The sequence below is a fragment of the Bidens hawaiensis genome, unplaced genomic scaffold (genome assembly GCF_021521415.1).
Source record: "Bidens hawaiensis isolate Kalapana, Puna unplaced genomic scaffold, B.hawaiensis_p1.1 tig00004234_1, whole genome shotgun sequence".
NCBI lineage: Eukaryota > Viridiplantae > Streptophyta > Magnoliopsida > Asterales > Asteraceae > Bidens > Bidens hawaiensis.
In genome coordinates, this window is record NW_027491252.1 from 1,248,907 (window position 1) to 1,320,995 (window position 72,089).

General features: G+C 35.8%; 3 protein-coding genes and 1 pseudogene across 4 annotated transcripts in view; 1 reads left to right on the top strand and 3 right to left on the bottom strand.

The window, feature by feature from the left end:
- Window positions 1-4,099: 4,099 nt before the first annotated feature.
- Window positions 4,100-4,406, bottom strand: LOC143625739 (uncharacterized). The gene has a single exon (XM_077095998.1). The coding sequence runs from the start codon at window positions 4,376-4,378 to the stop codon at window positions 4,169-4,171; it is 210 nt and encodes a 69-aa protein (XP_076952113.1). The 5' UTR covers window positions 4,379-4,406; the 3' UTR covers window positions 4,100-4,168.
- A 21,745-nt stretch (window positions 4,407-26,151) lies between these two features.
- On the top strand, window positions 26,152-27,057 carry LOC143625761 (uncharacterized). The gene has a single exon (XM_077096015.1). The coding sequence runs from the start codon at window positions 26,152-26,154 to the stop codon at window positions 27,055-27,057; it is 906 nt and encodes a 301-aa protein (XP_076952130.1).
- A 39,176-nt stretch (window positions 27,058-66,233) lies between these two features.
- Window positions 66,234-69,811, bottom strand: LOC143625740 (mitochondrial import receptor subunit TOM20-like; annotated as a pseudogene). The gene is made up of 6 exons (XR_013152322.1): window positions 69,690-69,811; window positions 69,570-69,640; window positions 69,277-69,446; window positions 69,153-69,200; window positions 67,422-67,520; window positions 66,234-66,714 (listed from the first exon to the last, which is right to left on the bottom strand). The product of XR_013152322.1 is annotated as a mitochondrial import receptor subunit TOM20-like (transcript).
- A 147-nt stretch (window positions 69,812-69,958) lies between these two features.
- LOC143625741 (uncharacterized) overlaps window positions 69,959-72,089 on the bottom strand; it is a 16,077-nt gene continuing 13,946 nt past the window's right edge. The window contains exons 2-3 of the mRNA XM_077095999.1: window positions 71,361-71,441; window positions 69,959-70,473 (exon numbers count right to left, since the gene is read on the bottom strand). Coding sequence (XP_076952114.1) covers window positions 70,097-70,473; window positions 71,361-71,441 — 458 coding nt within the window. The 3' untranslated portion in view covers window positions 69,959-70,096. The remainder of the gene's footprint in view (window positions 70,474-71,360; window positions 71,442-72,089) is intronic.

The window sequence follows — 72,089 nt, forward strand, 5'->3', positions numbered from 1 at the left end:
TTTCGAGTTATTTTAATTTTTTGTCCAGGTTGTTTTGGGTCATATGCAGATTCAGGTAAATGTACTATAAGCAAGGTGCTACTATTCTATAATGCATTACATTTCACATATTTATAATATCAACTATTTGTAGTCTGACCAAACCGAATCGAACGAGGCCTTGTTTGTGAATCAAATAACAAATGGATTGTAAGTCAACATGAAAGATTATTTACTACATGTTTGACTAAGGTTTTTTAATCACATTTTTCTAATCTTCAGTGCACTAAATACAAGTTGTTATAGTCAATTTGGACTCTCAGGTGGTTGGAATTAGTAAACTTTTGTTGCTTCTCGTATCAACAAAATACCCACCACTTTTACCTATTGGTCTTATAAATATATTTTTCTTCGCAGGGATTGAATCAGCAAGACAAATACATCCTTTATGCATACAAATCTCCCAAACGACCATAATTTTAGGTAACTAACTTAAATAATTTCATATATGTTATTGAACCATCCCATTAAAGTCTAAACTTAAGTGAAATCATTCTTTCTTGTCAGCTACTATATGTTTCCTCATGTTTTGTTCATAAACGCTACCTTACATATTTCAAAATGATTCATGACCCAAGCTCATTTTGACGATACCTATTTTGACCTTTAACAAATTAATGTATTTTTAGAACCCATTTTGACCTTGAATGAATTTATGTTTTTTTCTAGAACAACCCATTTTGAGCCGAACTTATACACCTATTGACAATAGTCGCCATAACAGAATAAAAAGGGTAAAAAGGTCTGAACCTGTTTTGATATTATCCCTTTTTTTTAAAATAACTTGTATCAACCCAAGTTCATTTTTTTCAAAATTTTAAGTTTTATTCCAAAACATTCAAATAAAAAGGATAATCAACTTTGAATTTTATTTTAAAAACATTGAAATGAATGAGGATTTTCTAATATATTCTATTGTTGATTAAAGTGAAAATTGATCAATATGGTAAGTGTACATCTTATGCTCTAATGACTAAATTGAGTTCGCTCGTATGATTGTCTATGGCTGGTTTGTGTCCTGTAGGACTTTTGCTTGTAATCAGGATTGTCAACGTGGTTATTTAATTTCTAATGGACCTGTGAACTAATAGCTCAAGCCGACAAGCCGAGGCATATGTTTTCATTGCTAATGACATGGTGGGCTCCTTACATGTGCTCGCTATATCCAGTTTCTTAAAAGTCATTTCATTGCTCTTTCTTTTTTAATACAATTTACCGTGGTATAATGATGATTGCAAATATTCAAAGAAGTAAAAATTATCGGATGACATGCTAGAGGAAAGAATAGAAGTGGTGAGACATGAAATCATAGAAGTTGCAGATAGATCTCTTCTAAAACTGAAGCTACTGTGGCAACAAGTACCCATCTTTTAATCAAGAAAGAGAGAAGGTTTTTAAACTTTTATTTTTTATATTGCCATTTGTTTCACATGCTCAAACTTCAAATTTTCATGACTTTTAATGGAATCTAACCCAAGGTTTGAACTCTAAACCATCTAACTGTGGGTTATTTGGTGGAACAGGTCGGTTGAATACGGGTTGGGTTAAATGCTAGAAAAGGTGGAGACGAATTAGAAGATCCTCAAATCAGGTAATATAGAGATACTTTAAAGCTAAGCGTATTTAGGTAGTTTAACATCTACCCTTGAAATAAAATGTTAATAATATGTTATCATGTATATATAACTTGAATGGAACCACAATAAAGAGAATATTGAGTCCGTAAAACCTGGTATATTAGTTTTTAAATTTTCATTCTTGATTAATGCTATAAGTTCACTAAATATGAACATAAATAGGATGCTATACACATAAAATATTTTATTGTTATATTCAATTTGCCACATATATTGAAAGGAACTGTACATCCGCAAGCTGATCCGAACATCACACTTTCGACCTATGGAGTTTTTTTATATGCTAATAGTCGGGGTGTTAAATGGGCTGCACTCGCGGGAACCCAATACGAACTCAAAAACATGAAACGGGTCTGGACACGAACTTACCCTTAACCATCCTTTTTACGCTTAAAAGTATAGAGCAATGATATGAAAATTGTTATAACTTATAACGAACTAAATATATGGCTGTTTTCATTCATTATATACCAATTGTTTAGAAGGTAGATAGATTTTTGTAATAGATATTATTATTATTATTATTATTATTATTATTATTATTATTTATTTAATGATTTAGTCCGTTTGACTTTTTATGAGAGCCTGTGTTTAGACTTGCATCCGTCTGAGGCGTGATCGATGTCAATAATTCTTGAAGGCGTAGGATTAAGGTTAACATATTTCTTAAGGCGTAGGTCTTCCAGGTTATTTCTTATATTTGATGTTTGCTTTAAACAGTTTCATGTTTCACTTTTCTGCAATGCCATTTTAAATATTTTGTTGATGAAATGGTAACGTCTTGATTCAAAGTTTTGAAGCTTCACAATAATTTAATGAAAATATACGAAGTTGGTCGGATTTTGCATAGATTTTTAGTTGCAGTTAGGCTTAGCGAATGTTTATAGTTTTATATTATTTTTTATTAAGAATTTTAATTTGACACAATTTTGAATTGAATACACGGTCAAACACGTAAAAGGTTTGTATAAAATCGATAACTCATTTTCTTATTATGTTGCTCTTAATTAAGGATTACATTTGAAAGTCATTTTTCCAAATATATGAAAACTGATTTTGATGAATAATACTTAAGGTTCACTTATTACCATGTAATAATAATATTGATATAGTCTTATTGTTTACGAAGTAAATAATAGAATTAATGTTTCTCCGTATCTCTCATATCCATATCAATGGTTTTTTGGCATCTTCCTACATTCAGAGCTCACGTTTAAAGTTCATATGTTGACCATCATCGTCATTGTCATCATCACTGCTTTCTTCTACAAACTCATTAGCTCAAATAACGAACCAAACCCCTACCGATCGAATCTCTATTACGTCCCGCCACAACGCAGGCTCTCACACTATTATTGTTTAATTGCTTTTAAAAATGTATCCTCTTTATTTTAACATTATAACTAACAACATGTATTTAAATTTCAATATTTCCCAAAGTTTTTCAAAATAACAAATCATTTTTGTGTGATGCGAGACAACATAATCGACTGACAATAGACTTTGTTGATCTTGATTAAATACAAACATATAACTAATTATAATATTTTTAAAATATTTTTCAGGTGAAACAAATAGTAAACCGACGGAATGGCTTATACTGAGCCTGCCAATAAAAAAACAGTGGTTCAACATACGCAATTTGGAATGCATTGATTAATTGTGCTCCTGTCCATATTACAAAGGGAAGCAAATCATAATTTTCTCGAAAAAAAAACCAGGTTTTAGTCGACTAACACAACCCGTTTAAAAGAACGTGTCATGTTAATGTTGACCAACACAACCAGTTAACCTTAACAATTAAAAATCCTTTATAATTATATTTTTATCTGTATTTTTTTGTCTTCCATTTTGGTTAACACATGTAATTTCATATTTTTTGATAATTTAAAAAATATATATTAATACTACCCATTACTCTACCAACTCTAAATTATATTCAGTTATTCAAAAATGGATTAAATGGATCTTGTTCGGATGGACCCGTATTCATATGTGTGCGGGTTAGGATTGAATTTTTTCACACAAATAATAATATGGATCGGGTGACACATTTCAACCCGCAAACCTAAAACTATTAGCACCCTAAATTACCGCATTCAAACTTTAAATTAGAGGTCGAAACAACAATTTGGTCTTTTGAGGTCGAAATATAGCCTACCACCGTCGATTCGATTTTTGATAATAATTATTCGGTGCTGCTGCGGTGGTTCGAAAGTATTTCAAAAACAGTTTTGATGATAATTGGATTTTTGAAAAAGGAATCTGCAGTTGAAAAAGGAATAACCCATTGTACAACATCCACGTGCATCACATTCACATACTTGAACTTTCCTAAACCTCAACAAGCAAAAACTAGATCTACCATAAACAAACAAACAAACCTTGTAATCAAAATCAAAACATAATTTAATTGCCACTACAAACAAGCCAGTAAGATAAATAAGAAATTACAATCCAGATCTGTAGTTTAAATCATCGAATGAAAATGTTCAGCCGGTGTAGATGTGGACATGGAGGGCGAGGATGAGGATGGAATAGATGGTGAAGAAGATGAGAGTGTGGACAGCGATGGCTTTGCCGTTGGTCTTCATGCTCCCGAACTCTACTTGCCTGCCGTTGCCGGGTAACTGGAACAGGAGTCCTGGCTGCAGCAGGACGAAGAGGACTACGCCGATGAGTACGGGCCCCCAGTCTGCCATTTTCTCTTGTTGAAATGAGAGATAGAGAGAGTTTGAGTTGAGAAGACAGCGTTGTTGAGAGGTGTGTGGGTTTTCTACCCTACTCACTATACTTTATAAAATAAATTATATTAATAATAAATAAATACTAATTGCATTCTCATTGTAATTAATTAATAGCTACCCATTGTAATTGATTATTTGATTAGTTATACTTTGTCAAAGCCCAATAGATACTCGAGGGGCTTGGGTCGAGTATAGTCGACGGGTTACTTTAATAATTATATATTGAAAACCCTTGAGAATGCCCTATACCCGTCAAATCCTAACGGATTTAAGACGAGTTTAATAATCGAGTATGAGTTTGAGAATATTTAAATCCATTACAAACCCATTCCATTGGCATCCTAACTTTATAGAGCATGTGGTACCTATAGTTTGGATTCAACTATTTTCGTTCTTTAGAAAATAGAAACCATGGATTCAAAACTTTTTGATGAATTTGTGGTTTAAATATATATATTAGACCACCCGTAGTGGCAACGTTGCCACTGCGTTATGTGACGAAAACACGGGGGTACACCGCCCCCCCCCCCCCTTGCGTTATGTGAAGCTTGTTTTTGGCTGTGTTGTATACAAAACGCGGGGGTTGGCACATAAATCAAAAAAAATAGTCGTTGGGTGGGTGGGTTTGGAGCCGTTGGGAATTTAAAAAAAAATAAATTATATTAATTATATTTATACTATATAAACAAACCAAACTCATTTTTTTAACACACTCCTTCCACTTCTATACCAATTTATATCTTTTACACTAATATTTCTACCATCATGTTTCCAAACAACCACCAAAATATTCTCGGTTTCGGTCAATATGCCCGTCAAGCCAACCAAAATCCACAACCGAACCAATCTACCGCCCCGACGCCAACCGTACCCGTCCCGCAAATGTTTGACCCGCAAATGACCGCCTACTTTGCATATCTACAAAACTCTATGCCAAACTCGGTGCCCGGTTTCCAAAACCCGACAGCAAACATTTTTCCCGGTTTGGGTTCCCAACCCGCCCCGGAGACCGAACCCGAGGTCGAGTTCGTGCCGGAGACACAACCCGTCCCGGAGACCGTAGGCGGTTCGAGCCAACGCGGACGTTCGAAAAAACACGCAAAGAAGCCCGCCGGCGAACCTCGAGTTAGAAAGACGGTGATCCAGTGGAGTCCCGACGAGTGCGTACTATGTGCTCGTGCTTGGTGCCAGATATCGGAAGATGCCAAATGCTGTAGGTTTTTAAAATGCATATATATTTTTTAAAAATTTCTTATAACAAACATTAAACTTGTAATGTTTTTATTTTTTTAGCGAACTATCAAAACACGGGGGTATTTTGGCACAAATCTATAGAGAGGTTTCACAACCTTGGCGCTTGGCGGGGACTCGCGTTGAGAAAAAGATTCGTTACTGTCGAAATGGGGCGACATAAACACCAAATGCATGGTTTCCATACGGTTTTCTCTCGGATGAATCGAACTAGGAGTAGCGGTGTCTCGGACGCGGAAGTCATTGATAACGCGTTGGTTGAGTTTCAACATAAGGTCGGCGGGACCTTCAACTACTTTGGCATTTGGAAAGACCTATTGAGGTTTCACCCAAAATGAGGCTTGGTGTTGGATGCCGAAGCCGAAGCCGACGGTGGCCCGAGTAAAAAAAAGTCTAAAACATCGTCTTCGGTTGATCCAGACACGCCCCATTCCGACGTTCGAAACTTCAACTTAAGCGATAATGACCCCGTGAATATTACCGACATGCCTCGGCCGGGGGGTAGAAGAACCAAAGGCAAAGGAAAGGGGAAAGGGGCCGCTTCGTCGTCGGCAACGTGTTCGAATCCCGAATTGGAAAGCCAATTCCAATTAATGAACTCTCGACTTCAAGATTTACACCAACTTGGAACCCAACGACTTCAAGTAAATTTGGACGCCGTCGACCTACTTCGAAGGAATGAGATGGACAAAGACATCGAGGTTTTATCAAACGAGCTATCCGAAGACGACCAGATAATCCAATCTCTAAAAGCCACTCGACGAGCGAAAATTTTAGAAAAATATAAATGAGTTTTAGTTTTATTAGTATTATTTATGTTTTTTTATTTTTAATTTGATGTATTTTTTTTAATTTAGTTTAATGTATTTTTTATTTGGAAGTTTAATGTAATTTTTAATTTTATGTTAATTTATTTAAATGATTTAGTATTTAAAAAAAACAAATAAAATTAATAATGATTGGGTGCCACGTGGCGCATAATGCCTGGATGTGGAGAGTTATGACTACAGCCTGTTTTTCTACAAAATCATAACTCTGACTGGACGCCACGTGACGCATAATCCCTGATAGTGGAGCTTTATGACTACACATGGTCTTATATTTCATAGCTTATAGTTTTCGTGCTAATATTATGGCATAATCACGGGCAACTTTCGGTGGCAGTTTGGCCTTTTCTCATAGACATAAAACATCTTCAAGCTACATTTGTCTTCACTTGAGAATTTATCCTTTACAAACCAACCCACAACTAAGAATGCCCTGAGACTTGTTTCTAGTATAACATCGATTAATCGAGTCCGGCCCACACCAAGTTGAACCAGAACAATATAGTAGTAGTTAACTTTTCTAGTTGGCATGTAATTATGTTAACTACTAACCTGATAAAACCTTTTTAGTTCGAGCTCAACTATAACTCGAACGAGTCAGAACTATATTGAATTTGAGTTCAAACTCCGATAAAGAAACCTGCATCTTAAAAAAATTCCGAGCTCACAAGAACTCATAATAGACATAAAATCATAGAAGCTGACGAGCCGAGTTTATTTGAGTTAAAAAAACGAACTCTGTCAAGGGTAAGAAAGTGTGTCAAACAAACAAACTCGAAAGTACTAAATCGAGAATTCACCTAGGAAACTATGAAACTATAAAATAAAAATGGGACCCAACCCAAGAATTTGTTAACCCAAACCCGAAAGTACTCGTATTCACCAAACCTGAATCCGAACCGTTCTAAATCATTTCGATTACTGGTTACTCGTTTAGGGGATTTCGGGTATACCCGAAAAACCTGTTCTGCATCATTTAGTATTCCTTCACACGCTCTTCTATTGGTATTCCATCTATTTCAAATTCTACGGCTATTGTATGGCTTATTTTTTCTACTAATTTGACCTTATTTCAACTTCATTATAGGTGTTGGATCAAAAAACAAATAGCATTTTTTTAACTAATGATTAGCAACTTTTAGAATAATTAATTATTTAAAAAATTATTTCTCTTATCTATCTTGATATTCACTGCACATTGAAGATCTTGGGATAATGTTAGGACATGAAATGTCATATATATGTCCCCAGTTCTATCAGGGTAGGTCGGCGTGAGACTAAAGATAGTGAAACCTAGTTAACGTATTGTAAATGTCAAACGAAAACTGGTTCGATCGAACAAAAGGTTGATTCGATCGAACCAGGCTCATTCGATCGAACAAAGCTTCACTCGATCGAATGAGAGACTCATCCGATCGAATGAGTCTTCGATATATAAACGTTACTTAGGGATTTTCAGAAAGAGGGGCACACATAACACACATACACAGCCGACCTGTTCCCCGGAAATCCTCTCTGCCCGTCAACCCCTTCGGTCCTTTCCTCCGCACCTGGTCGTCATATCATCCTAGGAATTGCTACCGTTTGTGTCGTTGATTACCACCGAGTCGCCGTGTTAGTAGGATTCCGCACTCTAACACGTTGCCCCCGAGAATCGTTGGGAAACCGTCTCCCGATCGGTCCTAACAAAGTGGCATCAGAGCCTTTGGTTCTTGATTCTCGGTAGATTCGTGGTAAAAATTGCGTTTTTAGAGTCAAATTCGTTATTTTTACGTAAAATTTCCGGTAAAATCTTGGTTTTTGGTCTTGTGTTCATCGGTTTTGTGTCAAAAACAGTTAATATTGTCATATTTTGGTTTTTGATCAAAGGATTTCGTGTTAAAATTCGGGTTTTCGTCAAGAACGTTCTTCGCGTTCTTCGTGTTCTTCGAGTTTTTGGTTGTTTTGATCCGTTTTTGGGTTGGAATTAAGTTGTGTTTATGTTATAAGTTTAAAAAATAGTCATAAAGTGGTCCTCGATCGTCAAGATTTCTTGTTTTTGTTTCAAAATCCGAATTTTCGTCAAAATCTTCTAATTTTGGAAAATCCAGATTTCCCGATCGAATCAGTCTATTTTTGGAACCCATTCGATCGAATAGCCCTCCTATTCGATCGAACAAGTTTAAACGTTGACCGAACCAGCTTTTCCCGCCTCAACATACGCTCCCTTCGTTCGATCGAATAAGTCCCAATCATTCGATCGAACCAGTACCCAACCGATCGACTTAGTCACCCATTTGATCAACCCATTCGATCAGTGTCAAATTCGATTGTCATAACCCATCCGATCGACTAAGTCAACATCAGAACCGAACCAAGACCCCATTCGATCGAACTAGTTCCCAATCGATCGAACAAGATACACAACCCGTTTCGTTCGAACCAGATACTTATCCGACCGAACCTAACACCCTATTCGATCGAAAAAGTTCCCATTCGATCGAATCAGCCTCATAACACCAGAACCTTAACCCAAACAGACATTCGATCGAGTCAGCTCACACCCGATCGAATAGACCACTCATCCGATCGAATACAACACATTCGATCAGCAGACTGTTTTTTCAACACTTAGCAAATTTTAAGTGTTTTTCAGTCTTCTCGGAGTTAAGCAAACATGTCTTCAAGTACAAGCACAACCAAGAGGATCCAGTCAATCCTCGAAAGTGACTCGGAATCGGGAAGCTATAACAAGCCTCCTAAGCTAATGGCGTTAAACGAGTTCAACACTTGGAAGACTAGATTCCAGATTCACATAACCGGTGTGAATCCTGGATTATGGGAAGCTGTTCAAACAGCTTGGGTTCATCCAACCAACGACGATGGTGAAGCTTTAAGCTATTTCAGGCTGTCTGATGAACAGAAGACAGCATTTGAAGCTGAAAAGAAGGCTTTCTCACTATTATCACAAGCCCTTTCCAGCGATTTGTTTCACCAGTTCAACCAATTCACTACAGCGTCAACACTATGGAACGCCTTGGTTGAAAGATGTGAAGGGTCGGATTCACTGAGAGATATTCACGCTAGGGAACTTAAGCGTGAATTCGATTTGTTTGGTCCGGAATCAGGAGAAGATATCGAGTCACTGCTGTCGAGATTTTATCATCTCATGTCTGAGCTCAAGGCCTACAACGTTAGAACTACTGGCACTGAGAAAGTGAGATGTCTAGCACAAGGTCTCCCACCCAGTTGGAGCACCTTTCTAACGGTGATGAGAAGAAGTCATCAACTCGAAACAATTCTTCTCTCTGATTTCATTAAAGAGATCAGACAAGAGGATGCTGAACTGAGAGCCTCCTCAAGAAAGCCAAGATCAACACCTGACAAATCGTTATACATGTCAAAATCTCCGTTGTCAGATGTAAATGATCATGCACCGATCAAGACTGCTTTCGTCTCCTCAGTGTCGAATTCAAAGGGGACTGAAACAAGATCGTCTGTTCCACCACCGTCAACTCCCGGTAATGCAAGTACAAACTCCGGAACCAAGCCCATGGAAAAAGCAACGTTAAATACAGAGGGCTTGGGAGCTGTAACTGTTGAGGTTGCCAAAGAACACATGGCAACTCTGGGTACGATCATAGAGTCATACAGTTTGATGGTAGCTGGAAAGTTGGGAAATAGTCATCTGGACAGCGATGACTACGAACAATTGGATGAAGACGACATGGAACGCATAGATATTATGTGGGCACTTGGCAGTGCGTTCCGAAGGGCCAAGAAATGGACAAAGAAAACCGGTCAGGCCCTCACTATCAACAACAAATCCAAGTTCGGCTTTGACAAAAACAAAGTCAAATGTTACAACTGTGGTGAACTTGGTCACTTCGCCAAGGAGTGTTCGAAGCCCAGACGGGAAGGTCATCAATACCCTTTCCGAACCACTTCTTCAACATCCACTCCTACGGCTGCTGCTGCAAATGTCAATCTTGAGAGACAACAGGTCCCTCAAAACCCAACAGCAACAAACAACATCAACAATGAAACTGCTCTTGCAGTTCAAGGAGATGAGGGTGAAACTTGGAACTTCAACATAAATATGGCTGATCTAGATGGAGACTCAGATTCTGGGTCTGTGGTTTCCTCGAAAAACGAAGCATATATAGTCGAGGAACCAGCTACTGAAGTTCAAGTAGTAGATGCAGAGGCTGAAGTGGTAGTTACGGAGATGAAAGAGGATCATGAGAACGAGTCAAACACTCCTCAAACATCTCAAAGTTCAACAATTCACAAGGAGACTGCTAAAGATGAAGAAGTCAAAGAAGCAGAAATTAAAGTAACTTCTCCATCGTTTTTGGGTAGAGCGGGGAAACTATGCTCCGCGTTCATGGCAGACACTTCAAGTAATGCCAAGGTAAGTTCTAACCCTTCAACTCCTAAATCTGTAAATGTTAAATGTTTAAAATGTGAGTTGTATGAACAAGAAATTCAATCTCTAACAGAGAGAATTGAAGATCTCGAGGCTTACAAACAAGCAGCCTCAAGATCTTTAATGGAACTGACTGACGCGCTTGCACAGAATAAGGCTTGGAAGCAGAAAGAGTCTGCTTTTAAAGAAAAGATTGATGGCCTTAAGCGTCAGAACAAGGAACTTGAAATATGTGTTCTTAATCAACAAGATTCTATCAATTTTCACATAAATAAGAATAATGTTTTGAAAAAAGAATTGGAAAACTTGAAAGCTGATTTTGAATCATTAAATTTCAAATTAAAAAGTTACTCAAATTCATCTTATTTATTAGAACACATCATTCCCGAGTTCCGAGGCAAAAAGGAAAAAGGAGTGGGATACAACAATGTCCCACCCCCGATCCTGAATCAATTTGCAAGCACACCAGGAGCTGTGCCGGATGATGAATCAAATGATTATATACCCGAGGACACAAACCAAACTTCTGTGTCTAAGGGTAAAGAAGTCATTGACCCGGCTCCTGTGTCCAAACAAAATGTTGATGCCACAGACTTAGGTTCTACAACTAAATCGGGCCCACCACCATCTAAGTCAAAGGCAACAACAACAAGAAGTTCTCAGAAGAAAAAATTTATTCCTAATTCTGAGAAAGTCTATGTGGAACATAGTACCCAGTTTGTAAAGGAGGGTAACGTTAATGAAAAACATAATTTCCCAAAACACCCTCCTAGACAAACTCCACCCCAAAATGTCAAATCCAGGGGGTACTATGATAACAGACAAAACCAGAGTTATTTCTCTCCACCAAGTCAAAGGGGGAGAAACTACTGTTTTTCGTGTGGAGAGGTAGGGCATATAGCAAGATTTTGCTATAAGTACACGGATCCTAAGCAGTACATATCGACTCCGGATCCGAGGTATGTCAAGTCACCTCCTAGGAGGAGACCGACCATTGACATTCAAGGTCAAGAACGGTTTCACACACCGAGGTCGGTTTCTCCTCGGAAACCTCAGCCAACCTCACCACACCAATTCTCAAACCCATCAGTTTCAAAGGTTTCCACTTCGACAAGTGAAACCCAGTCTTCAACCAGCTATCTCAAACATGTTGAGAAGAAGACTGACTTTTGGAAACCAAAGAAAACTAACACTGTTGATAACAACGTCAAATCTGAAAACAGTGTTAATGAGGGTAAATGGATTGAATTGTTCATTCGTGATGAAGATGGAAAACCCAAGACCTTAAGGGCTTGGGTTTCCAATGATATTTAAACCTTTTGTCTTTGTGTGCAGGTTGCTCGATATGATCCAAGATTCAACATGTGGATCATAGACTCAGGAGCTTCCAGGCACATGACTGGAAACATGAATCTTCTTTCAAATGTCAGACAAATAAAAGGAGGTGCAGTTTCCTTTGCAGGAAATCAAGGAGGTTTTATCACGGCCCAAGGAATTGTGTCTAATGGGCGAGTTTCGTTTGAGAAAGTTAATTTCATCAAAGAGTTGGAGAACAACCTGTTGTCCATAAGTCAAATCTGCGACAAAGGTTTCAAAGTAATGTTTGATGAACGAGACTGCCACATCTTGTCTAAGGACGTCAACTTTCCTGAAGACAAAGTTCTAATGTCAGCCGCACGCCAGAGTGATCTCTACATTCTGGATATGGCTAAGGCAGGGTCATCATCTCCAACTGCAACATGTTTTGTGTCCAAGGCATCCGAACGTGATACTGTCATTTGGCATAAACGGATGGGACACATAAACGTCAGGAACATGAACAAGCTGGTGCACAATAGAATGGTTGAGGGAGTCAATCTAAGAAGTTTTCATCTCCCTGATTCATGCGTTCAGTGTAAAGCCGGAAAACAACGAAAAAGGTCCCACAAGTCTAAGAGTTTCCACTCCATTGATATGCCGTTGGAACTTCTACATATGGATCTTTTTGGCCCAATCAGCGTCAAAAGTATTGCTGGGCACTCATACTGTCTAGTGGTCACTGATGAATATTCAAGATTCTCATGGGTGTTTTTCCTAAAAGCGAAGTCTGAAACTTTTGGGTGTATTAGTCTGCTAGTCACGACTCTTGAGTCGCAATACAAGCTGAAGGTTCGAAGAATTCGGTCAGATAACGGTACAGAGTTTAAGAACACAAACGTTGATACTTACTGCAAAGAAAAAGGCATCGTTCAAGAATTCAGTGCTCCGTATGTTCCACAAATGAACGGGGTTGCTGAAAGGAAAAACCGTACGTTAATCGAGACAGCAAGAACCATGTTAGCTGACTCAGTGTTGCCAGTCACGTTTTGGAATGAGGCAATTGCCAACGCCTGTTTCACACTGAATCGGGTTGGCATTGTCAAGCGCCACGGCAAGACTAGTTTCGAGCTTCTTCAACGTCGAAGGCCTAACTTAGAGCACCTGGAACCATTTGGGGCTCTCTGCACGTTACTCAAAAGGCAAGTTGATAACAAGTTCGAGGAGAAGATTATTAAGGGTTACTTTCTGGGTTATAGCGTTCCTCTCAAAAGGGTCTACAACCGATCAACAAAATTGGTTGAAGAATGGTACCACGTTGATGTTCAACGCTACACAGAACCAGCCAAAGGGACAGGTGAAGACTGGTTGTTTGACTTTGACAAATGGGTCAAGTCATTCAATCTGAATGATGTTGCTATTCAAATGATGTATGAGGCGCAAAATGCACCTCCTGATGAATCACAGCAACGCTCATCTCATCCTGGTCCGTCAACGTCTTCTTCCACAGAGTCAACAGAACAAGTTCTTGAGTCATCTGATTCCGAATCTGAAGATGAAACACCAACAGACTTTGTACGACCGGCACCGACACATGTTATTTCACAACCGTCCTCGTCAAATCAAGATGTGTCTATCACAGATCCGCCTCTAACGTCTACTTCAGAGGCAGCACCACAATTCGCTCCAGTTCCTGAGCTGAACACAAACAACATGGAACAAACCGCTCCAGTTCCTGAGCCGAACTTAACAAACTTGGAACAAAATGTTGTCGTTCCTGACAATCCGGTTGTTAGGACTGAACGTGATCATCCACAAGACAACATTATAGGGGACATTCAACAGGGTGTCAAAACTCGTCGACAGCTGAATTTTGGTCTCTACACAGAAATGATGGAGTCAGGATTAGTTGCTCTTAATGCCCATGAATGCTTCTTAGCACAAGAAGAACCACACAGCACCACCGATGCGCTGAAAGATCCCAACTGGGTCACAGCCATGCAAGAGGAATTATTGCAGTTTAAAAGACTTGGTGTGTGGAAGCTGGTGGATCTCCCCAAAGGTCAGAAGAAAATTGGCACTAAGTGGGTACTAAAATGTAAACGTGACGATCGTGGAGTGATTGTTCGCAACAAAGCCCGGCTGGTGGTCCAAGGGTTTAGGCAAATCGAAGGCCTAGACTACAATGAGGTATATGCTCCGGTTGCTCGTTTGGAGGCAATCCGGATGTTCTTGGCGTATGCATCTTTCAAGAAATTCAAAGTATATCAGATGGACGTCAAGAGTGCCTTTTTGTACGGTCACATCGAAGAGACCGTATATGTGGCACAACCTCCAGGTTTTGAAGACCCATATCACAAGGACAAAGCCTATCTGCTCAACAAGGCTTTGTACGGTCTTCACCAAGCCCCGAGAGCTTGGTATAAAGAACTATCCAAACACCTTCTGAACAACGGGTTTAGAAGGGGAACCATTGACTGCACGCTATTCACAAAAGAAAAAGAAGGAGATCTAATTATGGTACAAGTGTACGTGGACGACATCATCTTCGGGTCCACGAATAAAACACTTTGTAAGGAGTTCGAACAAGTGATGAAAGAAAAATTTGAAATGAGCTCCATGGGTGAGATGAAGTTCTTCTTAGGACTTCAAGTTGATCAAAAAGATTCCGGTATCTTCATTCACCAGACAAAATACGTCAATGACATCTTGAAACGGTTTGAGATGTTGAGTTCTTCTTCACAGAGAACTCCTTTAGAGGTTAATCACGGGATTAATCCTGACGAGAAGGGTGAATTGATCAATCCAACTCACTATAGAGGGATCATCGGATCTCTAATGTACCTGACTGCTTCTCGGCCAGACATAATGTTTGCTACGTGTCTCTGTGCACGTTATCAGTCAAAGCCGAAGGTCTCCCATCTGATTGCAGTCAAAAGAATTTTGCGTTATCTGAAGGGTACTCCAGATTGGGGTCTTTGGTATCCTTATGATGATAACTTTGATCTACATGCGTATAGTGATTCGGACTATGGTGGTTGTAAACTCGATTACAAATCAACAACAGCAGGATGTCAGTTCTTTGGAAGTCGTTTAGTAACGTGGCAATGCAAAAAGCAGACGTCAGTCTCCACTTCAACAGCTGAGGCGGAATATATTGCGGCTGCCAGTTGCTGTTCTCAAGTTATTTGGATTCAGCAACAAATGCGTGACTACGGTATTGAATGCTCTACTACTCCCATATATATTGATAATTCTGCTGCAATTTCAATTACCAAAAATCCGGTTCATTTTAGCAAAACGAAGCACATCGAAATTCGATATCACTTCCTTCGTGATTGCTACGAAAAGAAGTTAATCGATGTGATAAAAATCCCCACTCAGGAACAACGCGCTGATCTCTTCACTAAAGCATTTGATAAACCACGGTTTTTATATTTACTAGAGATCAACGGCGTTAAACGTATATCAGATGATGTTCCTGAAGATATCATTTAAATTGTTTTCATTTTTTCTTTTCTTAAAAATTTAAAAAATCCAAAAAGATTTTGTTTTTTATAAATTCTAGGGGGAGAAAAGGTTCAAGAAAAACCAAAAACAATATAAAATACAAAAACCCAAAAACATTAAAAAAAAAAAAAAAAAAAAAACTTTCAAAATTTTGAGAAGTTGATCTTGTTACAAGAAAGGTGATAGTACACAGACGCTATCATACTGAGACATCAAAAAGATTTGCTATTTCTGTACAGCTTATTTTCATTTTTCTTATATTAAATTTTTATACATCACTATCGCTTAAAATTATGTCGGGTACCTCAGTTTGATGGACACATTTTCGGATGTGTTTTGGTCCTTATTTCTACTAGTAGATTATGAGGATAGCCATTAACCAGATGACTGAAAGTGATCGGGGCGGGTTTTGATGGTTTTTATTCTTTCGCTGAAAAATAGTCGGTTATACTTAGTTAGAAGGACACATACTCGTATGTGGTCGGTCCAGTTGATCCATTGGATCTTCAGGATAGCCGTTTACCTGAAGACTTTGACTTGATCGGGGCGAAATAATTTAAACGTTTTTTTAAAGACATTCATTTATATTCAGAAAATGAGAAATTGATCCAACCTTGGAAAATGATAGATATACTGATTCTGTGTGCTTAACTAGTGAAGTTATTAGGCTTAAAAGGCTTTAGAACAGTCATTGTGTGTCATGGTAGCTTTTTATGGTGCGTAAAAGTAGATGTGATACAAACTAAATCTACTCGATTTTACGTGGAAACTCCTTAAGAGTTTTGTTTGTCTTCATATATATCTTTCCGAATGATAGGCAGAAAAGCGATTACCCAGTCATACACGAGCCCATAAGTGTTCTGATTCCCGTAAAGATAGTGCATGAAGAAACTGCAGTGATCCAGATTCGGGACTTGCAATTGTTTTACTACTCTGAAGTCTATGTAACATTCAAAAAAAAAAAAAAAAAAAAAAAAAAAAAAAAAAAAAAAAAAAAAAAAAAAATGATTCTTTATGAGTTATTGAAACATTCTAGAGTTAATAATGTCAAGACTTCTCAATTATGGAGTAAGAAAGAAAACGGGAAGCAGATGAAGACACTTACAACCTTAATCAGACACTATGGGTCAAAGTCAATTCGGGGTGACTTGGGGAAAGCCAAATACGCTTTGAGAATAGATAGGAGGCATCATAATCTCTGAGTTGTTATTCACTTAAATTTTGAGACATAATTGAACCTAACTCGTATCACAGAAACGATGAAAACCATTTTAAGTTATTTTCATGCTCATAACCTGTTTCTTTATGTCATAATACAGCTCAACACGGATCTATGTGACAGTCACTTAATTAGTATGATTCCTGTTCGGATCTTTCTCACAAAAAGAATATTCATTATGTCTTGTTCAACTTCGTATATTAAAAAAAAAAAAAAAAAAAAAAAAAAAAAAAAAAAAAAAAAAAAAAAAAAATCTCAAAAAGTCTCAGTAGATAGTCATATACGTCTGTATGATTTCTTATTATAGATCCTTCTCAACCAAAAATAATGTGTTTTAAATTTTTGTACAGATGTTTATTTCAGTCTGAATATTATAAAAAAAAAAAAAAAAAAAAAAAAAAAAAAAAAAAAAAAAAAAAAAAAAAAAAAAAAAAAAAAAAATTCAAAAACATTTTTAATTTGAATTAATTTTTCTTTAATTTTATTCTGCTTTAATGTCGATGAGAAATCATTGTGACAGGTAGTCTGATCCCTGTCCCTCCCTGTAAATAAATAATTAAGATTTTATTTTTGGTTATTTTATTTTATTCTTAATGTTTGAAAGTCGATGAGAAATCATTGTGACAGGTAGTCTGATCCCTGTCTGTTCCTACTAAATGTTTATTCAGTGTGTAGGAATGAAAGAAAAACTCATGCAGGTTGCAAAACGTTTATCTGCGCAACCAAGTGTGTAATGAGAGAAGGAAGAAGTTGCAATAAAACTGAAGTTGGTTGGACCTGATATTTTCTGTGTGTTTACTAACGTTTTATGATCTTTATGTTCTACAGGAACTGAGCTCACAAAATCGGAAAATTTCTATGCTAACTAACCAAATGTCAAAAGTTTAAGTTTTCTTGCAGGTTCAAAAGCACCGTGATCGATGACGGGGAATAAGAAGTTTAAAAGTCAAATTTTTCTAAAACTTTTCCTCATTCGATCGAACATGTAGCCATTCGATCGAGTCAGTCAATCGAATGTGCCAAATCGATCGGATAAGTTATTTTGAAAAATCAGTTTGAGGGAAGAAATCCATCCGATCGAATAGTGTGTCTCATTCGATCGGATGAGTCAAGCGAACAAGTTTATTCGATCGGATGAGTCAAAAATCTGTATAAATAGCAAAAGTCATTCGATCGGACATTTTCATCCGAAAAGAATTTGAAATTTCCCTCTCAAAATCGATCGTGCTAAAACCTCTTTTTGATCCGACCAGTTTATTCACTTTTTCGCGTAGATTTCAAAAATGTAAGTTTTATTGATTTTCGTCCGCGTTTCGATAGGTTTTCGGGCCGTTTTTGGTGTCGGAAACGGTCCCGACAATAAAACTGAGTTTTTTTGAGTTTTCGGGTCATGAGGGTCATTGGAAAACATGTAAACAACATCTTTCAATGTTTCGCACATGTTGATTGTGGTTAATCGGTCGAAAAACCGATTCGGGTCTCGTTGAAATCTGGGTTCTGGTTGAAGGAATCGAATGAGTCCATTCGATCGAACCAGTCCAGAAGTTTAAAAAAAAAAAAAAAAAAAAAAAAAAAAAAAAAAAAAAAAAAAAAAAAAAAAAAAAAAAAAAAAAAAAAATTTTTTTTTTTTTAACAAATTCAGTCTTTTAGATATCTGTCTGTTTTAACATGTCTATGTATACAGATTCAATGGCTGAAGCTGCACAGGTTATTGCTCCGTACAAAACGTCGATCAAACACAACATTGTGGCATTTTTAGATGAAAAATCAAGTCACGGCAAGGACTTTGCGCAGATGATTAAGTTTTTAAAGAGGTCAAGGATATTCATTCCTATCTCAAGGATCGTTGAGCCGATAATGTCGGTTCAACAGGAGTTTTGGAGAAACGCCACGCACGACAAGTCCGTCGAGCCGTCGGTGATACGCTCCACAGTCCGAGGGCATCAAATTGTTGTTTCTGCCCAGATTCTTAGAGATGTCTGCGGGTTTGCAGATACAGACTCTGACCCGACCACATTACATCCTGCAGCAACGAGAGGATGTTTCGCACGCATGAAGTATGACGGCGATCTCAATGCCGGTCTGCTTCTCAAAGCAAATTTGTGCCCAGAATTCAAATATCTGGCGCACGTGGTGATGCACTGTCTGGGTCCTCAACGTACAAGTTTTGATAAGATAAGGGAGAGCATGCAATTCACCGTGGCAGCACTCGTGATGAACCGCCCCTTCAATTTCTCTCAAATGACATTCAGTCACATGGTGGAAAACCTCACCATAAAACAAGGGGCGGGTGAGAAGTTTCTACGGTACCCGAGGTTTGTGCAGATGATAGTTGATGACCAGGCACCGGGGCTGTTGAAAGAGAATGACGGAGATGTGGTAAAGCTAGACCACATGAAGAATGAGACTTTGAACCGTCTCAAGTCATACAAGGATCGTCCAACAAGGCCCCCACACAAACGTTGTTTTGGGCATGTGGCGAATCCGTTTTATCAGGCTCCACCAAAGAGGAAGTGGAGGAACACCTCAAGTGACTCAGATGTCGAGGACCTTCCGTATCAGAAAACCAGTGATGAATCAGACACTGAAGACGAAGTAGTCCCTGAGGACACCAGGACTGATGCAGAGAAGGAAGCTGATACCTACTTAAATGTTGAAGATTTGGAAACCGGTGAAGAAGTAGTGTTTGAGGAGCAGCCTGCTGATCAACCGACAGGTGAAGAAAGGCCGGCGAAGAGACAAAAGAGGAAGGTTACTCGAAAGTACAGGAATTTATTTCCCAGCCAACCTCGTCCCGCAATGTTACCATCAGTTGGGACCTCTTCTACTGCTCCTCCAGCACAACAAGCTCCTCCTCCAACACCTCAGTCCGCACCGCCACCTCCTCCTCAACCTCAACAGGAGATCTCCCTCCCTCCCAAGGTCGCTTCTGAAATTGCCGACCTGCACAAGGCGATGATGCAGATGTTCATGTTCAGGACACAGCAGGAAGAGCATAACAGAATCAGAGATGAACAAATGGCTCAACTTCAAGCTGACAACGACAGGTTGAAGATTGAGAACACTCAGCTCACTGCTACTGTTGCTGAACAGGGATCTGCTATCACAGAGCTCAAAGAGTCAAATCAAAGCCTGGTAGAGTCCAATAAAAGCCTTGTGGAGTCAAACAGAAACCTTGAAGCTAAGGTGACTGAGCTTAAAGGAGACGTTCTTCGTCTGGAAGGTCCAGCTAATGTTGATGTGGACACCGACGAGCTGAACTCAGATGATGATGAAGGTGAAGGTAACTGAGTGATTTTTGAGTGAATGTAGTGAGGATTTTAATGTTTAAATCTTGTAATCCTTATTTATATTCCATTGTCATATGTAATTGTTTTGTACTTAACGTTTATGATATTACATATGTTTATTTAAAAAAAAAAAAAAACAAAAAAAAAAATTTTTTTTACTGTGTTGTGATTATTAATCAAGCAGGTGATGCTGATACATCAAATGTCCAACCGCTGCAGTCAAAAACAGCAGCGGAGTTTTTCACGTATCTCTTGGACAACCCAGATGAACAGCAAATCTTCTCAAGTGGAGACGTGGAAGAAGGTGAGATTTCGCACAACTTCACGGAAGAAGAGCTAGAGCAAATGTTCGAGTTTTCAAACGAAGAAACAGGCAAAGTTCTGGCCTTGCCTTCAACAGAATCCACATCTGCTGCAGCTGCTTCAACCGACTCACCATCACCGACGGCCGCTGATCCGACACAAGTCGATCCTCCTCACTTCGAAGATGTCGAAATAGAAGACTTGACAAGGGAAGAATATCCTGAGTACTACACGTCGCAAACTGACGATATTCCCAACTCATCAAGCTTCTTTCAAAACGTAAACGAGGAGGAAGTGCAGAAGAAGGCTGACGAAAGGTCAAATGCTATGAAACAGCCGTCTGAAGCCGATCAAGCCGAATTTAAAGACAAAACAGAAGAATGCAAGAAAGCGTTCAATGCTATTCTTGAAAAGATCAGGTCTAAACGCCAAGCGAAACCGACCATTCCTCACACAAAGTCATATGATACTAAGGGTCGGAGAACCTCTGGAGAAATCCTAGCTTGGGCGTGTCTGAAAGACCTGAACTGCGTAGCTGTAAAAAGGGAAAAGGGGGTTGAGTACTATCAACGAATCACAGACTTGAAGACTCTTCCAACTTACGATCTTAATCGTCTTAATTACCTGGACATGCTATACGCAAGCTCATCTCCATTCGCATCGTACTATCAGAGTGTATTACGAAAGGAATACAACTCAAAATGGAGATTGATTACACCGCAAAGGCCAAAGCGTTATACAAGTAAAAAGGAGATCGATCCGATCACCAACAGGCCGAAAGTCATTTTGAAGTACATGCCACCACTTACAATGAAGAAGATTCCGCTACGAAAGATGAAGCAGGACTTCTACAAATCGTTCAGGCATTGGTACTACGACGGAAGACTACATGAAGCAGTTATAGTGCTCAACGACAATGGTAATTGGAGCACAATCCGCATTTTTGATCCTATGTGGCTCACCAACTTGTCAAGGGAGGATGTTTTTACTCTATACAAGACAGAAATTCTTTATGCCCCCGACGACATGGAGCAAGCGCTAAAGTACAGAAATGTCATTAGGATCTGTTTTGCCTATGACATACATGCAGGATCTAACTGGAAGGAACAACAGAAGAAATATACACAGGGAACCAGTGATTAATTGTTATATGTTTTGTTTATTTGGTTTCTTTGTAATTCAAAGTTTTATCTTCTGGTTGTAATTGTTTTTGGAGTGATTTTAATATACTTTGGAATATTGTGCTAGATTATGCTTTACTTTCATGTTTGATAATCTACTACAACTGTGCTTAAATGTTAATCTTATATTCCATTTGACAGCATCTCATGATATGTGGAACCTATGGTAAGTCTGACGGACTGCACCATTGGATCGTGAGATAACTCCATGAAGACAGGAGTTTGGTGGATGCAATGAGGGCACCACTAGCTTTGAGAACAGAGAGGGAGAGATAACTCCAAGGGGGAGTTGCAGTCGAGCAAGAAATCTCGATTGGTTAAAACATAAATAGAACTGGCTCCAAGGGGGAGTTTGTTAGGACATGAAATGTCATATATATGTCCCCAGTTCTATCAGGGTAGGTCGGCGTGAGACTAAAGATAGTGAAACCTAGTTAACGTATTGTAAATGTCAAACGAAAACTGGTTCGATCGAACAAAAGGTTGATTCGATCGAACCAGGCTCATTCGATCGAACAAAGCTTCACTCGATCGAATGAGAGACTCATCCGATCGAATGAGTCTTCGATATATAAACGTTACTTAGGGATTTTCAGAAAGAGGGGCACACATAACACACATACACAGCCGACCTGTTCCCCGGAAATCCTCTCTGCCCGTCAACCCCTTCGGTCCTTTCCTCCGCACCTGGTCGTCATATCATCCTAGGAATTGCTACCGTTTGTGTCGTTGATTACCACCGAGTCGCCGTGTTAGTAGGATTCCGCACTCTAACACGTTGCCCCCGAGAATCGTTGGGAAACCGTCTCCCGATCGGTCCTAACAAAGAATTGTAGGACCGGTAACGATCCGAGCAGGTTCGGGACGGAAGGTTTCAACCACAGATCAAAGATAAAAACAAACACTTTATTGATAAACGCGAACGGTTACATGCTTGTTTAAACAGAGAAATCACGATCTATGGCAGGGGGAGGTCGAGCATGGCCTCCCCCCTCATCCGGACAGCACCTGGGCTCCGGGCACGCAAAAACCTCGAAAACCTTACCTGTTCACGACTGAAAGCTGGTATTTATACCCGCTGCCATTCGGTCAGGACTCATTCGATCGAATGAGTCCTATTCGATCGAATGGCAGACTCATTCGATCGAATGAGTCCTATTCGATCGAATGGCAGACTCATTCGATCGAATCAGAAACTGGTTCGATCGAATGAGTATCCATTTGAAAATGCTCTTTCAAATGGATCACTTTCAGCGTGAACCACTACCTAGGTGTACAGCATACAACATAAACATTCTAAACTATTCGCCAAGCGACGGCCACAAAATGTGCACCAACAAATTCCCCCTTGGACGTTGCTTGCGAATTGCTGTAGACACCTCTTGCAATCTTCAGTCAAATCTTCTGCTTTATCTTGATAATCACGTTGAAGAATACCATCATTGCAGCAAGATTCCCCCTTAGACTGAACTCTCGGTTAATGATGCAAAGTGTTCTCCATTGCTGACATCTTCAGACTAAATAATCTGTTTAAAACAACCAACTGTAGAAATTCCCCCTCAGACGTTGACGTGTATCCCAATATATAGACATGACAATACATGCACGCTTCCGCTGCGCGACTTACTATCGGCGAATCTTCACCCACACGGTTACTTCACCAACATGTATTGGACAAATGACAGAGGCTTCCAATCCACAGCTACTCCCCCTAAACAGATTAGTTTGTATGCAGATTCATCATCGGAGACAAAGACACATCATTAACTTCGTGATTGCGAATCACCAATTTTCAACAGAATTCCCTCCACAAAGCGGAATTCTCACATGCGGAAAATAAATATTTAACATGATTGGCCCATAAATAGTCAGATGCTCCTGACTACCCCACAATAACTCAAACTCAGATTCTCTCCACAAAGCAGAATCTTCAGAATGCGGACAATAAATTAAACTTGGTTGGCCCATAAATAGTCAGATGCTCCTGACTACCCCACAATAACATCATACCTCATCAGTAATCACTTTTCTCTGTTCTTCTGTGTTCTTATAACAATCACCACTGTAGAAGCTCAATGAACAAGGGGTTATCCATTAAACTTGTAGACGATAATTCCTTCAGGTAATTGTGCTTTGTTCATCTTCAAATTTGCCGCTTTAACCGTTAAACATTTAAACGCTCTGACTTTGCCGGCAAATATCAGTGAAAATTTCACTGTCACCAAACTTTTTCTGGAATGTGATCAACATGTATAGGATGTCCAGAAAAATCTTCATCACTGACCCGACAATTAACCGAAAATTTCCCGGAAATTTTGTCGAAAAAATTTTATTTTCGCCAAACTTTTTCAGAAGACTTCCCGACTGATAAAAATGGCTTGGGCAAATTTTCGTGTAAGCGGGCGTTCCAGACTTTTTTTTTTTTTTTTTTTTTTTTTTTTTTTTTTTTTTTTTTTTTTTTTTTTTGGTCTGGAACATGTTCGATCGAATGAGAACTGGTTCGGTCGAATGAACCACAGATTCGATCGGATGAAGCACATATTCGATCGGATGAAGAACTGGTTCGATCAGCTATTTGAATTTGACACTTTGAGCGGGAAAACCAGTTCGATCGAATACAAACTGATTCGATCGAATGAAGACATCTGGTTCGATCGAATGAACAGGCTGTCTGGGCGGGAAAACTTGCGTTTGAATTTGACACTTTTGAGCGGGAAGACTGATTCGATCGAATCAGTCAATCGAATAGGCCTATTCGATCGAATGGGGAACTCGTTCGATCGAATGTACTGATTCGACTCCTTCAACGCCAGCCCAGAAAACGCGAAGAACACGAAGAACACACCAACAGTTTAACGTCCAGAACGCAGAAAATCAAGAGCTCGGCTTGCTAGATCGGTTGTTAGACCTTTCTAGCGGTAACCGTGGCTCTGATACCAATTGTAGGACCGGTAACGATCCGAGCAGGTTCGGGACGGAAGGTTTCAACCACAGATCAAAGATAAAAACAAACACTTTATTGATAAACGCGAACGGTTACATGCTTGTTTAAACAGAGAAATCACGATCTATGGCAGGGGGAGGTCGAGCATGGCCTCCCCCCTCATCCGGACAGCACCTGGGCTCCGGGCACGCAAAAACCTCGAAAACCTTACCTGTTCACGACTGAAAGCTGGTATTTATACCCGCTGCCATTCGGTCAGGACTCATTCGATCGAATGAGTCCTATTCGATCGAATGGCAGACTCATTCGATCGAATGAGTCCTATTCGATCGAATGGCAGACTCATTCGATCGAATCAGAAACTGGTTCGATCGAATGAGTATCCATTTGAAAATGCTCTTTCAAATGGATCACTTTCAGCGTGAACCACTACCTAGGTGTACAGCATACAACATAAACATTCTAAACTATTCGCCAAGCGACGGCCACAAAATGTGCACCAACAGATAATATGTTGATAGACAATAAAGTGCAATTAAAATCAGGAAGATAAAGAACATTATTAATTCTCGTTTAGTTTGTAAGCATATGGTCCCCTCTTCCTTTAATCGGAACACTCTTACCGGTTGGTATTGTTACTCGGAGTTCATGAACCGTGTTGGTTTTATTTTCAAGAATCGAAGCTATGTGGGTAATATGCTCCGTGGCACCGGAGTCCACCACCCAACAGTTATCAAGATCGATCAGGAGAGGTGTGTGCCATGCTTGTTGAAGGTGGAACATCAAACTTTGGCTTACTATAGAACATACTGACAAACTGTTTATAATTTTATATTGCTCGTTGGTCAACCTCGGTAAGGGGCTTCCCTCGGTCTCAACAAATGGATTTCTTTTACCTTCTTGTTGGGTTCTAGTGGTGATCAGACAACGGTTTAACTTTTAAACCCGGTTTTAATAAATAGGTTTCATAAATATTAATCATATTAATAATGAATACGCAGCGGAATACAAAACGAGTAATCACCAAAAACGGAACCATACAGGATCCGGTTACATACAATACGAGTACTAAACGAAACAACCAAAGTAAATATAAATCAACAACGACAATGTTTAAGTTTACCTCTGTTAATGATTAACTGGTTGAGACACCGAGGTACAACGAACGTTGCTAGTTGACGAACCGAACAAACGGGGTGTGACAATGGTGCGAGAGGCAACAGCGTCGGTATAAGCGGGCAGCAGCGGAGGACGGCACGAGCTATAAGTAGGAAAAGATTTTGTCAATATTTGTATTTATTACTGATTGTAATACCTCTTATTTTGCCTTGATCTTCGGCTTTATTTAAGCCTTTTGATGTATATAACCTTTGGTATGTAATAACTGAAAAGACACATCATTATTGAAGATACCAAACTTTTATGGTATCAAAGCGTGGTTTTACAATCAACTCGTTCTTATTTTCAAAACCCTAAACACAGCCGCCTACTGTTTCACCATGGCAAGTGCAGACCAAACCAAAACCAACCAAATAAACCTTGTTGCTGATCATACTTCTCCATACTACCTAAACCCCTCTGATTATCCAAGGCAAATGCATGTTAATGAATCCTTGAATGACAACAACTATCTTGATTGGGTCCAAGAGATGGAGACTTTTTTGTTCGCCAAAAACAAGGTTGGTTTCGTCGATGGAACCTTGAAGAAACCAGAAACTGAATATTCTAATCATGCGTCGTGGTTACGCTGTGACGCTATGATTAGAGGATGGCTAACTACAGCCATGGAGAAAGAAATAAGAGTTAGTGTGAGGTATGCTGATTCTGCCGAAGAGATATGGAGTGATTTGAAAGATCGCTTCGGAAAAGAAAGTGCCCCTAGGGCATACGAATTGAAACATCTGTTGATTTCAACTAGACAAGATGGGTCCTCTGTGTCGTCCTATTTCACAAAACTAAGAAGTTTATGGGATGAGATCGGGTCAACCATTTCTGTCCCGAGATGCTCATGTGCTGGCTGCACTTGTGGAATAAGCAAAAAGTTAACCGACTTAAGGGACAAAGAAAGATTGTACGAGTTTTTGCTCGGACTCGACAACGATTATTCCACCATCAGAACTCAGATCCTTGCTATGAAACCCATTCCTACATTATTAGAAGCATACCGTCTCGTTTCTGAAGATGAACAACAATGTGATGTGTCTACAGGGAAGAAAACCAACACCGACTCCGCTGCATTTCAAGCCTTCATGAAACGAGATGGAGTTGCTGCTGCGCAGAACCGAAACGGGCCCAAAAATAACAAAAGGATCATTGTAGACAAGGCGGAACATTGTGACTTTTGTGGGAAAAATGGTCACAGCCGCGACGTATGCTTCAAGCGAGTAGGTTATCCGGAATGGTAGCCCGGAAAAGGAAAAGCAGAAAAAGGAAGGACAAAGGCAGCATACGTAGAGGCTATTGCTACAAGCGGCGAGCCAAGCCCTAATGAGCCAAGCCCTATACCGGGGTTGAATGCAGAACAATACAAGCAATTCATCAATCTATTCACAACAAAGAACCGACCTAATGTGGAAGTTACTCAACCAATGGCTAACATGGCAGGTAGACTCGACAAGGGTAACAAATGGGTTGTAGACTCGGGTTGCACCGAGCATATAACCCACAATTTTGAATCGTTTCTTGGTAACATAGAATCATCACGAGAATTGCCTGTGACTATACCCAATGGTGAATCGGTACCCATTAAGGGAAAAGGATTGTGTGTTTTTCCGAATGATATCAAAATTCGTGACGTCCTATATGTTCCAGAATTTACATGCAACTTGTTATATGTTAGTCACTTAACTCAAGATCTACGTTGTGCAGTAACCTTTTTCCCGGATTTCTTTGTTATTCAGGACTTGAGTTCGAGGAAATTGATTGGAACGGGTAAATGCCAAAAAGGTCTGTACCGGATGAGGATGGTGGGAAATAAAAGGATGGCTATAGCGGTTACAAGTGACAGTTGGCATCAACGTTTGGGGCATGCTTCACATAGTAAACTTTTGTTTTTGGATTTTGTTTCGTTTAAAACTGATGGTGATGTTTGTGATTCATGCGCGAAAGCGAAATTTACAAGATTACCATTTATTACCAGTTTTATTAAAACAAAATATTGCTTTGAACTTTTACATTGTGATATATGGGGAAGATATCGCACGCCCTCGTTAACTAGAGCAAACTATTTTTGACTATTGTTGACGACTTTAGTCGATCGGTTTGGGTTTTTCTTTTAAAACATAAGTCGGATGCAAGTGATTGCTTAATTTCCTTTCACAAGATGATCAAAACGCAATTTAATAAAATTATAAAAAGGATTCGATGTGATAATGGAAGGGAATTCACTTCGAACCGAATGACAACCTTTTATAGCAAAGAAGGGATATTACTTGAAACGACATGTCCGCACACTCCGCAACAATACGAAGTCGTTGAGCGGAAACACCGACATTTACTTGAAACCGCAAGGGCATTAAAATTTGAAGCGCACTTGCCAAAAACCTTTTGGGGTGAATGCATTTTAACAGCTGCATACATAATAAATAGACTTCCATCCAAAACCCTTAATAATGTAACCCCCTATGAGGTCATTTACAACCAGAAGCCAAGTTATGATCATATGAAAGTTTTTGGTTGTCTTGCGTACTACCGTAGCACCGAAACGAAAGGTGACAAGTTTGTGGAAAGAGGGAGACCGGGAATATTCTTGGGATACCCTCACGGCACAAAGGGTTACAAAGTATTTGATATCAAGAATAACAAGATGGTGGTATCAAGGGATGTAAAGTTTGTTGAACACATATTTCCGCATGGCAACATAAACATACAAACTGAAAATGAAGAATCGGAGATTTTCGAACTACCGCCTTGGTACCAGCACGCTTCCCATGAACCAACCACCAACAACAATCAAAATGAAATATCAGAAAAAGATGTTAGTTTTGTCCCTGAAGACAATAATTTTAGTGTTGTCCCTGAAGACATGCTTGGGGAAACAGAAGCCATGCAACATGAACCAAATAATTTTGAAACAAATGAAAATGTTCTAGTATAGAACAATGAGTCCATAGCTAGTCATAATAATATTGGCCCAATAGAAAATAACCCAACCCATTAATGATGTTGGGCCTAGTGACGAACAAGTAGAAAGTGTTAACGAGTTTCAAGAACCGGCTAGAATGAAAAGAAACCGATCTCGCCCGGCGCATCTCAATGACTACATCGTTAATCTCCCACCATCCGTAGACCAAGCATTACCCGCCGCCAATCAAGATTCCTCTACGGTACACTCAATTGCTAATTTTATTTCTTATCAAAATTTCACTAACTCTCATAAGGCCTTTTTGGCGGCCATCGGATAAAACGATGAGCCCAAAACTTTTAACGAAGCCGTACAGGACATGAATTGGAGAAAAGCGATGAAGAAAGAAATATGTGCTCTTGAACAAAATGGTACATGGAGCCTTGAAGAATTATCGGAGGGAAAGCAAACTATCGGGTCAAAGTGGGTATATAAAATAAAGTACAAACCGAATGGGCAAATCGAGAGGTACAAGGCAAGGTTGGTAGCGAAGGGGTTTACACAAATGGAAGGGATTGACTTTCATGACACATTTTCCCCCGTTGCCAAACTCGTTTCCGTTAGAACACTTCTAGCAATAGCTGCCAAAAGAAATTGGATTATTCACCAACTTGACGTCAACAATGCTTTCTTGAATAGAGATTTAGATGAAGAAGTTTACATGAAGATTCCACAAGGTTTTGAAAGGGGAAAAGAAAACAAGGTATGCCGACTCAAAAAGTCACTTTACGGTCTAAAACAAGCATCAAGAAACTGGTACCAAAAGTTTACTTCGTCTTTGCAACAAATTGGCTTCAAGCAATCTGGAGCCGACCATTCTTTATTCATATTCAAAACCGAGAGCTCCTTTGTTGCAGCCCTTATTTATGTGGATGATGTCATTCTCGTGGGAAATGACATGGAAAAGATTAAAGAGACCAAGACGTTTCTTGACGAAAAGTTCAGTATTAAAGACCTTGGGCCGCTCAAATATTTCTTGGGGATAGAAGTCACACGTACTCGAGAAGGAATAGTTTTGAATCAGAGAAAGTACATCCTTGACATTCTTGAAGATATTGGCATGATGGGTTGTCGACCGAGAGCTTTTCCCATGGAACAAAACACGAGACTTGGAAAGGACGATGAAGAGGCACGCGCTGATGCAAGTAAATATCGAAAACTAGTGGGTAGACTTTTATATTTGCAAGCCACTAGGCTGGACATTACTTATTCGGTTAATGTGCTTAGCCAATTCTTAGGGGATCCTCGCATAAATCACATAGAAGCTGCCATGCGAGTACTACGATATTTAAAAGCCACACCCGGCCAAGGAATATTGCTTCCAAAGGAAGGGGGAACAAATTTAGTAGGATACACCGACTCGGATTGGCTTGGGTGTCCCGATACGAGAAGATCAAGAAGTGGTTATATACTACTTTTAGGTGGGGCGCCAGTGTCATGGAAATCAAAGAAGCAGTCAGTTGTGTCACGATCCTCGGTGGAGGCTGAATACCGTGCGATGGCCGGCACAGTAAGCGAGATTATTTGGTTACGATGGCTTTTAAGAGAATTAGTGTAACGATTCCGACGAAACCCGGTATACCCTAACCGGTAGACAATAGTTACGTCATATTTAATGTCGGGTACATGAGTTACCATGGTAATTATACGAGAATACATGGTTCACTGTATTGATTGTACGTGAATGTATAATTCATCGTATTGAATATGCGATTAATCGATCGATAGTTATTGAAACCCGAACGAATCGAGGGTTCAATTATAGACATCTATAACATTTAGTGATGTTACGAAGCATTAATGCTTCGGGATAAGTAAAGTACGGCACAGAAAAAGGATTTCGATTTAATGGTACGTCGGTACATTAAACGAAACCTTTAATACCAAACCGAGCAAGAGATGATCGATCAAGCCGAAAAAGATGCGCGATAATTAATGATATGATGTTTTAAGTTAATAAATGTCATGGTTTAAGTTTTTAAAGTTTTTAAATCGGTTTTATATAAATTTCATTTTTAAGCCGAAAAACGACCGTTTTAGCCTCGTTTTAAGCCGAATTAGACATTTAACCGAAACACGAACTGAACCAGATTATCCAAAACATTATCCAGATCTCCGATATCCGAACATGTGGCTAAGAATGAAGAGGTGGGTCCCACCCCACCCCTTCACATTTCCGATCGGACTTAATGGGTAATACCCATTCATTTCATTCTTTTTTCTAAGCAACATGGCAACAATCTCCATCTTCCTTCCACAATATCAACTAAAAACCGAGATTTGGAGCAAGAAAACCGAGGTAAAAACCGAGTTAATCACGTTTCCATCTTCGTTTCTTGAGTTTGTTTGCAAGAAAATGAGGTTTCAAAGATGAAAACCGATTCTTGCATGATCAAGTGATGTATACGGGTTATACAAGGGATCTTGGTCCAAGAAAGGAGTTAAACGAATCAAAAACGAATTTTTACGGTTAAATCTTTGTTTTTGGAATCATAACCGAAACCATGAAAGAAATGGCTTGATCGTGAGTGTAACTTGCTTGGTATTGTGGTATGTTGTTTGTAGGCTCTGTGTTTAGTGATAGATAAGGCGGAAAGACGAGTTTGTAGCTTGTAGTGGCGGAAAACGAAAGGTATATTCAGTTTATGTTCGGTGTATGTGTTTTGGGACAGATTGTTGATGGTTTAGAGTTAGGTCATGAAATTTTACAGGGATGTTCTACACATGAAAATAAGAGTTCTGTGAATTTTTGGTAAATTTTGGATAAAGGATGAATATTTGGTGAATTTAATGCTGGGTTTTGGCCAAAAATGGTGAAAAATAGTTAAATATCATGAAAAATTCTGGAAAATTGCAGATAATCTTTTTATATGATTTATAAGTTACACACAAAATTTGAGGTCCGTTGGAGAAGTCTAAGTAGGCTTTTCGGTTATACGAGTTCTAGGGTTTTCTAGATCGGTTTTAGTGAAAATGGCATGTAAAAGAAGATTTTGGTTCTGGAAAAATTACAGGGGACTATGTGGATGGCAGGGGACATCCAGGAAAAATTTAGGATTTTTCTAAGATCGTTTGGTATTTACGACATATTTAGTGTTTAAATGGTGTTTAAAAATAGATAAATAAATTTTAAATATAAAAATTAATTCTGGAAATATTTCTATAAATTTCCCCACTGTCAAAATGTTATTTGTGCAAAATTTCAAGATCCGAGGTTAAACGGATAATTATTTGTGCTAATTATCAAACTTTTAAAGTTAAAACGCGTAAACCGGTGAAGTTCGCTTAAGCGAGCTGACTGGTGTATAAAAAAACCCTAAAAATGAACTATTTTCATATAATTGAGTTAAACAAGTAAAAATGAATCATCCGAAAATAATTCGGATGATTTGGGTGTTTTTAACCGATTTAACAGTTTCCGGTACGCCAAATACGGAAACGGGGCCAATCGGGGCGTCTAAACCGAGCTCAAATTTCACATCTTTAATTAAATTATCAGTCAACCACTACTCTCGGGTCGTGTGTGACCAAACTCATTTTTGAAACGTAAAAACGGGTAACCGTGCTATGCACGCAAAACGAGGAAAACAAACTATCAGAAATTTTGACTGTTGAACTCTAAACGACATCACAATCTGAGTCCGGAGAAGTGTTCTGGGTTAACATTGCCCCCGGAACGGGTACAGTACTGGGTTAACAGTGTCCCCAGATGTACCGGTTGATACGGTTAAAGATTATATAAACAACAATTGTATAATAACGATCGTAGGAATCATATTACAGATTGGACGTGTTAATTGATAATGATAGTTGTTACCTGCTTGCATGTGCTAAGGTGAGTTTCACGAGCCCCTTTTTCTGAATTGTTTTCAAATATTTTCCCGGGGCGGAAGCATGTTACTATTGAAATGTTTAAGTACATACTGAACGCATAGATTTGCGTGTATTTATAAATATTTGATTATACGAGAATCGTACGGAATGGGTTCAGTACTGGGTTAACAGTGTCCCCAGATGTCCCTAGAAGTGTTTCTGGGTTAACAGTGTCCCCGGAATGAGTACTGTACTGGGTTAACAGTGTCCCCAGACAGAGGTTTCGCTTGTGGGCTCAGCATAATTACATCGTGTTTCTGGGTTAACATTGCCCCCGGAATGAGTACAGTACTGGGTTAACAGTGTCCCCAGATAATATTAAATTTTGATATGGATTAATCATGGTTTACTCAAATTGTGAAACTCACCAACTATTCGTAGTTGACCCGTTTTTTCACATGCTTTTCAGGTACAACTAAGATGAAGTGATTGCTTATGTGCTAAGTGCTTGATGTGTGTAAGACTTGCGTGCGGGATGTTAGGATACTTTATAATAAATAGAATTATGTATCGTATTGTATGATGTGTGTATCACCTAGACGGTAATGGAATACAAGATAATGTAATTTGAAGTATATTAATTCATTCAGTTTTCTTTATAAACAATGTGGTTGATATCAGAGGTGTCTGTTGCATCCCGTTTACGTTTCCGCTGCGGTTACGGGGTGTTACAGAAGTTGGTATCAGAGCCATTGGTTATAAAAGAATTATGATGTCTTTAAAAGATACCTAAAATATAACCAGTAGCTCAAGTATTATAGGATCTGAATATCAACTAATAATTTATAGTGACGAGGTCTGGATAAACTTGGATGGACAAGTGAGTTATTATGGTCCGGAACATAATAACAGACTTGTCCGTACGAGGGAATTCAGGGGAAGTCACGGGGTACATTAATAGGTAAAAATGGCAACATATGTGTAAAGTATATAATATTATTTATACGTGCTAATGTGTATATATATATATATATGTACGTATCTTGTGGGTACATGTATTGAGAAATAGGACCCGGATAAGGAACCGGGGGGATGAAATATTAAAAGTACCGAGGATGCTGAAATTCCTAGAGCATCGGTTGATAATGAGTCTGACTTATCGGGCCATAGTTATGATAGTACCAAGTTAGATTTCCCGTTTGACATTAACCAGAAATATCTAGTAACCGTCACTCCCAACCAAAAGTGATAAATCCCTTACCCTACCAACACCGGTACCGTATATCCTAATAACCCCCTATGTTCACCCGAACCGCCGACCCTTACGTACGGATGGGTCCGTACCTGAACCCATTCTTGTTCCATTAAAATAAAAAAAAATAAATAAAATAAATAATAATAATAAAATGGATAATAAATGAGCAGACAAAACTAATATATAGAAATATATATATATATATGTATTGCTCACTCTCAAACATATGAGACATACCACCTCCAGATCGAGAATTACCGATTTTAGCGAACCTAGAATGCCTGAGGACATTGACTGAGCAAGTGATAGAATTTCCTATAATAGTAATTGATAATATTTGAAGGTAACCCATGTGCGCGATCACCTTGAACCTTGCAACTCCCTATGCTAACCTTACATCCGTTAGATGCCTATACCCATGTATACTCGAATAGAATGATTACCCATACACAAAGAGGTGTTGGAATCATTATAGCATGGTTGGTTGTTCGTTCGTAGGTGGTATACCGTGTATGCCGAATATACGAATGGACACGGATATTATAACTCCGTGGTATGTAATCGTTTGGTGCTCATGGTGAGCATGTATCGGTTATGCTGACATGCAGAAGGATATTGAAATCAAGCATATTAAACATTAATCTTTGTTGAGAATGACCTATATGTCAGTTGGTGACAAGGTTTATGATACATATTTAAACGTTAACCGACGTCAGGTTAAGTCCGTATGTTATTATACTTGTGGGACATATATACTAGATACTGGTATGTGTAATATGTATGATAATATTTGGTGTGTATGTGTACCTGCTGTTATGATTGAACTGGTAACGAGTTATACGGTGAGATTAGTATTGATTACTGCGTACGGGATGAGTACGGCAGAATGACATAAAAGAGTAACTCCAATGATGGAGATTGATATGATTCAGTTGATTGCTCAAAGATAGCAGATGATGATACCGAATGTCGTATCACAGATCACTGCTAGTGTTGATGCAAATGTGATCGCAGACTTATAGATCGAGCAATCACATGATTATGAATATTTCAATTCTTAGTGTTATTACTAAGAGTGTTAATGTCCCACCGAATACTATTATGACTACAAGTATTAGTTATAAACTAAACATGAATAGTAGTCGTAATGAATTAGATCCGGTATGAAGGATATGTTTGTTGTTTGTGTTAAGGGGATTATTAATAGTTTACTGATGGTAAAGGGAGGAATAGATTAGCGAGTGGAGAGAAAAGATCGAAATGGTTAAGGATATTGGTAAGAGTCTAGAACATTGTGTTGTGAAATATGCTACAGATATGTTGGTAGATTATGTTGTATCGTGATGGAACACGATGGTACAAAATTATAGTTAGAAAATTATTGCTCAGATGATATGGTCAGGATTTAAAATTCTTGTGCTAGAGCACTTTTATTCGAGTAATTAAGTTCAGAGATTGGGAACTGAACTATGAAAGATAGAAATGTTGTGTGCTGATCACTTAGAACACGCTAATAGTTTGAAGGAATTGTCATGTCTGGTAACATGGCTAAATACTTCTAAAACTAAGCAAAGTGAACGCTATATTGGGGACTAACTCCATCGATAAGGAGTATAGTCAACCCTGTAAAATATACAACCTTTGGAAGGGTTGTGTCACAAGCCAGCATTGATATATTTAACTCTATGGGAAGCGGACTGGAAGGACGTTAGGTGAGACGTCGAGTGTTAAAAAAAAGAGAAATGATAAAGGTAAAGTGCAAGATAGGCTTTGAATAAGTAGGTATGTCCTACAACCCAGAATTATACTAAGACTAGTTCTGGTGTGAAAACATGAACCACATGAAGGGTCCTTCCCTAACTGTGGAAAATATGGTTATCGGCAGGAAGAAGAATGTCGAGTGATAGTAGGCCACAGGTGTGATAAAGATGGACGTAATGCCCCATTTGTAGAACCAATTGAAGCCATGTGAACCGGCAACCCCAACCCATTCATGTACAACCACTCCGAACCCAACAACTTCAATAACAATCCATCCAAAGAAATCAAATTATGCCAAACAGTTGTACTTGCTATGAATGTGGCAGTACAGAACGTTTCAAGAGAAATTGCCCAAAGTTGAACCAAGGTGTCGTGGAAGATAAACCTCATGACAAGCATCAACCTCTGATCAAGCAAGGAGCCGTGCTTTTGTGAGTAATTCAAATAAAGCACGACATGATCCAAAGGTGGTATTAAGTATGTTGTAGTTTTAAATCAATAGGCTTCAGTGATGTTTTTACGGTCGTCGATAGAAGTTAGTTCCTGTTAACCTCCTATCATTTGGAAAGATACCGATTAGTGAAACTATAGAACCCTATACTGTAGAATTGCTAACGGTAAACCCCTAATGGTTAACTAAATTTTTCGGAATTGTCCTATTATTCTGAACGATTAACCTTTCCTTATTGACCTACGACCAGTAAAGTTAAGAAGTTTTGACGTAATAGTTAACATGGATTGGCTAACTCAACATGAAGCAGCAATCAAATATGAAAAGAAGATGATTAGAAGCTCTATTTCGGACGATAAGGCGATTAGATACAGAGAAAAGTGTACGGTATTATGTTACCACTCTAATCTCATCTTGAGATGTTATAATATTTACGACAAGAAGACGTGGTGTATTCAACAAACGTGATTGCCAAAGTATTTAAAAGAAAACATATAGAAGATGTTTCGGTGATACTTAAATATCCAGAAGTTTTCCCAGAAGAACTTCCTGGATTACCGCCAACCAGACAGGTCAAATTCAGAATCGATTTAATGCCTCAAGCTGGCCCTGTTGCTAAAGCACCTTACCGACTTGCACCAACTGAAATGCAAGAATTATTGGATAAGGTTTCATACGACCTAGTTAGTCACCATGGGGTGCACCAGTGATATTTGGGAAATGAAGGACGGGAGTGTTAGGATATGTATTGATTAGAGAGAATTGCATAAAGTGACGATCAAGAATAGGTATTCACTTCTTCGAAGTGGATGATCTGTTTAACCAACTGCAAGGGGCAATTTATTTTTAGAAAATTGATCTTAGATATAGTTATCACCAAATGAAGAAAATCCAAGATGAGGACGTTGCAACAACAGCGTTTCGGACTCGTTACGGCCATTATGAATTCTTATTTATGCCGTTCGGGCTAACAAATGCGCCGGCAGTGTTCAGGGAACTCATGAACCGAGTCGGTAAACTTTATTTTGACAAATTTGTCATAGCATTCATTGATGATATTTTGATATATTCGCAACGTAAAGAAGAGCACGAACGACGGTTAAGGAAAATTGTGGAAGTGTTAAAGCAAGAGGAGCTATACGCGAAATTTTCGAAATGTGAATTTAAATAAAGAAAGCATAATCCCTTGGTCATGTTGTAAAGCAACAAGGATTTCACATAGATTCAAATAAGATAGAAACCATTAAAATTGGCAGTCACCCAAGGCGCCAAAGGAAACGCGCCAATTTTTAGGACTAGCCGGAGACTATCAGCGGGTTATTAAAGAAATTTTAGCATTACCCAACTCATTATCCTTTGTACGACGCAAATGTACAAATTTTATAGATGATAAGAGACCGCAGTCTCATATTCATCAAAGATGGATCGAGTTGTTAAGCGATTATGACTGTGACATCCGTTATCACCCCGGCAAGGCTAACGTCGTAGCCGATGCCTTGAGTAGGAAAGATCGGATTAAGCCATTGCGAGTGCGAGCGCTGGGGATGATAGTCCAGTCGAACCTTTCGGACCTGATTCGAGTCGCTCAAAGTGAGGCGTTAAAAGAGGAACAATTGGAAAAGGAGGGACTTTACGGCAACGAGAAGAATTTCGAACAGCACGTGGACGAAATTCTCTATTTCAAAAATTGGGTTTGGATCCCGACCCTCCATGACCTTCGTGAATTAATCATGGACGAAGCGCATAGATCGAAATATTCCATACATCCGGGATCGGATTAGACTATTGATGATACGAATATCTGAAAGAATTTTATTATTGGCCGAGTTTGGAGAAAGTTATGGTTACGTATGTTGGTGAACATTTAAGTTATGCAAGAGATAAGGCTGCATACCGAAAACCCTTGGGAACGGAACAACGACAGAAAATTCGCCAATGATAGTGGGAATAAATTACAATGGGTTTCGGGACGCAAATTCCCAAGATATATCAAAGGCATGAGGTAAATTGGGTAATCGCGGATCGATTAACCAATCCTCGCATTTCATCCCAATCCATGTCGATTACCACAATGAATTCTCGCCCAAATTCATGATGGTGAAATGGTATCTCGTCGTGGAGTACCATTTTCAATTATCTCAGATCGAAATAGTCATCCTACTTCCATTATTGGAAGGAGGGGAAGGAAGCATCGAGAGCTTGAAGCTTTCTATGGGTGAAGTAGTTATCACCAATTTGTTAAATTGAAAATGGGCGTCGATCAAGCCATAAGATTTGAATTGATTCGAGAAACAACCAATCGGATTTATAATACTTAAGATAAGTTGAAAGCAGCGCGAGATTGGCAAAGGATTTATGCCAACATTCAAAGGAAACCATTGTAGCTGGAAAGAAGTGACAAGGTATTTTTAAGGCATCACCTTAGAGAGGTGATATGAGGTTTGGCAAAACCAAAAATAGCTCCTTAATATATTGGACCTCATGAGACTATCTCCATGATTGGTCATTTAGTTTATCGATTAAAGTACTCCAGGGGCTAAGTACTATACATGATGCTTTGCCATGTATACGGATTGAAAAGTACCTAAGCGATGAGGCAACGAAAGTACCAGTAAAGGAGGTACTCATAGAAAACATGCCTGATATCATAAATAATTTCGTAGAGATAGTAGACGGGAAAACTAAACAGTTTGGACACACCAAGCTTTATTGATTAAGATTAAGTGGAATTCACAGCGAGGACCAGATTATAGTGGACGTGTAAAATTTCGAGGACGAAATTTCTTAACGGGGGGAGAATGTAACGATTCCGACGAAACCAGGTATACCCTAACCGGTAGACAATATTTACGTCATATTTAATGTCGGGTACATGAGTTACAATGGTAATTATACGAGAATACATGGTTCACTGTATTGATTGTACGTGAATGTATAATTCATCGTATTGAATATGCGATTAATCGATCGATAGTTATTGAAACCCGAACGAATCGAGGGTTCAATTATTGACGATATCTATAACATTTAGTGATGTTACGAAGCATTAATGCTTCGGGATAAGTAAAGTACGGCACAGAAAAAGGATTTCGATTTAATGGTACGTCGGTACATTAAACGAAACCTTTAATACCAAACCAAGCAAGAGATGATCGATCAAGCCGAAAAAGATGCGCGATAATTAATGATATGATGTTTTAAGTTAATAAATGTCATGGTTTAAGTTTTTAAAGTTTTTAAATCGGTTTTATATAAATTTCATTTTTAAGCCGAAAAACGACCGTTTTAGCCTCGTTTTAAGCCGAATTAGACATTTAACCGAAAAAGAAACTGAACCAGATTAACCAAAACATTATCCAGATCTCCGATATCCGAACATGTGGCTAAGAATGAAGAGGTGGGTCCCACCCCACCCCTTCACATTTCCGATCGGACTTAATGGGTAATACCCATTCATTTCATTCTTTTTTCTAAGCAACATGGCAACAATCTCCATCTTCCTTCCACAATATCAACTAAAAACCGAGATTTGGAGCAAGAAAACCGAGGTAAAAACCGAGTTAATCACGTTTCCATCTTCGTTTCTTGAGTTTGTTTGCAAGAAAATGAGGTTTCAAAGATGAAAACCGATTCTTGCATGATCAAGTGATGTATACGGGTTATACAAGGGATCTTGGTCCAAGAAAGGAGTTAAACGAATCAAAAACGAATTTTTACGGTTAAATCTTTGTTTTTGGAATCATAACCGAAACCATGAAAGAAATGGCTTGATCGTGAGTGTAACTTGCTTGGTATTGTGGTATGTTGTTTGTAGGCTCTGTGTTTAGTGATAGATAAGGCGGAAAGACGAGTTTGTAGCTTGTAGTGGCGGAAAACGAAAGGTATATTCAGTTTATGTTCGGTGTATGTGTTTTGGGACAGATTGTTGATGGTTTAGAGTTAGGTCATGAAATTTTACAGGGATGTTCTACACATGAAAATAAGAGTTCTGTGAATTTTTGGTAAATTTTGGATAAAGGATGAATATTTGGTGAATTTAATGCTGGGTTTTGGCCAAAAATGGTGAAAAATAGTTAAATATCATGAAAAATTCTGGAAAATTGCAGATAATCTTTTTATATGATTTATAAGTTACACACAAAATTTGAGGTCCGTTGGAGAAGTCTAAGTAGGCTTTTCGGTTATACGAGTTCTAGGGTTTTCTAGATCGGTTTTAGTGAAAATGGCATGTAAAAGAAGATTTTGGTTCTGGAAAAATTACAGGGGACTATGTGGATGGCAGGGGACATCCAGGAAAAATTTAGGATTTTTCTAAGATCGTTTGGTATTTACGACATATTTAGTGTTTAAATGGTGTTTAAAAATAGATAAATAAATTTTAAATATAAAAATTAATTCTGGAAATATTTCTATAAATTTCCCCACTGTCAAAATGTTATTTGTGCAAAATTTCAAGATCCGAGGTTAAACGGATAATTATTTGTGCTAATTATCAAACTTTTAAAGTTAAAACGCGTAAACCGGTGAAGTTCGCTTAAGCGAGCTGACTGGTGTATAAAAAAACCCTAAAAATGAACTATTTTCATATAATTGAGTTAAACAAGTAAAAATGAATCATCCGAAAATAATTCGGATGATTTGGGTGTTTTTAACCGATTTAACAGTTTCCGGTACGCCAAATACGGAAACGGGGCCAATCGGGGCGTCTAAACCGAGCTCAAATTTCACATCTTTAATTAAATTATCAGTCAACCACTACTCTCGGGTCGTGTGTGACCAAACTCATTTTTGAAACGTAAAAACGGGTAACCGTGCTATGCACGCAAAACGAGGAAAACAAACTATCAGAAATTTTGACTGTTGAACTCTAAACGACATCACAATCTGAGTCCGGAGAAGTGTTCTGGGTTAACATTGCCCCCGGAACGGGTACAGTACTGGGTTAACAGTGTCCCCAGATGTACCGGTTGATACGGTTAAAGATTATATAAACAATAATTGTATAATAACGATCGTAGGAATCATATTACAGATTGGACGTGTTAATTGATAATGATAGTTGTTACCTGCTTGCATGTGCTAAGGTGAGTTTCACGAGCCCCTTTTTCTGAATTGTTTTCAAATATTTTCCCGGGGCGGAAGCATGTTACTATTGAAATGTTTAAGTACATACTGAACTCATGGATTTGCGTGTATTTATAAATATTTGATTATACGAGAATCGTACGGAATGGGTTCAGTACTGGGTTAACAGTGTCCCCAGATGTCCCTAGAAGTGTTTCTGGGTTAACAGTGTCCCCGGAATGAGTACTGTACTGGGTTAACAGTGTCCCCAGACAGAGGTTTCGCTTGTGGGCTCAGCATAATTACATCGTGTTTCTGGGTTAACATTGCCCCCGGAATGAGTACAGTACTGGGTTAACAGTGTCCCCAGATAATATTATATTTTGATATGGATTTATCATGGTTTACTCAAATTGTGAAACTCACCAACTATTCGTAGTTGACCCGTTTTCTCACATGCTTTTCAGGTACAACTAAGTTGAAGTGATTGCTTATGTGCTAAGTGCTTGATGTGTGTAAGACTTGCGTGCGGGATGTTAGGATACATTATAATAAATAGAATTATGTATCGTATTGTATGATGTGTGTATCACCTAGACGGTAATGGAATACAAGATAATGTAATTTGAAGTATATTAATGCATTCAGTTTTCTTTATAAACAATGTGGTTGATATCGGAGGTGTCTGTTGCATCCCGTTTACGTTTCCGCTGCGGTTACGGGGTGTTACAATTAGATGTTGCACAAGAAGACTCGACACAACTGTTTTGCGACAACTTGGCTGTCAAACAAATTGCAAACAATCCAGTGTTCCATGAAAGAACGAAACATGTAGAGATGGACTGCTACTTTGTGCGGGAACGTGTCGAATCAAAAGAGATAAACCCCTTACATATTGATACCAAGTCTCAAATCGCTGATCTATTCACGAAACCGTTGGGAGCTCGACAACTACAGCTATTACTCGACAAGTTGGGCATTCGTAACCTTCATACTCCAACTTGAGAGGGAGTATAAGTAGGAAAAGATTTTGTCAATATTTGTATTTATTATTGATTGTAATGCCTCTTATTTTGCCTTGATCTTCGGCTTTATTTAAGCCTTTTGATGTATATAACATTTGGTATGTGATAACTGAAAAGACACATCATTATTGAAGATACCAAAATTTTACGATTTGCGCGGCGTCGTACGATGGTGGCCGGTGGCTTGTTGCGGCGGTGGTGTTTTCCGTGAAACACCAAAACGTGAAAAAGGAGCTAACGCTCCCACTTTCTTGGAATAATGGTGGCTGCTCCTTCTTGTTCCCACCGTATATTATTATTAGGTTATTATTATTATATATCACTGTATATAATAACAATCATAATAAGTATTAACTTCTAACCGGGCCTTCAAAGTCCAACTCGTTTAAAGCCCGAACAAGTTTATTTACTTACTACATTATTTATAATTATTATAAATAATAATTCCATCATTGTTATATTCGTCATTTACCGGTTAAACAATTTAAGCGGACTTTAGTTCGTTGCCCAAGGTGTAACTCTCACGGGTCACAACCGTTCGGTCACGTTGACTTAAGCGAACCGGCCCATATTTCCAATACTTCTTTCTGCAGGGTTTTGACCGGTTGCTGATTTGTGTCTTTCTTTTGGGCAGCGGAAACCTGAAAGTAGGGGTAGGACTCATGGCTAGAATCTGTGGACGGCGGCAAGAGTATTAGGGTTAGGAATTAACCTGCTCTAATGCGATACCTAATTCAGAGATTAGCTAGAGAGAATAATTTTTTCTTTTGATTGAAAATTTGTTACAATACAAAACAATCAATAAGTTTAAATATGAGAAAACAAATAAAGGAAAAATAAACTTTCCTGTATGAATACTAAAATCACGGGATTCTTTAAAAATAATAAATAAATAAACCACGTACAACTGTTATTAGACATACATATACAAGCATGTCCAACGTTAAACTTAGAACCATTTGAAGAACAAGGATATAGAACCCAACCAATTAAAGAACTGATATGGTTGGAATAGTCTTAACAGATGGAAAGTACACCATGCATAAGTGCTTGCATATGTGGCTTATCACTAGTTTGGTTGTTTGGACCACTCTCGAATGAGTCCATGGCATGAGGAAACTAGTGATGCATATCACTAAGCAGGGCGAGAATCAATTGTGTACAGTGCGCAAAAAATGGGTTGTAGTTGCAGATTGCATTTTAAATTTGGTTGAAAGATACAAGTCTGTGCTAATATTATCAAATCAAGCAAATTCTCAATTGAAAAGGAACTGATGAAATTATTTGCAAGTTAGAACTGATTCTTTGATTCAAGGTATTGTTCGAATCATCTAGAGATCTTGATCTTTGTAGTTAGGCCAAAAGAACAACTTGATCCAAACTCTACTCCCATTTAATACGAGAAAAACTTGTTAAGTTGATTAACTATGCTTTTATGCAATACAATAAACTTCATAATATTAGGAGTCAAAAGATAATTAGTTATAAATATGGATATATTAGATACTCAAGAATGATGAATCATTCTTAGAAAACAAAGATAAGGAATAGAGAGAACGAAAGAGATTTTGGCAAATGCCACTAGATCAAATCAGGTAAACTGAAAACTAAAGGAGACAATTGTAAACAACAGTACACTTACTAATGTGTGATGCTTACTTAGAAATACAAAAGGGGACAACTGTACAAACTCATAACAATGTAAAGCAATACAAATGTAGGTCACCATGGAATGGCGGCTTTTTTCATGCTCTCCATTAGTGTTGATAAATCCTCGAACGATACCAAAGTTGGCCTATACTAAGGCAATGTGTTGTGAGATAACTATTATACGCTAGTCAAAGTGTCATGTCACTGTCATGTATGTAGTGGGCTCTTACAAGCTCACCCTTTAACTTGAGCGTTGTGTGTTAACTACCATTAACCCTAGATTAAATATATTTTTTATTTAAGAATATCCATACCTTTCTTTTAGTAGTGAATAATAGTTTTTGTGGCCCACACTCGAAAAAAAGGAGAGCAATCAAGGCGTTGATAAGGTACCGTCCTTGCCTTGGTGCACCCTTAATATGCCGCTTACTAGTGAAAAAAAATATTTAACAGGTCAATATATGATGAAGTTATTTCTAAGTGTTACAAAAATGTTAACATGGTTACCTTTTCTTATTATACAAAATGATAGGCATTTGTATATAAAGTCGTTTTTTCACATCACCGAGAGAGTCTATTTGATATCTCATATCTGTCAACAAAAATTGCCTGCATAGCCTCTGCAAAAGTAATGATCAAGTTACTAATCAAAGTTTTTGAAAAATTTCACCTGGAATGAGAATGAGCTATGCATTGGTTGAATTATTCAATTCTTCTTTGCATATTTTCCATCGAAAGTTCGAAACCAAACATAACAATGGTATTACCTCTGGCAATCACAGACCCCTTTGATTATCAGATTATGAGCATCATCGTAAGTGATGGGAACGGGATCCCATAATGATGGGAACGGGATCACAAAACACACACACACCACAACTGCATAGTTAGGAATAAGAGGTGGTTTTGCAAATTCAGTTTTTGATTTATCAGTTCATTGGAATGTTTTAGATTTTTAGTGGGCAATTCTTGGTTCTTTCATTGTAGTTGTTGAGGTTAAAAGCTCTTAATGAAAGGAGTACGTTTGCCTGTCATTTGAACTTTCGCAGCTATTAGACAGGTATTAGTAGTTAAGGACATCCCAATTGTATAGCAGGGAATGAGAACTGCTGAATGTGCTATAAACTGAATCATTGACACTATCCGCCATTCGGTTTTTAACATCTGATAAGAGTAGAGAATCACTCAAATAGATGAAGCAGCTGGCCTTCCTCTTGATATAGGACTCCAGCAGCAAGCTATACATCTCGGAATGAATGTTCTCAATGGCAATCTGGACCTCTTTCATGAAGCGGGAGGCGATGCGAGGACGTGGGAAAGGAAGTGGCGTTCTTGGTCGGCGGTCCAAAAGGAGGCCTCCGCTTTCTTCGGGGTATTGGATAGGGAACATGCAGAAGCGGTCTGGGTTTGGGGGAGATTGAAGGCATTGTTGATTTGGAGATTAATAATATTAGGGTTTGATGATGGTGATAAGAAGAAGAAGAAGAAGAAGAAGAAGAAAGGGTGTGGGATTTATAGAGTGGGTGAAAGCGAGTGATTTGAAACTTTTGAGGGTAAAGCTTGTGGGAGAATCTTCACACTTTTGATCTTATTTTCATTTTTAACCTTTTCTTTTAAGTTTTGTTATTTAATGAGAGTGATAATCTCATATTGGTATTGGTATTGGTATTGGTATTGGTATTGGTATTGGTATTGATTTTGAAATTTTAAAATATTTGATACTGTTACCGGTTTCAAAACATTCAGTTTGGTACCTGTATAGCATACAAAATTCAGAAAATACTGATACCGTACTAATACCGAAAACTAATAACGTAGGAGTAATTTCTTGTTCGAAGATTAGAATCACTTTTCTAGGAAAATAGAAATTACTGTACATATTTGTTTAATGACTTAAATTTTGATGTCAGTGTCACAAAATATCTAGCCTTCGGTTATCTATACATCCTTTGACTTATTCACACACTATTGGAATTCATTAAATTGTATGGCTTTTATACGATCGTATGGCTCTGCAGCTTTTGTCAGATTCTCGCAGCCTTTGTCCGTGTCCGGGAACATTCCATACGATGGTATGGACACTAGGGGTGCAAACGAGCCGAGCCGAGCCAGAGCTCGATCAGGCTCGAGCTCGGCTCGTTTAACTTACACAGAGATCGAGATCAAGCTCGGCTCGTTTCGAGCTCTATTTCTAAAGCTCGAGCTCAGCTCGTGAGTAGTTTTTCAAGCTCGAGCTCGGCTCGGGCTCGGCTCGTTTACCATTTATTGGTTATTTTTTAATTAATATAATTATTTTTATATATATTTTTCTATTATAATTTTCTGTATAAATAATAAATATTATTTAATTATTTTTATTTATTTTTTATAACATTATATATATATATATATTATAATTATTAAATATATATTTTAAAAAATTATATAAATGGCAGGCTCGTTTAGGCTCGCGAGCCGGCTCGAGCTCAATAAGTGAAGCTCGGGCTCGGGCTCGTTTATTTTACGAGCTTACTTTTAGGCTTGAGCTCGGGCTCGGGCTCGATTAAGCTCGGCTCGTTCGAGCATTTTAACAAGCCGATCTCGAGTAGCTCGCGAGCAGCTCGGCTCGTTTGCACCCCTAATGGACACTATATAATCGTATAACTCTTTTTTTTATATAATATGCAACTTTCGTATGAACTTCGGGTTTGTGAGTTTTTTAAACAAGCAACTATACGATCTTTTTTTGGGACGTGTGAGTCTTGAGAAAGGGTATAGCTTTGGGTAGATGCATGTGTTAACTACCCGTTTATTATTCGAAACTTTAGGTCTAACTTTTTTATGAAATTATAACTTTAAAAGGCTTATGTATAACTAGTTGCTTGTCTTGTTCATTCGACGCGTATAAACTTTTCTAATTTAGTGATGCTCGTTCTTAAATAATACAAACATAATTTTTTAAAAAATAGACCTCATCAGTTGTAAACACTGATATATTGTTTAGAATTCGCTATCGTTATCGTCATCGCTAGCAATCGACATCACTCACGTTGGTTTGGTAGTGAATGAATGAGAAAGAAACAAGTCTCATTCCTGTTTATATATTAAAACCGGTAGAATATTATATCACGTCCGGAATATTGTGTTGTATCAAATAATAAACTGAATATTATAACACGTCAGAATATTGTATCATGTCGTTGCGTAAACAAGGGTAAGTACGTACGGAATATTATATCATATATCATGCATCATTCATGTCCATGTATCATCACGTTTACTTTTTAACCTACACAGCTAACTCAATCAATTTTGGATTTTGTTTTTTTAGTTTCCATACGATCGTATGGGAGTCATACGAGTCATACTATCGTATGACTCCCAGTCAAACTCCGTACACTGCGCGTGTAGGTGTACTTTTGTTGTACTTTTATTCCATACGATCATATAGCTCCTAGGGGGACAAGAAACTATAATAACATATTTGTAAATTGTAAACAAAAATGACGTTTGATAAAAACGAGTCTTCGTGGCATGATCATAGCCAGCTACTTGAATCAGTTGACCTAGGATTCTAGAAACTCACACACCTTATATACGATCATATAGCTCCTATATGATCGTATATAAGGTGTGTGAGTTTCTAGAATCCTAGGTCAACTGATTCAAGTAGCTGGCTATGGTCATATGATCGTATATAAGGTGTGTGAGTTTCTAGAATCCTAGGTCAACTGATTCAAGTAGCTGGCTATGGTCATGCCACGAAGCCTCGTTTTTATCAAACGTCATTTTTGTTTACAATTTACAAATATGTTATTCTAGTTTCTTGTCCCCCCGACTTATTTATGTTTATCATTTAGTGTAGATGTTCTAATGTTGTCATATACAAATTGAATTTGCACAGATTAACTGTTACAACGTGTGATATTTATAAGTTTTTAAATATATTAGTTTAATTTACTTTTGCGTTGAAAATTTGTTTTTTTACTTTTTGTTTTAAAGATGGCTTGCACCACGTTAAGTCAAAAGCGGAAGAGGCTAATCTTACAACACATCAACGCAAGGTCATGATGTGTCATTTCTGCGTACGGTTAATGGCTAGTGTGTTTACAATTTTATTATTTTAGCTATCAAATTTTGGGTTGTTACGCAATACGGGGAAGTGTTGTTAGCACGTGTTCCCACTCTTCAAAATTTTCCATTCATCCCGTTTTCTTCGTTTTACTTCGCAACCATTTGTACTTATCGGCTAGCCCAAGTTGCTAACTTGCTATCCTGAAACAACATCTTCCACCTCATCAAATCTTCTCATCCTGATCCCATTTTTCTCCTTATCCAACTACTCCATCCACCCTAAGGTAGACAGAGGTTTGTTAAAACACAAAAAACAATAGAGTAAAACACATAACTAACTTTTCACTTTTTTTCAAATGAATATTGGATTTTAATAATCCCTATTAAATGGTATTGGTCGATAATAATCTCTATTCGTTTGATCGCCGGTGGCGGTCCCAAATTCAAAAAAGTTGCCCCCCAATGGTCCCCCGTTAAAAATGACTTAACGGCGTTATAGTTTTTTCTGAATTTCAAACCAATTTTTTAGGGCTTTTGATCGTTATGAGGATACGAGTCGATTGGTGTAAAACTTAGTTTGAAATAGTGCTTCAAAGTGACGAAACAATGCTTCAATTCGGGTGTTTGAACTTACAATTAACTAAAATCAAGTCTTTTGGATCATTGTTTCGAGCTAAGTTTTACACCAATCGTCTCGTATCCTCCTAACGATCAAAAGCCCTAAAACGTTGGTTTGAAATTCAGAAAAAACTATAACGTCGTTAAGTCATTTTTAACGGAGGACCATTGGGGGCCAACTTTTTTGAATTTGGGACCACCTCCAGCGATAAAACGAATATGGATTATTATCAGCCAATACCATTTAATAGGGATTATTAAAATCCAATATTCCTTTTTCAAACTTGTATTATATCAACAAGCATTATGTATAAAAGTATATTATTTTTCTTATAGTTATCTATTTTAATTGGTTCTTTGTATTACCGTAAACTTGAATGTAGGTTGCAGGTTTTATTTAAACAACTACACATACCCTCATCTGGTTCTAGTTTTTAAACTACTTCATAAAAATCTATTCTCATACTAGGTTTTGAACCTTGGAATCATGGAATGGTATAGTTTACAATTAAAAACAAAGAATGTTGCCTAAACTGAGTATATAAATAAAGTAAATTCTTGAATTTATAATCTTTTTATACCAAATTACTATTGTATTAATTCATTAATACCTTAAAAGAGACTACTATTTTATTTTCATCGGTTGGCATTAATGACCAGGGTTAAGTTATTCTATAAATGGTAACAAAAACAAGAAGTGTGAGAAGCTATAAATAATTGAAATGTATCAAGTGGGACCAAAAGGAAAAGGGTATAGAGGTAATTGTACACATTTTCTCTCTACACATGCAAGGCACATGTTAATACCTCCATCATTTTAGAACGTTTATAATTTTTTCGTATGATATTTTTTGTTTAAAAAAATTCATCATAATAACAAGCGTTTTTTTATCTTTAATATGAGTATGATTTTTGTTATATAAAATTTAAAACAAAAATTACGTCGTTGTGTCTTTTCGCACACCATGGTGTCTTTTCGCCCACCATTGTGTCTTTTCGCTAATCATTGTGTCTTTTCAAACACCATTGTGTCTTTTCGCACACCATTGTGTCTTTTCGCCTATCATTGTGTCTTTTTTCGTCATCGTGTCTTTACGCACACCATTGTGTCTTTTCGCTTATCGTTGTGTCTTTTCGCTTATCGGTGTGTCTTATCGCACACCATTGTGTCTTTTCGCTTATCATTGTGTATTTACGCACACTATTGTGTCTTTTCGCACACCATTGTGTCTTTTCTCTTATTATTGTGTCTTTTTTCGTCATTGTGTCTTTTCGCACACTATTGTGTCTTTTCACTTATCATTGTGTCTTTTCGTTTATCATTGTGTCTTTTTTCGTCATTGTGTTTTTTCGTCATTGTGTCTTTCAACTCATCATTATGTTTTTTTAAATATTGATAACACCGTTGTGTAATAATAATATGTAAAAATAATGATAAAATAACAACAAATTATCTAATACATAAAACACAATGATTAATACATGTTACACAATAACTTGAAACGTAAAACACTATGGTGAATATGTATAACACAATGACCTAAAACGTAAGACACAATGGTGAATACGTATAACACAATGGCCTAAAACGTAAGACACAATGGTGAATATATATAACACAATGATTTGAAACGTAAAACACAATGAACAACAATAAACACAATTAAAAAACCCATTAATTTTTTTTTATTTTTATATAACAATATGATACTCATATTAAAGATAAAAAAACGCTTATTATTATGGTGATTTTTTTAAAATATAATGTCGTATGAAAAAGTTATTGACATTTTAAAATGATGGGGGAATTGACATGTGCCTTGCATGTGGAGAGAGAAAGCCAACAAAGGTGGGTTATTACTTTCATGCCCTTTCCATCAAATTTTATTTATTAAATTAATCTTAGCCATTCAAATCTAAGATCAATGGACTGGATTCCTTCTCACCCTTCTCATTTTTGTTGTCATTTGTATTTTAACTTTACCTCAATGACCATTGCATTCATTTTGAATTAAGACGTTGACGTTTTGAGGCAATTTTCAAGTTTGAATTTAAAAATGAGGTACTGTACTTACAATCTTGCGAGGGAAACGTTGGGTAAGTAAGACACGTTCCTTTTTTCTTGGGAGGGAGGCTTTCTGTCATTTGAACCTTTTCAATTTGTAACTTTGTTTATTAAGAAATACGGAGTATATAACTTTTAATATTTCGACATAAATAATGAAATGTTTGGCCCGTTATTTTGCTTATAAAAGTTCACAGTTTAAGTAATAAATAAATAAAATAAAGTACTTAGTTTAATTAAGTATCTAAATGAATATAAATAATACAAGGTGTATTCAATAAAATATGCATTCTGATAGGGCTATATGTAACGCTACTTGATCGTGAGGGGCACACAACCACGACAGATCTATAACCACCATTCACTGCAGCGACGGTCCTTAGGGTGGCCGTGATTCCTCTCGCAACATGTTTAAACATGAACTGATTTTCAATGTAATTTTAATACGTATGTCATTTTTTCCATAATTAAATGCCTCCACCATCACAAATGTATTCTTTAGTTAAAACTTAATTTGATTTTCCTTAAGAAAAAAAAACTGATGCTCCTTATTTTCTTTTTCTTTAACTAAATGCTAGACACTATTTTTATCTTTTGAATTCAAATATAAGAACAAAAATGAAATTTTGTAAAAAAAAAATATTTTTGATTTCGTAAGCAATTTTAATGCGTTCTTAGATCAACATGTCATATGATACCATTCAAATCCATGACCTGATATTGGATTGGATCAGGAGGTGGCAATAATGGAAAAGAAATTTCATGTTTTATGGGTGAGGCACTCAACCGGTTGTAAGCTAAGGCTGAGGGGTGTGGGGGGCGCGAGAGGGGGCGCGAGTGGGGGCTCCAGCCAATAATATTGTGACGTGTGGCAGAGAGAGAAACTTGATAAGATGGGTGTTGGTTGTGGTGCTCGCGCCCCGGGCCCTGGTGTGGAGGGGCGCGAGAGGGGGCGCGAGCGGTTTTTTTTTATTTTTTTATAAATGTATTAAAAAAACGTATTATTAAAAAAACTCATAAATTATTTAAAAAAACACACATTAATTAAAAAAACATATTAATATCTAAAAAAAAAATTAAAGTACTAAAAAAAAACATTATTCTTATTCTTCGGCTTGGTCTTCTTCGATCAACCTCTTCCGGATACGTTCCTTTTGTTTTTCCATCAGCATTTGGTCGACCGGATTTAGGTTACTGAAGTCTCTTGTAAGGAAGTCCAAATCTCTCATTCTTTTTTTTTCCTTTTTGTCATTAGAGACCACCTCCATGGTTTTGTTGAATTTATTGAGGGATTCAACAAGATCGGTGATGTTTACGGCTTCCCCCTCAGCCGGTTTTTTCCCCCTGGCGTCCCTTCCCAATGGCCGCCTCCTCGGCGGTGAAGACGTTTCCTCCCCCGCAACGTTTAGGTCGAATCCAACCCGGCAATCCGACCCGGCGGAAGTGCTATACGCTCCGGTGCCGACCATAAATCGTCGTAACTGTAATCTGAATCTAGGTTTGGGTACCAATTTCCAGCCATGTTTTTAAAAAAAGGTTTGGAAGATGGGGTGATTTTGGGTTTTTTTTGAGGTTGTGGTAAGTATTTTATGTGATTTTGGGTGTGGTATGTGATATTGGGTTGATATTGGTTTATATAGAGAAAAATTTTTTTTTTTTAATAAACATAAAGAGCCCAACGGCTCTATTTACGCATTCCCAGGCTCCCTCACGCGTATTCCCAGCCGCGAGACCCCTTGCGCCTGCCTAGATTTCCGCGCTCGCGCCCCTCTCGCGCCCCTCTCGCGCCTCGGTGGTGTGGTGCTCGCGCCCCGGGGCGCGAGCGGATGGGCTCACGCGCCCCCTCTCGCGCTCCACACCCCTCAGCCTAATACCTAGTTGGATTGAATTGCAAATGAGAATGAAAATTTGAATTGAGTTGCGTAGATGAAAATGAGAAATTAGTTCTATGAATTGATTGGGTCGGTTGGGGTGTAAATGCGGGTGGCCTAGGCTGAGGTGCACAAATAGAGTTTTTTCTAATTCACGGTTCCGGGTATGGGACTGAGTTTGGATATGATCGGGTTTCAAAAAAAATTAATAAATTAATAAGTTGTTTTCAAAGTTCAAACACAATCTCAAACATGCTTTATAATGCATTTAATAAAATAAAAATTAAATTAAATCTATCTATACTATTAAAACAATTGAGTTTAACTTAACATGGTCTCTTTTTATTGGTCTATTCTTAAGTTTTTATTTTTATCTACTATTTCTCTATTTTTCATGTGAATAAAAATTTTTTAAAATAAAATAAAATACTAGACAATAATTTCTATTAAATGATCATTGATTATTAATTATTAATATTAATTTATATCATTTATATTATTCCGTATTCATTATTCATTATAACGTATTTTACCCTAATATCCCAAATCAATTATCACATCTTTCACGCCTCCATCCTCTTCCACGGATCTATACCTTTCAATCTTATAATTTTCTTCTAATTTAATAAATCAAAAATAAATTATAATATTCATCAAAACTAAATGGGTTTTAAATTTAGGGTTTTCGTTACAAATCACAAAACTTAACACCTTCTCTAACTTCTGCTAAACCTCCGTTCCAATTTATTCCATGATTTCATTCATGATTTCTTTGCTTCCAAACAGTCATTGTCATTGGTCTTGAATGAGGTGCGTTTAACATGTTTGATATCAAGTTATTTTTTTAGTGAATATGTATACTATCTTTATTTTAGTTTGGAAACTTAATTTTTATAAATATACACATTTAATCCCGTTTCAATTTAATTATAAAGCTATTATTATCTAACTATATGTTAATTATACCTCACTTACTTGTCAATTTAATTTTAAATGACATTCATGAAATTAATTTCTTAACTTAAATAACTTTTTCAAGTTCTAGATAATTTGTTGAAATTAATTACGAGTTACATTTTTTATTGAATGAAATAGAGATTGTTTGACCCGTTGAAATTTCCAGAAATAAGCTTTTCTTAATACAATTTGTTAATTCTTAATTCATTCACTTTAAATGTTTTCATAAAAATTTTCTTCTAAATTATACTTTTGACCTTTTTATCATTGAGAAGTTACAAGAATTTAATAATGGTGTTTAATATCATCCAAAAATAACTCATACAGTTTTGAACTATATAAATCACATGGTTCAGTCATAAGTTCTTCACACTGCAACATGAATTGAAAGTTTCTCTCTACAGCAAGACTTCATCCTCCATGTACAAGTTACAACAACGTCCGTATTTCTTTTATTCATTTTAAGTTTATAACTTATTTTATTATACACTTTATCAAGTTAATGTTGTATTTATATTTATTATTTTAATATTCAACTAATGATTGTAATTTCATTTTATCATTTCACAATCAGGACAATGGAACATCACAAGATTACCCTATTGAATGATCTATATGTGATTAAAAAAAGACTTTGTTTTGAAGGTGCGTATTCTAAAGATTTGGCATTTGAAGAACATAATGTCTCTTGAATAAGTTGTTTAAGTAAAATGTATAAAAGTGAACCGCATTCGATTTATTATTTTTTATGTATTAATTATTGTGATTGATTTTTTATTTGTTATTAACCTCATAATAAAATATCATGTCAAAAACTAATGTTTAAAATAAACTCTCCATTTTAATGTTTCAAAATTAAAAAAACATTTATTGTAAGGCCCTGTTCCTGGTGCTTCACTTTGGACATTGGATTTACTCATAAACACAGTTCTACAAATCAGAGTTAATTGAAACTTTACGCGGAACATAAAACTTTCATTAAACATTCATAACAATTCATAAACTTGTCTTAACCAAACATCCTTGTCTTTCAATTATAAAACATTAATCATAAAACATCTTGAGTCTTCAGATGCCAGCCTCTTATTTTTCCTCCATGTGTCCCGCTCAAGCTAGCTGCCTCATTCTACTCACCTGCGTGCATACTAAAAGTCAGCTACGCTGAGTGAGTTCTAGTTAATCATATAACATGCAATACATCCATACACATTCTTATATACACACCCGAAGGTACATATACATACATAGTTCCTTACCTTTCTTCATACATTCATACAATCATACTTTCATTCTTTCCTTTTATACATACATATATACATATACCTCGTTCTAAAGCATTCGCAGATATAATTAGGGTCTGTTCCCTACATTCGCGGATATTATTAGGGTCCGTTCCCTACATTCGCGGATATTATTAGGGTCCGTTCCCTACATTCGCGGATATTATTAGGGTCCGTTCCCTACATTCGTGGATCTTATTAGGGTCTGTTCCCTACATTCGCGGATATTATTAGGGTTCGTTCCCTACATTCGCGGATATTATTAGGGTCTGTTTCCTACATTCGCGAATCTTATTAGGGTCTGTTCCCTGCATTCGCGGATATTATTAGGGTCTGTTCCCTACATTCGTGGATATTATTAGGGTCCGTTCCCTTTCTAACCATACCTTCCTATACATTCATAATTATAACTTCCATACGTACATACATCATTTATGTTTCATATATATCATATCTTTATACTATCCCTTTACGGTACATGCAATATCCGAATATCGTTCATGCATCATCAAGCATTCATTCATACATAAATCATATAAGACATACACTTACCACTTAAGGTAAATGTATTAACAAATCACATCGAGTATGCACACAGCCCCGAAAACATAACAAGGAAATGGGGCTAGAACTCACCTAATCTCGGTTGCGTCCGTCATTTAAGGTTATTCCCTTCCTTTGCTGTGCGCGACTAACTGTTTGATAGATACAATATTAAATATTGTTCTAGCCCTTCTTACTGCTTACTTAACTAATCTTGAGCGTCTAAGCTGGTGTTACTCCATTGAGTCATTACCCGGTTGGTTAATCGTTACACGTTAACCTTTAAAGGTATCTTTCATAAATTAATAAAGTCCATGGGCTAATATGTAATTAAACCATTTATTCTAAGTCCAAGGACCTTTCTGTCATTCTTTCAAACTTCTAATTCGTTATTCATAATATAGCGAACTAAGTGAGTAACGAATCACCTGATTCGCTATCTTACATTATCTGATTCGTTATCCTAGTCTTTAACGAATGGCCACATAACGAATTGGCCTTTATAACGAATTAACCCTTATAGCGAACTGGACTCTTTATAACGAACTGATCTTTTATAACGAACTGGCTTTAACGGATTGAAGCCAATTCGTTGTTCTTCCTTACGAATCATCAAAACGAATTATTTAACGAATCGGAGCTAGTTCATCATTCCTTCATTAACGAATCAGTTCACAAATTAAGGCTAGTCCGTTAAAGAATTACCTTTAATTCGTTAGTTTCACATAACGAATTAGGGTTAGGGTTTTAATATTCTTTTCATCCTTGTATACGCTTTTCCGGCGGCGTCTTTCCGGCACCGTCATCGCCGGAAAACCGGGATCTTACCCCAATTTACCCATTTTTCATTCAAAACAACTTATTTAGGTTAAATTTTACATCTTTCTCACATAACAGGGTCCGATTTACTATCCTACCAAGTTTCATGCAAAACCGACTTCGTTTACCCGTCCTTTTCATAAACCGAACACTATTCGTTTTACCCGAAACGAACCAACTAACCCGTTTACTATCAAGTTCATTACTTTATCAATAATCATGACCCGATCTATCATCCTACCAATTTTCATGTAAATCCGTTCATGAAAAGTAAGCATTTTTAACAAAAACGCACCTTTGATGTTTTTGTATGAAATCACTCGAGATGCTCAAAACCATATCAAACGAACTCCGATTTGAGTGGTTCAAGCGGCCACGGAACCGTCTCGTCCCGATCTACAAACACATCAGCTCACCTTCGCCGGAAACCGCCGCTACAGTTGCCGGAATCTTCACTTTTGAGCTGCTTTGGTTTTGCTGATAAAATCGGACTTCCCGACCTCTGATCGAAGATCTAATCGGTGGAAATCTTCATTTATATACCATGAACACTCAGTTAAAATTTGAGACTGATCCGACGGCTAGATCTCCAGGAATCTTTGTGTCTTTGTGGGTGGTTTTCTCAAAAACGGAAATTGGGTTAAGTGTGTGTTTTGATGGTGTAGGCTATGGTGCGGAGATGTATGAAAATGGAAAGAATTAGGGTTTTAAGGGATATTTATACTCCCTTAAGCCCATGAAACTTAGGCCAATCTTTCCTTTTTAGTCCAAAATTAATTCCATCTAATTAGCCTACTTATTCTTCTATCTTTATTATTTTATTTCTCTACTAACTTAAATAAAATTTTCCATCTTAAATAAATAATATATTAATTATTTATTCTTAGAAATTTCGGGATGTTACATTTACATAATATTTAGAAGTTTTCTAAATAACCGATTTAATTTTAAATTTTGTAATTAAATCTAAATTATTTACTTAAGATTTCTCAAACTGTATAGCTAACAGATTTGTAACTTGAGTCAATATGTAGAGTTTGTGATTAAACTACTATCGTTTTATTATTTATATTTTGTTTTTAGGTCTTATAGATTTTATTATGTTGTAGTTATTTTTTTGAATGGCCAACAAGTTATATTGCACCTTTTAAAATTTTCAATCAATTATTCAAAGTATTACCATAATTATATAGTTAATTATGGGTATATAGATGTATAATTAATATGGTTATGAAAAACATTTAATAATTGATTTGACTAACAATAATGATTTCCTTAATTATATATCAATATCTATATTTGAATAACTGTCTTTTAATACGTTAATAAACGTCTTATATAATATTACTAGGTTATTAACCCGTGTACGACACGGGTGGAAATATTGATATTTTCGAACAAACACATGTCATTTGAAAGGACAACATAAGTTGTTATATGTTATTCGGGACGACAACATACTTAAAGTTGTAAATGATATTGGTACGAAAACAAATGATTGTGAAACACAAAGATAAACCCAAATAACATTCAAATTACAATATTTGAAAACATAATCAAAGGTTAAAAATTTAAAATTTATAAGCTACAAAAAAGACTTCCTTATAAACCAAATTTATTCTTTATTTGTAAATTTATCTTCCTTGTTTAATATAAGAATTTTAACACCATTCTTTGCTCTTGATAAAGCTACATAGAGTTGTTTATGTGTAAACACCGGGTCTTTGAGATATATGTCAACTTTTGCTAGATATTGACCTTGACTTTTGTTAATGTTCATTGCAAAACATACTACAACTGGAAAAAAACTATCTTCTCTTCAATTTAAACGAAAGTTTCTTATCTGAATGTGTTAGACCACAACGAATTATATAAGTGTGATAACCAGTATTAGTACCTGAAATAACTTTTACTTTGCAATTTAGTTTCATTACACAAACCGTTATTCTGATCCATATTGCTTATTAAAATTATTGCCACGCCGACTTTTAAAACCAATCTATGAGTCAAAATAATTCCGGGTCTTTTTTATTTTATTTAGCATAATGTGTTTATGAAAGTTTTAGTTCAAATTAAAATATAAAAAATAATTGGTATGATCTTACTTAAAAACCAAAACTGTTTATTTATATAGACCACAACTAAATATGTGAATTTTGTTGCTAAGTTTGGAAACAATATAAATTGAGTAAACCAAATATAAGTAAAAAAAATAATTGAGAAATATCTTTGCACCTCTAATTAACATAAATTGATTCGTATACACATCTTAATTAAAACATATATTTTAATTGGTTTTTAAGAAAATAAAATAGTATTGGATAACTGAAAATTATGTTTCGTATCATTTTTAAAAAAGAAAATAGAAAAAAGAAATGTGTAAACATACATTCAGTGTTATTAAAACTTTGTTTATCAAAAAGGTATAATGTAGTTAATAATAAATATATTAAAAATCGTTTATAAGTTTCTGTTACAAGTGCCTAGTTTGTAGTTAATAACATATTAATTTTACATACTATATTTTAGTTAATAAAAAATTATATTAATACAATATAGTGTATTAACATGTTTAAAATAAAATGTTACCGTTCAAAATGCTAATAAGTAGTTCTCTTGGTGTTGAAGTTGCACGTTTAAAAAAAATGCATTCTTAAAAAACATTTAAAGGGTAACTAAAAAAAATATTAAAATGACTAACCATTTGAATAACTCCTCTTATTGGAAGACGTTGATTGACCCCAAAAATTTCGTTTTCTTTAATTTTGAACAAATCTACAATATAATATATTATGGTTAGCATTTGAAAATGATGAACAACATAAATATAAAACAGAATTTTATAGAGCATGATGTTCCAATTTTGCTGACTTAATGAATGATTATAATACATAAAACAGAAAAATTAGAAAACTGGGAAACCAAATACTATTAACTTTAGTGACAATTATAAGTTATTTATATTTGGTGTTTATAAAGATATTAAAGACATGGAAATTAAAAATATTACATAGGAAACAACAATAACACAACTTACTCTACTGGATATGTAGACTATCAGCTAACTTGAATCGACATAAATGATCATAAATTCATTTATGTAAAAGTATCTAACTTAGAAATATATTTCTAGAATAGTGGCTCATGTTAGACATGGGTTGAAAATATATAAACAACCTAAATTTCATAACTAATATTTTAAACCAACACAAATAGTTAACATAAGTTTGTAACCAAAATATTAAGCATTTAACTTGTGTACATAAAAAGTTAATATTTACACAAACTTACTATACACCTAAATTAAAAAACCAAACGAAGACATGAACATGTTATAATCATATTAGCCCACTATCAACTTCTTCGACATTTCACAAAAAAAAATCATTTTGCTTCACAATCTGAAAAACAAAATAAACCATAGCAACCTGATTAAATATACAATTAAAGTCTTAAGGTATTATAAGTTTCATTTCAACATTAATAAATAAATAAAGGTATATTTTATTATAAATTATTTTGTAATTAAACTTTTTTTATTTCGATTCAAAGACTTTTTAGTTAAATGTATTAAGTTAAATCGAAGTAATAAATTTTTATTCTACTAATTTCACAAATTAAGTATAATTAAACTAATATATAGATAATTAAAATTAAACCAGTTAATTTTAATTTGATTACATAGAGATCATTCCCTAATTAAAATTTAATTAAAGTGACTGCAATCTGCAGTAAATTACGTTTCAAACTCTTTAACATCATTACTTTATTTAAAATCAATTTCATTATATAATTCTTTTTTCAACTGTATACATTAATCTTGATATTTATGCGTAATTAAAAATTCGTTAAATATAAAAGATGAAAAGTCTGATGACATTGAATACTATTAAGAACTACAAAAGATTGTTGCAAAAGTCGTCAATTTCGGTTTTGTAAAAACAGAACTAAATAAATGTAAATATTATTATAAAAAACTTTACATTTTTCTTGAAAATTCAGTAACTAAACAATATACTATTAAGTTTTTTAATTATCACGAAATTGTTGTCAACACTTTAGCATCATTACCTTATTTAACAATAAATTCATTAGATAATTCTTTTTTCAATTTTATACATTACTTTTGACATTTATGCCTAATTAAAAATGGGTCAAATATAAAAGATGGAAAGTTTTTATTTTCTATTTAGTATTAGTTTATTTTTTAATTTGGCTGGAACAATTTAAACGAATCGGTAATTCTTGACATTTATGCCTAATTAAAAATTGGTGAAATATAAAATATGTAAAGTTTATTGAGATCGAAGAATATTAAAAATAAAAAAGAGTGATCAAATTCAGGTCTTAAAAACAAAAATAAATTAATGTATAAATGATTGAAATGTATCATTAAAATTAAAGATGATGAATATTTTAAAATAAATAAGCAATTATAGTAAATATCTAAGATTTTTTAAATGTAAATTTGAAATAAGTAATACACCACTTATTAAATTGGTTAAATAAATTAATGAGTTTTTAATACAAAACTTATTAACTTTCGAGTATAATCAAAAGCAAATTATTTAAAATTTTCAGCTACATTAAATTTGTCATTTATGCTAATTAAAATTTAGTTAAATATAAAAAATGAAAAATTAGTTGAGACTGAATATTACTAAAAACTACAAAAGATTGTTGCAATAGTAGTCAGCTTTGAATTTTAAAAACAGAAATAAATAATTGTAAATATTATTATAAAAAAACGTTCCATTTTTTTTGAAAGTTCAATAACTAATTGTTAAAAATTTCAAAATAAGATTCAAAAATTTTAACACAGAAAATAAAGATTGTCATTCATATAAAAATGAATTAATTTACATGAATTGTCTAAGCTACATAAAATAAAAAATGATAGAAAATTAACAACTTAAATACATTCGTAATAACCAGAACAAACATAATCAACCTAATCTCCATCAAATACTTTTTTTCATACAATTAGTCAATCCACCAAGTTGGGCGGCCATAAATTGAAATTACTAAAAATAATTAATGTTAGATAAACTGAACTATTAAAAAAATTAGTAAGAATTATCAATGGATGTAATCGGAATAATTATCATAATAATTTCGATAAGGAAATAAATCAACAATATTTTCGCATATCTCAAAACCTTCAACATGTCTATTGAATCTTGGAAGGTGTAGGTGGAACTTTGGTGACCTAGGCATACCATGGCTAGAGTTAGTCTCCAAATGGTTCTAAAACTGTAAATATGTATTTCAAGAAATCTTACATCAATCAGAACACGCATTTGGTGACCAGGTCCTACCATGGCTCGAGCTAGCCTCCGAATGGTCCTCAAACTTCATGATCCGACCTACCAAAGTAGCAGCAAGATGTGTGCAACATATAAGATGAACTGTAAATAATACCAATAATTCAAATAATTAAGTTTCATTCAAGGTACACCAACAATAAGAACAAAAAAAATAGGTTTAAGTAGAACTGACAATACGGAAATTTTAACATGAATCATTTACTTAAACAGTTTGCATACATCCCATTCTCAAGCTAACCTGCCTGCATAACAACCAAAAAACCAAATAAGGACAACATAATTAAATTAATATGTGAATTTCACTTACAAACAATAACAAACGATAGAAATTTGAATACAAAGTCGTAGTTATAAGTTATAACAGCTTCAGAAGAGTAAAAATGATGATATAAACAAATGAATATGGAATACCGAATTTATAGAAATGACTGTTGAAATGGTTTTCGAAATATAAGATGAGGTCAAATAAGTAGTGGAAATTTGAAATTTTAAAAATTGGACATCTAATACTTGGAGGGTTTGACAATAGTTATTACACGGTTTTTATTTATAGATAATTTAGATTTAGAGTAAATACATTTAGTAAGGATATGAATTAATTATGTTGTTAGTTTTGGTCTAAACTTGAATATTAAAATTGAACATTCATTGTGTTAGTTTCGGTTTAAGTTTGAAATTTAAATCTGAATATTAAAATTGTCGGTTTTAGCTAAAAGTTAGTTTATAGATAATTTAAATATCTTAGTATTTGAATTAATTGTGGGTTATTGATTAATTTAATTAATTTTTGAATTATTTAATTGTTAAGAAATCATAGAAGTGATTGTTATATATGGAAACAATAGAGGTTATTCAATAAAACTCAATTGTTTTAATATATATATAGATTGTTACGAGATTTTAATACTTTTAGACAAATTAAAATTAATCAATTATTAAGTCGTTTTAAGATTTCTTAAATTTTGACACATGTATATTTTATATTTCTAATTTCATTTTTACTTTTTGGTTAATTTTTAGTTTTTATGGTAACGATATCACCAAGTGGATTCATAAACATTCAATTGACTTTTCTTTATATAATTTTCAGCGATTGTATTTAAATTTGATATGCTAAAACAAGAAGATTTAAGGATCCTAACAATGCTTGCATTCTTATTTAATCATTCTCAAAGAAAGTTTAGTGAGTACTTTGATAAATGAAATAGTTTCATAATATTATAATTATTAGGCGTGACTTTCTACACATTTCATTTTTGTATACATTTCAAAACATAACATTTACATTAAATTATTCGTTCATATAGATACAAAGTTTACAATATATTTCAATATACTAGCATGTATTTATAATTGACGTTTTTATATAATTTTCTTTTGTGTAATACACGCATCACTAACCTATAACCTATTAAACAATATATTTTCGAACGTTTTACTTAATGATACAAAGTTTTTTTGGCATGTAACATATGAATTATATATATTTTTCATGTTTTTCTTAATGTATTTTTTGGTTTATTGTTTAAGTTATAGAAATCATTGAAGTTGTAATTTTACTCTTAAATACCTTATAAGTCATATAGAATTATATTTTTTTTAGAAATACAACTTATACAATTCATTATAGTGTATAACATATACATATATATAGCATATTATATATTTTCCACATGTACGGTAAACGCTTCTTTGATTTACTAACATGTGTTGAACATTTCTCTTTTTATTTTAAGATAATATATATTTTTTTTCAACCAAATCTTAGTCTTTGTAAATTTATATTTTAGATCCGTGACAACATTTTTTTTCTAAATATCATTTTTATAAACACAAAATGAAATATAATAATATCGGTATGAATATTTTATTTTTAAAATAAATCACACCAAATTTTGGTTTGCCACTTTGAATTAATAGTGTATAAATATATCAAAAACTTATTAAAAAATTCATAAATAAATATTATTATATGATATAACTAAATTTACGTATTATCTACTATTATAATAAAAGACTACCCACTTGTGCCACTTGTCACTCCCTTAGCCATTCTCAATTTTTTAGCATTTCTTCAAAAACATAAATTCAAAAAACATAAGTTTAAATATGGTCAACTAATTTACCATGCTTTCTGAAAATTTGAATTCTTTGTTTATATGGATAGCTACAATCATGATTTACTTGCTATCAATACTTTTCGTTATGTCTTTTTTTTTTCATAACTAAGATATCATTAGTTGTTTGTTTTTTCGTTATTCATATTTTTGTTGACTATATTCTGCTTAATGTGCAAAGTTTTAACATTTTCATTAAAAATCACTTTATTTAATATTTTTAAAATTAAGAGAATTTTAGGAAAATATTAAAACCATTATTAGTTTTAGCTGAAACTTTGGAAACCTACAATTATGGTTTGCTAAAACTCTGATCATACGAATAATAATTAGCTTTAAACCTTAAAATCAAGTATTAAATTTTATCTTTTTCCTTATTAATACATATATAAGTGTGAAAACAATCATGGTTACTATGTGTTAATACTTCAACAACTTTCCAAATGAAATTATCTAATCACACGAGATATGTATCAAATTATAAATATTCATTATTTAACACTTCTAACTAATATAAATTTGAGTGATTTAATTTTTCAGTTTTTCCTAAATATAAATCAATAGATTATTTCAGGTAGACTTTTTTAAGGAAGAAATCAAGAGTCTAATATGATCAAGCTATAATAATGGTTTTTTTATTTGACCTGGCCAGCTCATTTACCATGATTGTTTCCTGTAAATCTGAATTCTTTCATTATTTTGAAAACTACAATCATGATTTTTTAATTGTTTTAAATAATTATAGAGATAGAGATATATCAATTTAATTAAATACTGTAACTTCCTAAAATAATCACTAATCACACGGGATTAGTATTCAAAGTTTAAAACATTCTTTATCTAATATTTTAAAGTACTATATATAAGACACATCTTGTGGTACTTTGCTAACTCATACAGTAATCAACGTTTTCACAACTATGGCAAACAGGTTAGTATGTCTTTTTCATATTTATACCAATTGCATTCCTTGTGTAATACTTTCAACTATTTCATATACTCCTTAATTATATGAATTTTAATTGTAATAAATTAAAAAAAGAAACTTGAAATATTTCAATACAGATCGGTTGGTGACAACAAATTTATCATGCTCGTTCAACTTCCGATTCAATTAGTATAATACTTTGTATTAAAAGTCTGTTAGTATAATATTATTATAAGTATCCAGTTCAATAAAAAAAATAACCAACATATATGTTTTTACTTGAATGAACCCGTGTTCTTACAAGGACGGTTATATGTTGTCTTATCAAGAGATACAAGCAGGCATATGTTAAAGAATTTGATATTTGATAAACAAGGTAATCTGACCAATACAAACACAAATGTAGTGTACAAGGAAATTTCTTATTTGTAAAGTATTTGTGTAATGTTTGTAATGTTTCTTTTGTGATTCTTGTAATTTTAATGTAAGTTGTAATTGTATCAATATATGATAATTTCGTTGTTGATTTTATATTTCTTAATGTTTAAATTTTAAAATGAGAAAATTATAATTGCTTCCCTATGCTCTATGGGCGGGAGCACTTTACAGGCCCAATCCGATTTTGCGCGTTGCGTGCCATTAAAGCACATGGAGGCAAATCATAATTTTCTCTTTTAAAATTTCCATCAATTATCCGTGTAATACACGAGTCTCAAACTAGTATATCATAATTGTCATGACTCAAGGTAGATCTATAAAACATCATTTATTATTTTTAATATTTTTATGAACAATCTAAATTATGAGTAATTTAATTAAATTATTTTTAACACATAACCATTTTCTTACGCAACGACTCATAATCAAGTTTGAAAATGTAAGATAAAGAAATAACGAATTACTTGAAGACAATGTTGGATTCTCAAAAGCATTTTGTTTAAGGATACCAGATGGTAAGTGATTGTTTTAAAAACGATCCCGGTATGGATTTAAAGTTGTGCATTATTGAAACAAGACAAAAAAATGCAAGGACTTACAACATGCCAAAAACTTCTAAAGTTGCAGCGTTAATCGTTGGTGATATTGGTGACACAATAGATTAGCACGATATAGTTGTAATAAATCAAAGCAGATCTCTAACAAGAGTTGGATTATATATGAGAGACCCATTTTTTACTTATGGTCAACTATATGTTGCTTTATCAAGAGTGAAGAGTAAAGATTGTATTAAAATGCATATTTTGTATAAGGTAAATTTACTAACAAGACAATAAATATGTTTTATAAGGAAATATTTAGCAGTTTAAGAAATTGTAAAATTTAAAGTTTTAAATTATATTTTCAAACAATGTGCTATGAATCTTCTTTTTTAGTAAGTTTATATTTTTATATACTTTGTTTACATAGGAATATGAATTGCAATTATATCTAATAATTCTTCCAATAAACATATGAAACAAACTTTTATCATCTTAAATATGTCTTTAGTAGACGATTTCAATATTTCCACCCGTGTCGTACACGGGTTAATAACCTAGTTATATAAAAAAGGATAAAGTGTAGAGTATAATAAACAGTTATACGTGATACCTACAGTTAATAGATGATCTTTATATCTGATGTTAGTCTGTTACAATGTTACACTGTTAATATCTTTCTTTATAGTAACAAAGTGAAAATGTCTTAAAAGAATATCATATCAAATATATAACGTTATTATTTATATACAGAAACATTGTTTTATTACTAAAAGCATGGTTGTTCTTAATGGCATCAAATACATCATAAAACACAAATGTCACTTTTCGGGGGGAAAAAAATAAATGTAACGTTTCTTTTAGAAATTTAAATGTACACAAGATCAAGTCTAGGGTTTAAACCATGCTTTGAATATCAGAAGGACCAGCCCGGTTGATTAAAAAGTCAGGAGCCAACAAAGTTACAAAACAAACGATAAATACACATGGTTTGATTAGATCAACAAGGTTTCTCGTCTTCTCGAGAACCAATCAAACCGATATCAGTTTCTTTAGCCGGTTTCAATATTTTACCAAGTAGGTTACACATTTAAAGAAAGTTGAGCGGCTTTCAAATCAGTATAAGAGCAATGTAAAACATCTCTATATAAAACCAAACCCAAGTTTCAACCATGTTTTAAAATACTGGACCTAAAAAACCGACAGCAATTTATGAACACCATCATCTCATCGTTTAAACCATCAGATGTTGTTAGATAAGCTAGCATGCTTATCGTGAAGGAGGTGGAGGCACATTTGCTTTAGCGAATCCAACCCAAGCCACAATGTTGACTTCAGATCACTGCTCTTTTGTGCCTTCGGACCCTGCAACTCTCACCCAACTAAGAATTAAAAATCCAACTATTTTTATTCAATTTTCACTCATAAAATGACAACAGACATATGCTTATACCACAGTATTGGGTTGGTGGTTAACGGGTCAAACCATAGTTGGTCAAAACATGTTAGGCCAGGTTGGGTAATCTGGAACAGAGTGTACAAACCGGCTTTAATCCAGAGTTACAACTTACAACCCAGTTTCAACCCTACGGTTCTGGTAATCCGAGCCAGTTTCAGTTCTTGTCAAACCGGTTCCTAACCGGCTCTGGTTTTTTGATAGACCTAACAAAACCCGTAATTTTCCGTTTTAGGTACACCTAGGGGACTTTGGACCGTTGACGTCATAGGTAAGTATTTCCATTTTACAAATCTGACAACCCTAAGATATGATTATAAAAACTATATTATTTCGATATAATGACAATAATTTAAAAAAAACAATTCAAGAGGTTTTACGCGTATAAAGTAGGCAACTTTAAACCACCTGACCCGCTAAACTTTTATTATTTTACCTGTTGTCAATTTGATAATAACAAAACAAAGACAAAACAACCAAAGCAAATGGACCAAAACTGCCACCTCTAGTTGAACATTCAATTACAGAATTCATGACATGAGATATCCAGCCAGAAAACCTCATACTGATAACCTAATTTTTGTTCACAACATGTATAAGAGAGAAGAGAATATACCTTGACACTTGAAGAAGTTGACGGGCCTCCCCCGGACCCAGGTCCCATAGCTTGTTGACTAAGACCCCGTTTATGGAGCTCCGAGTGTAATTCAGGAGCCTGAAAACATAATTGTCAGCCATCATTCAGCTGCTTCAGAAGCTAAGATAACTGATAGTTTATTTACAAGGATACAGGAAACTATTTCACAGCTCACAAAATATTCACATATTAAAATTCATCAAACACACTTCTGAATAGAAAACGGGTGGGTAAACTGAAATTTCACATGTTTAATATATTAAACACGTGTTTCGTTTTCACCTTTTTTAGCGTACGGATTGTGACATAGAGACAGAATTTAGGATATTTTTGACTTATGTATTAAAATTCTTTGTTGCTCGTCTTTTTATTTTGTTTTCTTCCTTTACTAGCATCTCTTAATTGATTTGGCTATAAAGTAAAGAATGTTCCTCGGTTCCGAACAAATACATACATTTTCCGCCACATGTATTGAGGGGGAAGTGAAGGTCAACAAAACCTTTTGCGAAGGTGAAGGTCAACAAGTCAACATATATGTGCATTTAGCCATTTATAGTTCTCGTGTTGGATGACCAAGTCACTTAAAGACACTTGCATACTAGTTCTATATTTTTTGAACTTAAAATTTAAAATAAACTGCTACACAATATTATTCATTAATTAAGTTAATCAAGGATCAAGGATAGCTGTTCACAACGTAACAGCTAATAAGAAACGTTAGCAGCAATAATACAAAGAGCGCGTGTGCATAAGTAGCTCTCCCTGTTGTATTTATCCCGTAATAAAATTAGGTTTACCTAATACAAGGTCATCCTTAAGTACTGTGCCAACCTTCCACTATATGCAGTGCCAATCACCTAACTTAAGTTTGAATGCACCATAGTTATTAACAGCCCTCGCTTCTTACGCATAGGCCCATTTTTCAGGCGAGGCTCAATGAATACGCTTCTAGTTCCTAGGCGAGCGCTTCGGCTGTCTACGACAGGAACACGAGAAGATAAAAGCTGGGAAAACGAAACGCAAGGAGTGCTATTGAAACTTAGATCTAGGAGAGGTCAAAATAAACAAATTGAACATTTTGTTATTCAAGTTTGGGAATTACATTTGAATCTTGACTATTTTAGCACTTATGGTACTAATAAGAAGATATTAAATGTTAAATAATAGATTTTGTTTCTTTTAAGAATAGCATTATTTTTCATATACATAATATATTTTTTATTTATCTTTAAGTGCGGTTTTTTTTCTCAGGCCCTCGCTTTTTTCCACCATGCGCCTAGGCCCTAGACGAGACCTATGCACCTTGAGTGCGCCTAGCGCATTTGATAACCATGGAACGCACATGTATAAATATCTAGCTATCAAGAAACTACTTAAATGCACAAATGTACCAAAAATCAAGTATTTCATCGCAATATGGAATTGCGATGTTTTTTAATTGTTGACAATTAGCATAAACCCTAACAATGTAACATTAATATTCACGGGAAAGAAGCAGGCAATCGTATACTTTTTCACCAAACTCATTAACTAATTTACCCTATAAGGTATCTCTTTATAGCACCCAACACATTAAATTCGGATATGTACTCCTTAACGTAACATTTGAAGCGAGCTAATGATGACTTTCAGGTTTGCATGGAGTAAAAAAATCTGAAACATAATTAACGTGAATTGTAGCGGATTGGACACATATGAAAGAGATTATACCTTTGTGGCCACTTCAAATGATTTGCGGTAAAGTTCGTTCCCTGGATCCTGAAATATACATATGTTCCGTTATGCATTTGATACCAACTAACAAATCATATTTAAAAGAGGATTATGGAAAGACGTCATTAAGAGCCTTTTGAAAGAAAAGATAAGCAGCATCAAAATAAGCCTTTGCTTCATCTTTATCAGGAGTCAAAAAGGCATAAGAGGTTTGCGCATTGCCCATACACCACAAAGCATCATGTTTCTTTGGATCAATCGACAACGCTTCATCCAATCTCGATATCGCATCTACATAATCAAATCAAATCAAACATAAGCCCTAAAAATTATTAATATTTAGCCCTAAACCAGAACGATTACAATAAATAAAGTGGCAAGGCGGAATCCAGATCAGTGAGTATATTGGGTTACCTTTAATCATCGATTTTGAGTCCTGAACACTTTGGAAAGTGGACGATTCAAGCAACGCACCGGGTTAAGTTCTGTGCGAATTTGAATTTTATAAAGGAAAAAAAAACACTGTATGTAAACATAAACATAAAGATAAAAGGCTAATCGAGAGGGTTTTTGTCGTAGGTCACTTCGGCACTCCGGCGGGCATGTTCGAAAAACATGAGCCGATCGAAGTCGTTTTGCATTTCCATGGCGGATGAATGAATACAAGCAGCAGCAGAAGCAGAGAAGAGAAGAGAAGAGAAGAGAGAGTGTAAATGACGGTTGCTTAATGGGATGGATAACTTTTATTATTTTACCGGTTGCTTTTTTATTGTATTACTCTTTTATTTATTATCTATGCACACATGATTAAAAAAGTTACTCGGCCTTTACATAATCATGCCCCAAAAATGAATCTGGCTTGCGGTGTGGTCCAGAGCATCGTGCACGCTAAAAGCCCAAAGGCTAACTTATACACCAAACAAACGGGCCACCATCTAAACCTAGGTTCGGGTTGGGCTCTTCTGCTTTCCACTACGTGCATAAAGCATTAAATTCTTAAAGCAACCTTGCATAGAGCCCACATGACTCACGCTCTTGGGCTTGAGCCCATCTTTGTCTGAGCCCATATGACCATCTTTGTCGGATAGTTCATCAAGTTCGAAACTAGAATCAAGGTTGTTGTTGTTGTCTCTTTGGCTTTCTTTAAAAAGGTCCAATAGTCTCCTTCGTTTCTCGGTTAGGGTTGGAGATGGTTGGGATGTGGAACCAACAGGTTCAATTTGGTCCATGAATGTTGCACCCACAATGACTCGTGCGGTTCCTTGGGTTAAGTCATGATGCCCCGGGGTACTGCCTCTTGAACTTGAAGGGGTAAATTCTACATAGACAACATAAATTTTAAATGAAATTTTTGGATTTGAATTTAGTCTAAACAGGGATATGTCAACTTCGAGTTAAACATGTAAGGGGTTTGGAATTTGGATTGGCCTAACGAGTTCACAAGCCACTTTTCTATAAAAAATTAATTTAATATGTTACTATGTCATAACTTAAAAATGTTATATAATTTATGCAATAAGCTAAAAGTTAGAAGATATAAACTGACATAAACTTTATAACTTAAGCATAATTATTTAAATTTAATACATTTAAATTTTATAAATATATGTAACTTAAATAAATTAATTTGCAAAAGATGAAATATAAATTTTATTAAATTAAATGATAGGGGTGTTCTTAATCTGTCGAAACAGACCAAATCAAAGAAAGTTAGGTTGGCTGCAATATATTTTATCTAGTTTAACAGTTCACTTTTCGAAACTTAAAAACGTCCATTCAACCTTTATTTTTCTTTCATTTTATGAATATAAAAATTATATTTTTATATATTATATTCATAATTAAACCTTATCATTTAAAACAAATAAATACAAATTATGTTTTTGAAAATTATATTGATTTTTTTTTGTCAACAACCGCTAAACCATTGAACACGAAAACCGGCCGGTTTGGCTAACCAACCCATGCAGGTTAAGCTTATCTTTCTCAATAACCGAAGTTAGCGGTTCCCGTTCAAAACGTTTGTTAAAACCATCCGAAACGGACCGTGAAACAGCCCTATCAAACGAGTTGCTTTCATGTCAAACCGTGACTATTTATGTCGTGTTGGGGATACTTGTGTCGCACAATTTTTGAGTCCGTTATTTTACCCAGCAACCCAAAAACACGACACGTTTAAACCCCTAATTATTTGTGCTTGATTACCTCCATTAACGCTCATAAACTCATCTTCATAGTCGGATTCTAACCATGCTTGGGAATCAAAAAACGTCTCTTCTCTACTACCTGATATGTGAAACAAGATAGTATTTAACACCCAATACAAACCCGGCTAAAACAATATAGACAAACTACACATAAGTGATTATAAGACTTGAAGAAGCGTGTATCGACTTACTTGTATACGATCAACGTTCCTCGGGTACGAGTGTGCTATATCACCGATGGTTTTCCGAGATACGAGTTCTTCCACCTACAAAACGAACAGTACCGTGAGCTTACCCCTCAGAAAGGGACAGAGGGGTCCTCTTTGGGGTAACCCTCCGGTGTGAGAATCAGATATTGTAGGAGAGGATAATCAGGATGTGAAAATGAGTAAAGGACTTAGAATATATTTTCTTGCCTGCTCCCAACTGTGGAGGCGGCCTAGTATTTATAGTGCTAGGGTTTCCAATGATTTGGCTCAGACCCAATTAGGGCCTTTTTAGCCTCCCCCTATTGCTTCGCGCCATGTGTATTTAGGACACCTGGTGCTCTTTCATTGATTATTCTCTGACCAAGGTATTTCACCTGACCCATGTGCCATCACGTGGTAGCACATGGGCTTTGCTGAGTTGTCCACCTTTCATTGGCAGCTGTCAACCTCAGCACATTCTTTATTCCTTAAAAGATACCTTCTGGAAGGTTGTCTGATGAGCACAATCACGGTTGTCC

Bases quoted from the DNA above. Each gene is read 5' to 3' on its own strand.
- LOC143625739 (XM_077095998.1), bottom strand. From the start codon at position 4,378: ATGGCAGACTGGGGGCCCGTACTCATCGGCGTAGTCCTCTTCGTCCTG.
- LOC143625761 (XM_077096015.1), top strand. From the start codon at position 26,152: ATGGCAAGTGCAGACCAAACCAAAACCAACCAAATAAACCTTGTTGCT.